The sequence below is a fragment of the Linepithema humile genome, chromosome 1, assembly GCF_040581485.1.
Source record: "Linepithema humile isolate Giens D197 chromosome 1, Lhum_UNIL_v1.0, whole genome shotgun sequence".
In the NCBI taxonomy this organism is placed as follows: Eukaryota; Metazoa; Arthropoda; class Insecta; order Hymenoptera; family Formicidae; genus Linepithema; species Linepithema humile.
In genome coordinates, this window is record NC_090128.1 from 18,879,276 (window position 1) to 18,951,364 (window position 72,089).

At 33.0% G+C, this 72,089-nt stretch overlaps 4 protein-coding genes and 2 long non-coding RNA genes across 9 annotated transcripts; 1 reads left to right on the forward strand and 5 right to left on the reverse strand.

Annotated features, from left to right (window-relative positions):
* Positions 1 to 1,243: 1,243 nt before the first annotated feature.
* LOC136997035 (uncharacterized) lies at positions 1,244 to 1,720 on the reverse strand. Its single transcript, XM_067347180.1, has one exon. It carries the CDS (start codon positions 1,718 to 1,720, stop codon positions 1,244 to 1,246), a length of 477 nt encoding a protein of 158 aa, XP_067203281.1.
* A 4,453-nt stretch (positions 1,721 to 6,173) lies between these two features.
* LOC105675094 (G-protein coupled receptor daf-37-like) lies at positions 6,174 to 14,431 on the reverse strand. Its single transcript, XM_067351049.1, has 3 exons — positions 11,286 to 14,431; positions 10,844 to 11,061; positions 6,174 to 7,349 (listed from the first exon to the last, which is right to left on the reverse strand). Exons 1-2 carry the CDS (start codon positions 12,291 to 12,293, stop codon positions 10,915 to 10,917), a joined length of 1,155 nt encoding a protein of 384 aa, XP_067207150.1. The 5' UTR covers positions 12,294 to 14,431; the 3' UTR covers positions 6,174 to 7,349; positions 10,844 to 10,914.
* A 1,661-nt stretch (positions 14,432 to 16,092) lies between these two features.
* Positions 16,093 to 21,261, reverse strand: LOC136997036 (uncharacterized). Its single transcript, XM_067347185.1, has 2 exons — positions 18,243 to 21,261; positions 16,093 to 18,158 (listed from the first exon to the last, which is right to left on the reverse strand). The coding sequence occupies exons 1-2, from the start codon at positions 21,259 to 21,261 to the stop codon at positions 16,093 to 16,095; spliced, it is 5,085 nt and encodes a 1,694-aa protein (XP_067203286.1).
* A 23,527-nt stretch (positions 21,262 to 44,788) lies between these two features.
* Positions 44,789 to 46,306, reverse strand: LOC136997117 (uncharacterized). The gene is made up of 2 exons (XR_010887946.1): positions 46,219 to 46,306; positions 44,789 to 45,912 (listed from the first exon to the last, which is right to left on the reverse strand). It is a non-coding gene; the product is annotated as an uncharacterized lncRNA (long non-coding RNA).
* Positions 46,307 to 54,231: 7,925 nt separating this feature from the next.
* Positions 54,232 to 62,794, forward strand: LOC136997291 (uncharacterized). 4 transcript variants are annotated; one of them, XM_067347879.1, is made up of 8 exons: positions 54,238 to 54,428; positions 54,531 to 54,546; positions 56,989 to 57,187; positions 57,608 to 57,832; positions 58,154 to 58,309; positions 58,433 to 58,653; positions 59,029 to 59,188; positions 59,593 to 62,794. In XM_067347879.1, the coding sequence occupies exons 3-8, from the start codon at positions 56,989 to 56,991 to the stop codon at positions 59,751 to 59,753; spliced, it is 1,122 nt and encodes a 373-aa protein (XP_067203980.1). In that variant the 5' UTR covers positions 54,238 to 54,428; positions 54,531 to 54,546; the 3' UTR covers positions 59,754 to 62,794. The 4 variants fall into 4 exon arrangements, with proteins under 4 accessions (XP_067203981.1, XP_067203980.1, XP_067203982.1 ...); XM_067347880.1 differs by lacking the exon at positions 58,154 to 58,309 and having other exon boundaries at positions 54,232 to 54,546; XM_067347881.1 differs by lacking the exon at positions 57,608 to 57,832 and having other exon boundaries at positions 54,243 to 54,546.
* Positions 61,227 to 63,177, reverse strand: LOC136997295 (uncharacterized). The gene is made up of 2 exons (XR_010888102.1): positions 61,518 to 63,177; positions 61,227 to 61,443 (listed from the first exon to the last, which is right to left on the reverse strand). It is a non-coding gene; the product is annotated as an uncharacterized lncRNA (long non-coding RNA).
* Between the last annotated feature and the right edge of the window lie 8,912 nt (positions 63,178 to 72,089).

The following is a 72,089-nucleotide window of genomic DNA, read 5'->3' on the forward strand; positions in this document are numbered from 1 at the left end:
ATAGCGTCGTTTCGGGTCCATATATGATGGGGGTAGGTTTTTGAGGTGGCGTAACCCGGTTGGTGTTAATTAGTATAGGTGGGGTGCATCTCAGTGTCTTAAGATCTGAGTGGGCGTAGTCTTTAGACCATACGATGGAATGATGGGTGGTCTATAGAAGTGCTTGCCCCGATTCTCGGCTTTCGGATTGGATGGTTAAGAATCGGTATATAAGTTCGCAAAGCCTTGGGTCACTGATCTAATATATTTGACAGTTTACGACTGTCGCGTGCCCTTGGTGTCGCGTGGAGAGTGCGACTAATGCATCTCGGTTTCCCAGACCTACTAAACACGTGCGCCGTATCAGGTGTCGCGCCTTCTCGGCATGCGACTGCGGTCATTCCCCGATCGTTACTCGGTAAAACCCTATCTACTAGTTAGAGTTTCCGTAGGTGGAATCCAAGAATATGACTAGTTGGTGCCAGTTTTTCTTTTTATCTCTTACTCTAACCGTCTGGAGTCGGTTAAGGACTCCAGCTACCGCGAAGTTTTGACTTTTACGGTTTTTCTGGCGACGATAGGCACGCTGAGCGGCCAAGGTATTTTGAAATATCCATGCTATTTTTCTCCGTGAGAAGATTCGAGCTCCTGGTGTCTCATGAGAAAAACAGCTCTGGCGTTATAATATTTCTTAAGAGTTTTGTTGGTTCCGCGTTTACTAGGTCTGGTATTTAATGAAAAGAAAAGAATCGTGTAGTCTGATCAGGACGTAACATTTCAATTTTTAATCTTTGCTAATACAATAGATCCGATATAAAGTGTGAATTGACGTAGTTCAATACCTTTAAAAAATTTAATGTTATTCAGGTTTCGTGGCCAACGAGCAAAATCTTTTGGTACTGAATTTCTTATAATCAATATTTCTCTATCGATGTCTTTTGTTTCAGTGTCAGAGAACCGAAAATTTTTTGGTCCTCTCATCCAAAATGTAATATCTCTTTTCATTGTTCCCAAATATACAAGATGTAGAGCATCAAGTGGTACTTGCGATACTAAACCGACATCAAGCTTTGCGAAAAGACTTGTTCCTTTATGAAATTCTTCGTCTACTTGGAGTTTAAAGCTTTCATCGGTTCGCAATTTACAATCTTCTTCCAAAAAAGCCATTCTTCGGTTTATGAATGTACCCTCTTGAACGCACTTTGTGCAACTGAAGTGTCCATTATGTCCTTTTATGCTTAATACAAATGATTTTGCCGACGCGTCACAAAATCTTGTTAACTTTTATTTTAACTACTTTGTTCTTGATTTTGATGCCATTTTCTTTCTCAAGATAAAGGAATTCCTCTATGAACTTCTTTAAAAATTCATCAGCACTAGCTGGTTTCGTATTCCCATGGTAAATGCCTGCCGCAAATGGCTTTCTTGCGTTTGTGTCAAATGTTGCTACATCAATTGCAACTAAAATTGGCCACAGTTGACTCCTTGAGCTGTTGAAAATCGGTATCCCATCTATGTTTATATTGACAGGTAATACTACTTCATTATCACTTTCCAGAAACGTATTTTGCTTTGTCTCGTTGATTTTATTTCTCAATCCAGCTTCGATACCGATGTGGCAGTACAAACCTGGAGAAACGCTTATAATGTCATACGGGCAGAAACTAGGAGTCTTTAAGAGAGAACGCAAGTCGAGTTCACAGTTTTGGAAATGTAATTCGTAATGTACGCAGCAAATCATTCATAGCACGTTGACTCAATAAGTGTCTATATTTGATGAACCATTCCTTTAACTCATTGATAGTATCAATCGCACTGTCTGCATTGCACTTGAAGGCATTTTCGAATGCAAGAAAGCAAAATTGTCCTTCCGGTTTACAGACATCCTGAAGATCATCATCGGTGTCGAGTCCCAGATAACACACAATATTGTATGAATATTCAATGTTGCATCAAATATATTTTGATGAGAATATTCTCGAAGAAATCATTTATATATGTCTGTAGAATATCCTTGTTTATAAAGAATATTCTATAAGCCTGCCCAGAATATGTTAAAATCAGCAATAGGAACATATTGTTTACATATTCCATAAATGTTCACTGAATATTCAAATGTACTGAAGATGTACATATAGATGACATTCAGAATGTATAGCAGAAAATAGATCAACATTTAACTTCTGTCAATTTCATTTCCGTTCCACTTCCGATCAGCACGTGCATTAATAGTTACGCAGTTAGTCTTGATTAGTCTGTACAATTCAAGCCGCAATTATAATTAATACAAAGATTCAATTAATCCAAAGGTAAGTTTAGATGTTAAGAGTTTTTTTAGTAAAAATGATTGCTTAAAATAATAGATTCTTTAACCTAATCCTAACATAATCTTAAAAGTACTGTCTTATAACAAATAATTTCTTGTTTTAGAAAGCCGAGCAAGACTTCTGGCTTTTCGAGTTTATCTTCAAAAATTTTTTCGAAAATAATATGAAACGTAGTAAAGCGACTTTTTATAGAAACATTAAAAGAGGAACCACAGCATGCTTAGAATGATATATTTTACTGTAAAAATGTGTGCAATTTTACAGATGTAATTATTTTGTTAAAAATATCAATTTTTATGTTTAAAACATATTATTGAAATAAAAAATTAAAACAATAAAAACTTTTGTTTAACATTTAATATTGGTAAAGTTGATTAAACCTTTTTTTTATATCAATGTAATTGCATAAATGTTTAGAATACTAAAAATAATTTAGTAGAATATTCAGTGAATGTTCTTTACATGGTATTAAATATCTTCTCTGAATATTTCTGAAATATAATAAAGAATATTTTTTCAACCTATCTGGAATATTAAAATTGGTCTCATTTGAACGTTCTATAAAGATTTAAAGAACATCTTTTAGTACATTAAAAGAATATTCTAATATTTTCAACAAATATTTATGGAATGTTTATAGAATGTGTTTGTGTTATTTGAGGTGTTTCAATGTATCGTATAGGTTCCTGATAATCAAAATTGGTTACCGCTTGACTATTATCGTCATGAATATTATCATTCTTACTAATTAGCATATTCGTTTCTAACATTGATGCGTTATTAGTTAATAGTGACAATTTGTTCATATTATCGCTTAATGTAACTGTTTTTGATTGTCGATTTAACCCAATTTTCATGAGTTCTTTTTGTATCAACCGACGCATATGCCGCTTGCTTACGAAAAACCTATTTTTGATGAATTTTTTATTACTAGGCATTGTTAATTTATAAATTTGCGTCAATAAATTTGCGTTTAGGCAATAACAATTTTTACGTCAGAAATATATGAAATTCACGAGAGAATATAGACACACGAGATACACACGATAACCATTCATCGAGATCTTTGAGGTTATATTATGTGCGATTCTTCCAATAAAATATATAGATTATATAAATTACATTATTGCATATATGTAGGGGAAGGTGGGGTAAAACGGACCGCGGGGTAAAATGGTCCATTTGCTAGATCTTATTAGTAAGTACCTCTATCTGCTGGATAAACATAAAATTAATTTCCTTTTTGATGCTTTTTAACTGTTTAAAAATTACGTCATTATATCATAAGACTATCATAAGTTATTTATAAAGAAACGTCAAATTCTTGCAAATAGATCTCGTGATCTAATTTCTTAGTATTACATTTTAAGTGACTAAGATTGCAAAACTTAATATTTTTAAATTTTTCTACAAGTTCCATATTTCTGGTTATTGAGAAGTAATATTTCATCAGTTACATTTAAAAAATAATTTTGATACAGGTAAATAAAAATAAGATAATATTAATGTTGTCATGTGGGGTAAAATGGACCAATTTAAATGGGGTAAAACGGACCAATTTATATATTTGTTCTACTTATATTTTCTACTTATACTTTCTACTTATAGTTTTCTGCTTATATATTTGCTCTGATTTGAGAAATATTTTACATCTCATTTTTTTTTACTGAAAAAAGCTATGAAAAATAAAAAACGCACTGTTAAAAGTAGAAGAAATTTGAAATTTATTGAAAATAATGTCTCCAAATAAAAACAGATTTTATAATAATTATTTATTTTATTTACATGCTTTATTTTAAAATGTTATATTTAATGTTATATTTAATATAAACGTTAAAAATTATAAAGATTATAATTATTTTAAAGATTTGTGTGTATAATAAAATGATTAATGTTAAATTAATTTCTATTCTTATTCAAAAATATTTAATAAATACTATATAGTTTTGATTTTGAGTTGATCAGTTAAATTATTTCTTGATCCATATTATCTCGGCTTGGTCCATTTTACCCCATGGGATGGTCCATTTTACCCCACCTATAGGGTAAAACGGACCAAAATTAAGTTTTTAAAAATCTTAATAATAATTCAAACTTTTGCAAATTTTGAAAATTTAACATTATAATCTTATAATAAACATTCTACAGTTTCTTCATGCTAAATTTCAGTTATTTTTTGTCATTAATATAAAAAATATAACCATTTTTGCTTAGGGGGTCCGTCTTACCCCACCTTCCCCTATATATACTTATTTCACGAACTTCATCTTCCTCAGCAGTCATTGCACAATCTATATTTGCAACAAAATAAATAACGGATAATAAACTTATTTATTATTTCTGTTCTTCTATGCACAACAAACAATGAAACAATCCAACAACTCACGCCGCTCAAAATCTAACGTTGCTATAATGTTACAAAATATTATGTTTCATAAAATATATTTTCGTAACATTAAACATGTATTTTTAAAATATCGCATGTATAACATTGCAATCATGTTTTTAGATGTTATTGAAGTAGTCGTTTCAATGCAATGTTTTCTACGCGTTGTGAAACGTTTGTTTTAAAACGTTTCTAGTTAGCATATTAACTGCAAAAATGTTACATTTACGGTATGTTTCGTGAATGTTGCAAATAAGATGTTATTTATAAAATGTTAATAAAACATCCCATTAATATTCATTATAGACGTTTCAAAATTGCAGAATTACTGCAAAAATGTAATGTTCCATAAATGTTTCATGTTTAGTGGGTAAAGTAAAATAAACAATTATTGTAAGAGAAAAAAACATATATATGTATATATACATGTAACACATTTATAGTAATTACATTACTTAATATAAGTCCTGCTTGTAAACATTGTTTAAAAAAAATTAAATATTACATATGATATTAAATATTATATGATAATCCTACCATCGTTTTATCATTATATTATCTTATTATAATAATTTGCATGGTGATATCAATGGCCCTATTTCTCATCATTTTTCATCTCCAAATCTTTGTTTCTTCTATTATCCGAATGTTTCATAAATATGCGCAACAATTCTCTACGAAAGTTCTTCCCAATTGCGCAATAAAGAAAAAAGTTTATTCCGTAATTTGTTAACCATAATAATTTGCTGATGAAAAAAAGTGGGTATAAAAGTTTATCATCACGGATCTGTAAAGATAATTATTATTATTATCACTTATCGTTAAAAAATTATAAACAATAATATAGTTTTTATATAAATTAAGTTGAACAATAGAAATAATAAAAAAACAATTTTAATTGTGGAAAAACTTAATTAATAGCTTTCCATAATATGTAAAATGCGATTTTGAAGTAAAGAAACCCTGAATTTAATGGTTGATTTTAAAAAAAAAGTAATTACCTCTTGTATCTTATCCAAGAGAATAAATTGTCGGAAAATTAGGTAAGGTGTATTTAAACATATGAATATGCTTGAAATGATAACAAGCATTTTTGTGACTTTAATGTGTGATGTTCACCGTCCGAACTTTGTGTTTTCCTATTCGATGCAGCAGAACTTAAAATCAAGTTTCTTCGGATACGATTATGCTTGCGGATGTTATGCATTATTAGAGCATTAAGAATTGCTATCACTGTTGCAGGTAAAACAAATGTTATAATAGTATTAATAGTATTTAAAATCCACCACCAGTAGTTGTAGTTTGTCAACTCATTTTCGTCATGAAGCCAGTAGATTGCATTCATAGTAAACCATGGGATAGAGTATGAAACAGCTAAACCCGCCAGTCCGATCGCCACAATTTTCGCTCGTTTGACTGTGCACACGGAGCGACGAAGTAGCGGCCACTTGATCGCTACATATCGTTGAACAGTAAAGGCCACTACAATCCACACACTCAAAAAAGCAAATAACATTCGCAAACCATTCATATAGATCATAGGGATAGTGTAACAACGTAACATCTCACACATAGGATATACTATTCTGGCAAATTTAGTGTCGAATAACGTTACTAAAAAACCAATGTCGCTTATTGAAAGTGCACCTAAATAGATGCTGGACGAGGAGTAACAGAGCTTCGTGCAGAAAAATATATATACGGATAGACTGTTTCCCAACAAAGAAATGCACACTAAAATCGGTAGGTAGTAAAATAATATCTCTTCAACAATGTCAGTTGCAATGAATAAACGAATTTCTTCTTTATAATTCTCATAGTTTTCAGATACATTTGCGTCACTCATTTTTGCGTACTGATGATTAATGATTTTTTAAATCGTTTGCAGCAATTTTTAATGAAAAATGAGATTTATCATTGGAAACTAATTATTATTAGATTATTATTAGAACTTAATTATTAGATAATCATTAAGTTATTTCAACTCATTTTTTGAAGTACATTGTAATAAGAAATGTACACTGTTGTTCACTGTGACTGAAGACCGATTAAGCTGTTTTAAGAACTGGTGCATCATATATACGGTATCGTGCGTGGTAAAACAAGTTAATTAAATTTTTTAATATGATAATTTTAATTAAATTCTTTTATTTAAACATTGTTAATTATATATATTTTCTTAATTGGAAACAATTTTAATTACTTTCTTTTTTAATTGTGTAATGTATGATTTCTGAATAACAAAAGAAACAATAAAAAATATTTCCTGTTTTCATATTCCGGGAGAACAACATAAAAATGCAAAAAAAAAGTATAAATTGAAAAACAAAGACGTATATATATAATGCGTTCATTTTTTAATGAGCATTATCGTAAATATTTAAAAAATAAGATATTTATTATATGATATAATTGTACCACCCTGTTTCATTATTATTTTATTATAATTGCATGATAGCATCAGTTACATTAGTCCTCATAATTTTTGTCATTATGTGTTCGTTTCTTCTAGTATCTGAATGTTTCATAAACATGCAGATCAATTCTTTACGAAAATTCTTCCCAAATGTGCAGTAGAGAAGAAAGTTTATTCTGTAATTGGCTTGCTATAGTAAGTTGCTGATAAACAGAATAAAGTCAAAATAGGTACTGTAGATCTGTAAACATGATTAATATCGTTATTAACTTATCGTTAAAGAATTATAAACAATAATACAGTTTTTATATCAATTAAAGTTTATATTGAGTTAAACATTAAGAATAATAAAAAAAAATTTAAATTTTTGGAAAAATAATATAATAGCTTTTTATAATATGTAAAATGCGTTTTTAAAGCTTTAAAAAAACTTTGATGGTTTCCAGAATGATCGGCCTTTACTATTCAACAATATATAGTGATCAAGTAGCCATTACTTCGTCAATCCGTGGACACAGTCCTTGTGATTATCTCGATAATCCGATTATTGTAATCGAGATTAGCAGCTTTTTACTGTATACAATGTTATTTAATGGTTAATTCTTTATAATAGCAATTACCTTTAGTGTCTCATTGAAAACAAGAAGTTGGCAGGAAATTTGAAAAGATGCATTTAAACGTATGAATATGCTGCAAATGATTTTTCAATAATAAAAGTTAATACGTACGCCATAGTTGCTACAAAGTGTAACGACTTCTATAGGTACATTCAAACATATAAATAAATTTGAAATGAGAACAAGCATTTTTGTGACTGCAATGTGTGATGCTTCGTTGTCAGATCTTTGTGTTTCCTCATTGGAAGCCGAAGAACTTAAAATCAAGTTTCTTCGGATACGATTTTGCTTGCGAATATTGTACATTATTAAAGTATTAAAAACTACTACCATTGTTGCAGGTAAGACAAACGATATAATAGTATCAATGGTGCTTAAAATTGTTTTCCAGAATTGTTTTAAATTTGTTATGTCATCTTTTGTACTAAATTTCATGCAGAAAAAATTACTGCTCACAATATACCATGGAATAGAGAATAAAACTGCTAATCCCGCCAGTCCAGTCAATATGATTATCGCTCGTTTAACTGTGCATAAAGAGCGACGAAGTAGCGGCCACTTGATCACTATATATCGTTGAACTGTAAAAATCACTACAATCCACACACTCAGAAAACAAAATAAATATTGCAAATTAAACCATAGAATTAGCAACCAACATTCCTGAGTTATAAGTTCCATCTGTCTAAACCACCTCACGAATACCATCACCAACACACCAATGTCGCTCATCGCAAGTGCACCCAAGTAGATACTGGATAAGTTGTAACGTACACACAGAAAAATACATACTGTATTTAAGTAAATATTACTTGTTTTAAGTATTTTATAAGTTCATATATCCGCAAATCTATCGTAAGTTTATCATAAGCATCAAATTTATTCAAAATATATTTTGATCCCAGTAAGTTTAATACTTCAATCAAGAATATTAAATTAAAAAAAGAATTCTATTTGCTTATTAAATTAACCAAATCTGACTTTTCTTCGATACAATTTTATAATATTCTTCACCAAAAACTAATTACTTCTTTTGAGTATATGATAATGAGTTTATCAAAAATTTGTGATGAGTATATATATTTTAAGACTATTATCAAGAAAATATTCTTTATTAAAGATAATTGTTACTTAAAAAAGGAAAAGTAAGCCGAGTAATTACTTTTCTTAGCAATAGAATGATATTTTTCTGTGTGTAGTTTTGTGCGTAAGAGCACATACATGGATAGACTGTTGCCCAGCAAAGAAAGACACAGAAAAATCGGTACGTAGTACTTATTAATGTGCCCAATCACATTTAATGCTGGATTATATTCGTCGCTTATCCTTGCGTATTGATTTTGAATCTGTTACTTCGGTTGTTAACGAGATAAAAAACAGAAAGTGTCTGAACGTAGAGTGGATAAAACCTTGTGTCATACACAATGTCAAACAATTCTGTGTTAATGTAAACAGTTTAATTATAAACCGGTTTATGTAAACCGGTTCGAGTGAAAAATTGTCAGCGCATTTTACGTTGAAGTAATATAAAATCGATACCGCCGTATGATTGGAAAACTGGCTACAACCCCGTGTTTTGTTTTATTTTTAATTTTATATAATATAAGTGTGATTTAGTCAAATATGTACTACTGTATTATTCACCGTTACTCCAGATTAATTAAGCCTTCTTAATGCTATAGTTACTAAGATTTGGAGACATTATATCATTTTAGATCAAACGTCTGTTATACACTGTACTATTTTTAAGCTTGTCTAGTGGTTTAAAGCAGACTTTATTTGTATTATTAAAAATTATAATTTAGATATAAATTAAAAATTCTTGCTGTCACTCATGTGGCTAACATCGGGCTCTCATAAAAACCGATGAGTGACACATATAATATGTTGCGTGGTAACAAAAGTTGATGATTAAATATTTTAAGAAGACAATTTTATTTAGATTTTTTATTTAAACAACGTTAACTGCAATGTCAACATATATTTTTAATTTAAAAAAACTTTAATTAATCTCTGTTTTAATTGTGTAATATATAATTCCTAAAGCATCAAGTTAAAAATTATAAAGTAAAATAAGAATTTATTCTATAAATTTAAATAACAAAAATATATATACATGTAACACATTTATTACTTAATGTAAATGCTATATGTAAACATTGTTTTGAAAAGTTAAATATAATACGATAATTCTACCGTCGTATTTTATCACAATTGTAATTGCATGATAGTATTAATCACACCACTCGTTATAATCTTTTATTTTTATAATCTCTTTGATGTCTTTACGTTTCTGCTAATGTCCGAATATTTCGTAAACATCTGGATTAATTGTTTGCGAAATTTCTTTCAAGTTGTATAATAAACAACAAAATTTATTGCAAAATTTGCTGTCTAAATGCAACTACTGACGAATACAGTAAGTTATGGAATTGAATCATAAATTATCTGCAAACATGATTATTACCGTTATATATCATAATTAGAGAAACATAAATATTAATACGGTTTTTATATCAATTAAATTTATGTTGTCTTAACAGTAATGCGTATTATTTTGGCATGCATTTTGTTCATATACAAACTTCTAACTTCTAACTTCTAACTTCTAACAGCAGCATAAAAATATTGTATAATATAATAAAGCAAATGTTAGTAACCAACTATTTGACAAGTACAGTTATATTTTTTTTTTTTTTAGTATCGTTTAAGAGTTTAATATTTATAAATAATTATAATTACTTTTTTTTATTATGTAGTCATGTATGTAAATGTGTTCGACTATTGTATCATTTATCTTATTGTTAGCAAATGTAACGATTAAACATTAAAAATTTTTAAAGCAAAATTCAGTTTTAGAGAAAAGTTAATTAATATTCTTTTTTAATATGTAGAATATTGCTTACAGAGAATACATTTTTAGTAAAGAAACTATGTATTTAATTAAATAGTAAATAATTAGATAATATTTCAAAATTTTTTTCTAATATATAATATAACATAATATATAATATATATAATATGTAATATATATATTTTAATTAGATTTTTTGAAGTCGCTTTGTTATTATATTACCTTATATATTACCTTTTTTGAAGTGTTTTGTTATTATATTACCTTATAATTGCATGATTGAGTAATAATCGCACTAATCATTGAAATTTTCCATCTCCATATTTTCATTTCTTCTAGTATCTGAATTTCGTAAACATGCGGATCAATTCTTTGCGAAAATTCTTCCCAGTTGCACAATACAAAACAACGTTTATTCCACAATTTGCTAGCCATAATAATTCGACGATGTACTCAATTATGACACAATATGTACCACAGATCTGTAAATGATTAGTATCGTTACAATTAACTATTATCGAAAAATTGTAAAGAATAATACAGTTTTTGTATTAATTTTCATTATATTTAGTAAAATGTTAAGAATAGTAGAAAAAACTTGAATTAAAAGAAATTTATTAACCTTTTATAATATGTAAAATGCATTTTTAAAGAAATCTTGTATTTAATAGTTGGTTTTTCTTTAACAATAAATGTTAATACGTACGCCATAGTAGTCACAAAGATCAACGACGTATGTAGGTACATTCAAACATATGAATAACGTTGAAATGATAACAAGCATTTTTGTGACTTCAATGTGGGACGCTTCATTGTCAGAACTTTGTGTGTTCTTATTGGAAGCAAAGAAACTTGAAATCATGTCTTTTCGGATACGATTTTGCTTGCGAATGTTGTATACTATTAGAACATTAAAAATCACTATCGTTGTTGCAGGTAAGAAACACGTTATAATAGCATCAATGATACTTAAAATCCACCACCAGTACATTAAGTTCTCATCTACATACAAAATTGTGTAACTTATGTTTAGCATAATAAACGATGGGATTGTTGCAGGTAAGTAAGTCGTTATAATAGTATCATTGATAATAGTATCATTGAAATAAGAAATCTTTGACCAGTGAAACATTTCTTCCTCATCTGCATCTGAATTTGTGTAAATTATGTATAGTAAAATAAACACTGGGATAGAGAGTAAAACTGCTAATCCCGCTAGTCCAATTACTATGTTTTTCGCTCGAGTAACTGTGCACAAGGAGCAACAAAGTAGCGGCCACTGGACTACTATATATCGTTGAACTGTAAAGACCACTACTATCCACACACTCAGAAAAGAAAATAAATAAATCGAACCATTCAATAGGACTAGCAACCAATAGTCCACAGTTATAATTTTCATGACCACAAACCACTGTATGAATGTTATCACCAACATTCCAGTGTCGCTCATCGCAAGTGCACCCAAGTAGATGCTGGATGACTTGTAACGTAGTTTTGTGCAAAAGAGCACACACACGGATAGACTGTTGCCCAGCAAAGAAAGACACAAGAAAATCGGTAAGTAGTACTTCTTAATGAGTTCCATCACATTCAATTCTGGATTATGTTTGTCGTCCATCTTTGCGAGAGATTTTGAATTGTTAGCAGCAGTTGTTAACAAGATAAAAAGCAGAAAGTGTCTGAACGTAGAGTGGATAAAACCTTGTGTCATACACAATGTCAAATAATTCTGTATTAATATAAATAGTTCAGTTATAAACCGGTTTATATATAAACCGGTTGGATTGAAAAATTGTCAGCGCGTTTTACGTTGTAGTAATATAAAATCGATACCGCCGTATGATTGAAAAGCTGGCTACAGCTCCATGTTTTGTTTTATTTTTAAATTTACATAATATAAGTGTGATTTAGTCAAATATGTACTGCTGTATTATTCACCGTTACTCCAGATTAATTAAGCCTTCTTAATGCTATACCCAATAAACATTAGGACATTCTATGTACGTCCTATGTACTCAGTAAACATTCGATATCCTATGTATATACATGAAATATCCATAATGTGAAAAAAATGTACTGTATGTATATACTATGTACATACATATGATATACGCTGATGTAGATACATTTGTGGATATACATAAGATATCTTATAGATATACATAGAATGTATATTCGAACGAGATCGCTGCCTGTATATACATAGAATATACCTCGTGTAAAAAGTTCTGAAAATATATGGCATGAACAATGTAAAGGCAGTCGATACATCCATCCTAACTAACATTGAGTCTAACGACGGAGGTAACAGGACGGAATCTTTCCCTTTCAGAAAAGCGGTAGGAAGCCTTCTCTATCTCACCGTTAAAACAAGACTAGATCTAAGTTTTGCGGTAACATATAATAGTAGAAATACTCAAAAACCTTCTAATGTAGATGTAATTAATGTTAAGAGAATTTTAAGAATATTTACAGGGAACTAAACATTTAGGAATAGCGTATAATAATAAAGAAAGTATAGAGATACTTAAAGGTTATTGCGATGCAGATTATGCAGGAGATGTAGAAAGCAGAAAAAGCACATCAGGATATGTCATAGAATTTTGCGGAGGATCGATAAGCTGGGCATCGAGAAAGCAACCTATCGTTGCATTGTCGAGTACAGAGGCAGAATTTATTTCAGCTACTAACTGTAAAGAGTTATTATACTTAAAAGGCGTTTTAGAGGCACTCTTAAACAAAACTGTAAATATTGAAATGTATATAGATAATCAAAGTGCAATCAGACTTATTAAAACAGAAATATTTAATAGAAGATCAAAATATACAGATGTGCGATTCCATTTCATAAGCGAAAAGGTTCAGGAAAACAATATAAATATTGTGTACTGTAACACCAACGATCAGATAGCAGACATTTTTACAAAGGAGCAATTAGGAGCAATTAAATTTAAAAAGTTCAGAGACATGTTAGTACAGTAAGATTATATCACTATATGTAAATTTACATATTCAATTTCTTTAATGTTGATTTATTTAGTTATTTTTTTTTAAGAAGAAAATAAGATTAAAAAGAGATGTTGAATTTAGTAACCTTATTTTTAAATAAAGCGCTGAAAGTTTTACCTTTTCAAGGAAATAGAGTGCATGTGTATACACTGACGTGTAGCGTTTATATTCGCGGTGACGTGAAGGACGTCTTCTAACGTCTGTGAGCGCTTTTAGTAAAGGTGATAGGAGAAATCTTAGCTTGCGAAGAATTAAAATTGTATGAAAGAATTGTATATTAACTTTTTGTAGAAATATATCTTTTTGTCTTCGTTACTCGATAAGTGTGTTTTACTGGATAAATCCACTGACTCGATAAAAATTAAAAACTTTCAACATAAAATAAACAATTATTGTATAAAATAAGAAAACAAATATATATATATATATATATATATATATATATGTGTATGTATACATGTAACACGTATATTATTTAACATTACGCTATTCGTAAATATTGTTTCAAAACATTAAATATCTACGATAATTTTATCATCTTCTTATCATTATATAATCTTATTATAATTGCATGGTATCAATCACGCTATTTCTCATAATTTTTCAATTCGATGATGTCTTTGTTCCTTCCAATGTCTGAACGTTTCGTAAACTTGCGGATTAATTCTTTGCGAAAATTCTTTCCAGTTGCACAATAGACAACAAACTTTGTTGCAAAATTTGCTATACATATAACCAATAGCTAATAAAATATTTTATGGTTGAATCATAAATCATTTGTAAGCATAATTATTACCGTTATCTGTCATTGTTAAAAAAATACAAACAATAGTACGGTTTTTATATCAATTAAATTTATATAAGAAATATAATAGAGAATGGCATCGAGAGCCGTCGTAAAATGTTAGTGCTAAGTTTTTAATTTATTTTCATAAAGAATTTTTTAATCAATTAGTCTACAAGAGACAGTTAGATTGTACACCGATCTCAGATCGAGATACCTAATGTGTACGAAATTATAAGTATATTGTTCTCATATATCGAGAAACATTAACTTACATATAGGAATTATTGGAGAGAAAGAAAGAGAGAAAAAATATCTGGGCGCGAGTGGCTAAGCCGTGAATTGAACCCGGGTCTTCTGCTTGCCGGGCGAATTTTTTCTCTCTTCCTTTCTCTCCAATAATTCCTATATGTAAGTTAATGTTTCTCGATATATGAAAACAATATACTTATTATACTAATATACTTATTATATATACTTATAATTTCGGACACATTAGGTATCTCGATCTGAGATCGGTGTACAATCTAACTGTCTCTTGTAGACTAGTTTATTAAAAAATTCTTTATGAAAATAAATTAAAAATTTAGCACACTAACATCCTGCGACGGCTCTCGATGCCATTCTATTATATTTCTTGAAATTATAGGGCTTTTACATTATATGTGTTTAAATTTATATAGTTTTAACAGTAAAGCGTGGTATTTTTACAGGCTTTTGTTCAGAAACTTCTAACTTTATAAAAATATTGTATAATGCAATATGGTAAATGTCTCAGTAATTTAACAGGCAATTGTTTTTTTTTTAATTTTTCTTTAATATTGTTCGATGGTTTAATATTTATAAATAATTATAATATCTCTTTTGTCAATATGTAGTCAAATATGTAGTTATGTCCGACTATTGGAGTATTTATCTTATTGTTAATACATATAAAGCGTGATTAAACATTAGGAGAATTTTAAAATAAAATTTGAATTTAAAAAAAGTTAATCAATATTATATGTAGAATACCGCTTTACAGAGAATACATTTTTAAAGTAAAAAAACTGTGTAGTTGATAATTAGATTTCGAAAAGTTTTTTCAAAACTTTATAAGTAATAAGACAAATTTAATTAGATTTTTTTATTTCAATATTTGTTCGTTGGTGGCTCGCCGTGCGGTAGAATGGCCGGTTGGAGCCAGCGCAACTGTAGTTTTTGGATGTACCAGATCGGATGGCGCGAAAGAGGAGCAACTTTTCGTTTGTTTCACAGCACTTTATTTGTTATCGTTCGATACAATTCTCAACCCCTGAACACGGCGGTGCGAATTGTTATAACCATAAATTTTACCCGGGGTGCCGAGCCGAGCCGGGCACAAAAAATACGCGTTTCGCAGAACGCGGAGCGCACGCGACCTTTTTCGTGAAACGATTCCGCAAGACTGCCAGTAGGCCGCGCTTAGGAATGCAAAAGCTCTCCCCCGGCCCCGAGCTACTCGATCCACCCAGAGCGGGAAAAAAGCTCAGCACCAGCGCGACCGGGACAACAACTCTGTTTGGACAGAGAGCAAAAATCGGAGCTGACGTGTCGCTCCGATCTCGCGACTCGCCAGCGTAGGCTCGCAAGACGCGCAAAAGTGTCAACATCCCGCCCGCCTCGTCCGTAAGGCGAAACAAGAACCTCCTAATTGAGAAGATCCGCCCGCCGTGGAAAGTCATTGTGAGATGGAGAGCTATTTCTCCTTCCTCGCCTCGTCTTCCGTCGGTCTGATCGGAAGAGGGCAGATCTTGGAGATCGGCCGTCGGAGCTGCGACGCGGCTGTCTCCACCGTCACCACGCGTACCAGTCCGTCGTCCCCTGGGTGCACTCGAATGATTCGCCCCAGTGGCCATTTCGTGGGGGGCCGCAGGTCGTCCTTGATGAGGACCAAGTCCCCAATCGAGAGATTGGATGAGCGCCGTCGCCACTTGCCAAGTTGTTGAAGATGCTGGAGGTACTCTCGTGACCACCTGTGCCAGAAATGATCACGCATATTAGTAATTAATCGGTGCCGAGAAGTGGCCGAGTGAGGAAGACCCTGAGGACAGGGTGGTTCCGGTGGGTTGATCGGACTTTCCCCGATAAGAAAGTGTCCTGGCGTTATCGCCGTATTGTCTAATGGATCGCTAGTCAGGGGGTAGAGAGGCCTGGAATTGAGGCACGCCTCTATCTGACAAAGAAGAGTTGTCAACTCTTCGAAAGTTAAAAGTTGGTCGCCCAGTACCCGTCTGAGATGAAATTTGGTGGACTTGACTCCGGCCTCCCACAGCCCGCCAAAATTCGGGGCTGAAGGGGGAATAAAACTCCAGACGGTACTGTCTTGGGCCAGTTGGACCTTACAGTTTGCGTAGAAGTCTGAGGCGGCGCTGAACATCTCTCGCAGCTCCCGCTCTGCCCCTTGGAAGTTAGTTCCGTTGTCGCTGGTGAGACGCGCACAATGACCTCGCCGAGCGACAAAGCGCCGAAATGCAGCCAGAAACGACCCAGCAGAGAGGTCCGACACTGCTTCCAGGTGTATCGCCCTCGTGGCCATGCAGACGAAGAGGCAGATGTAGCCCTTGTAGCTCTTCTGTCCGCGACTCTTAGAGGTGCGGAGCTGTATTGGGCCCGCATAGTCTACGTCAGTGGACCAGAAGGGGCGATGAGCTCGCACTCGGTCGGTCGGCAGCTGTCCCATTTGTTGATGAGCGGATGCGCCCCTGAAACGAGCGCATTTTACACACTGTTTGAGTACAGACCTTATCAGAGAGTTGGCCTGTAATATCCAGTAACGCTGAGCCAGGACGCTGCGAGTGAGCTGTGGTCCCCCGTGAAGTGTCCGATGATGGGCGTCTCGCACTAGTAGTAGTGCTACGTGGCTGCTCTTGGCGAGCACGATCGGGTGCCTTTCGGCAAAGGTTAGCGATGAGTGCTCCAAGCGTCCGCCGACTCGAATTAGTCCACCTTGACACAAGAAAGGTCGTAGCGCCGAAAGGGGTGATCGGCGTGAGACTTGCCCTCCTCGATTGAGAGCGTGACCCTCCTCAGCAAAGTCCTGTTGCTGAGCGAGGCGTAGTAATCGTAACCGACAGCATTCCAGCTCATCGACAGTAAGATTGATCGTTGGTGGCCGCACTGCTAGGCGCAGGAACCTAAGACAGAAGGCCAAGACACGGATTAATTTGGAAAACGAAGAGAATCGCACTAGTAAGTCGTTTTCAAGTGCGACGGTATCTGTGGTAGTTGCGTGTGAGCGACGTTCTTCAGCCACGTCTTGGTCACCAAGATAGTCTGCTGGCCAGCTGTCGTATGGGGATTCCAGCCAGGTTGGACCACGCCACCACTGTCGCTGGTTATATAACTCCATCGGCGAGATGCCACGAGTGGCCAAGTCCGCTGGATTGTCAGAAGTGGGCACGTAATGCCACTGATCGGCCGGGAGCAACTCCTGAATAGCCGCTACTCGGTTGGCTACGAAGGGGGTCCATCGAGATGGGTGGTCCCTTAACCATGCCAGAATTACTCTAGCGTCAGTCCAGGCGTGTAAACTGCAGTTTTCCAAGCGCAATCCTTTGACTGTACGATGCAGTAGCCGTGCCGCCAGTAAAGCTCCACAAAGCTCGAGCCTTGGTATCGATACCGGCTTAATCGGTGCAACCCTGGTTTTGGCGACCAAAAGCGACGTTTGTATCCCGCCGGTGATGCTGAGACCACGTAAATAAACGGCGGCTGCATAGGCCCTCTCAGACGCATCTGAAAATGCGTGTAACTCCGTTTGCCCTAGAACACCAGTTCAACGTGGTATTCGCAAGTGATTCAGATCCGGAAGGGACGTAGCGAGCTGCGTCCAGCGTGCTCGCAAACCTGGTGGCAGGGTCTGATCCCAGTTGAGCGCCGCCATCCAGAGATCTTGAATAAAGATTTTGGACGCGACTATCACAGAAGCCGCCCAGCCGGCTGGATCGAACAGCTTGGCGACTTGAGAGAGAACGGAGCGTTTAGTTGGCTCTTTCTCCATTTCCAATGTTGGAACCGCCCTTAGGCTAAGAGTGTCTTCGACTGGAGTCCAAATTACGCCTAAGGCCCCCACACTTTGGTTGACCGTGAACAGCCGCTCCGTCTGATCGCCGTCCGGGCATAGAGCAGAGTGCGTACCGGCCCACTTGCTCAACCGGAACCCGCCGGCCAGGAGCAAAGATTCCAATTGACCCTTGCGCTCGAGAGCCGCCTGGAGAGTGTTGGCGCCGGCAAATATGTCGTCGACATACGTATGGTGGCGTAATATTTCTACACCTTCCGAAAAGCGGTGCTCTTCATCCTCGGCTAGCTGCAGAAGGGTTCGAATTGCCAGATACGGGGCCGGCGCCGTACCGTAGGTGACGGTGACGAGCCGAAAATCTTGAATCTCGGCCGCAGGGTCCGCCCGCCATAATATCCTCTGAAGGTCAGCGTCCTCCCGGTGGATCCGGATCTGCCGAAACATTTTGACGATGTCCGTTGTGAAGGCAAAGCGATGCAATCGCCATCGAGTCAGAACCAGCCAGAGGTCCGCCTGTAGCTTCGGGCCGGGTAAGAGGAGATCGTTCAGCGACATCCCGGAAGGTGTTCGGAAAGACGCGTTGAAGACCACTTGTATCTTCCCATTCGGATCCGAAGACTTGACCACTGCGTGATGCGGTAGATAGTACGGACAGCCAGCCTCCTTATCAGGTCCGTTAAGCGGTTCCATGTGACCTAGGACATGATAAGCATTCATGAACTCTGAGTATGCCTGTCCGAGCGACGGGTTACGCCTCAATCGGTTTTCGTTCGCCAGGAGCAGCCGCAATGCCCCGCGACGGGAGTCCCCAAGTCCCGCCGGCGGATTGCGTCTACGCGGTAGGCGTACAATATATCGACCTTCAGAGTCGCGAGCGTAGGTTTTCTTGAAGAGATCCTCACAGAAGGCCTCGTCCGGAGTGAGGATCCTGTTTGTGGAAAACTCTTCGAGCTCCCAGAACCGCTGAAGGTCTTGATGGAGGTCAGGCTCCACTGTTGTGTGAAGGCTGGCGATGTTACACTGCGTTGAGTTGTCTGTCGCCGAGAGCGAGCCCATCAACACCCAGCCGAAGATGGTTGAATGAGCGGCGGGTTCTCCCGGTGATCCTCGTTTGACTCCACCTTCGATCAACATCCCATAAATGTCTGCTCCCAGCACAGCGTCGACTTCCGCCGGTTTGTCGTAGCTCGGATCTGCCAACTGGATGCCGCTTAGATGCGGCCAGTCACCCATGCGAACCTGTCGGCCAGGAGTAAACGGTGTTAGTTTGGACATAACTAGAGCGTTGGGCAAGGCTATGCGTAGGGACGAGGAATGCCTGCTGCCGATCATGAGAGAAACGGCATTAGAAACTCGACCAGTGGTTACACCTTGCAGGCCAGAGACTGTCACGTTCACCTTGCGTCGTCGCAACCGCAGTTGCTGTGCGACGCGTTCCGAGACGAACGATGCCTCTGAACCGGAGTCCAAGAGAGCGCGCGCAGTCATTATTCTGCCGGAATCCGAAATTAAGTTAATTAGGGCGGTCGCGAGCAGCACCGTGCCGCTGGTGGCACTCGACAACGCGGCGACCTTTGTCGGTTTCGCGGAAACGTCTGATTGCTCCGGCGTCAGTGCCTCTTTGTTGGAGTCCTGAATTGAAGGCTGCAGGAGCGCCGCGTCCGCTGATCCGAGGTGCAGCATCGTGTGGTGCTTCTCGCCGCAGTGTCGGCAGCGGTTGATCGAGGGGCAGGCGGCCGCCGGATGACCTTGTCCGAGGCAATTGAAGCAGACTTTTGTTTTCCGCACCTGTTCCCTGCGCTGCTCCGCAGAAAGAGTCTTAAATTTGCTGCATGATCGCAGCGGATGACGAACCTTGCAAAGGACGCACTGAGGTCCTTCGCTTGTGCTTGTAGAGTGAGATGAGACATCATCTCTCCGGGCGTTTCGCTTGGCCTTGTTGCCACACGCAGATTGGACAAGCCGAGGATTGGCGGCGTCCAATGCGCGGGCACGAGTCAGGAGAAAGCCCTTCAGATCTTCAAAAGACGGGAACTCGCGACTTGACTCCTGTGAGGATTCCCACAGGAGACGCGAGGACGAGTCTAATTTTTCCACCAGGATGTGAACAAACCAGTCGCCCCAATGCTCCACAGGGCGGCCCAATGCCCGGAAGGAGCGTGCTGCCTGGGTGACCGTGCTGAGAATTCGGTTGATTTCCGAGGCTGATGTCTTAGTGATCGGCGCGCAAGAAAGTAGCGCTCGCATGTGGTACGCCAAGAGCACCCTTCGGTTGTCGTATCTTGTTATCAGCTCGTCCCATGCCGACGCATAGCTCTGCGAAGTCATGTCTAGACTTGAAATGACTGCTGCCGCCTCGCCAGTGAGACTAGCCTTGAGGTACTGCAACTTCTGAATGGGCGCAAGTCCCTCCACATCGTGCACCAAGGATCTAAACAGATCTCGAAAACCTTCCCAGGCTAGCTGGTCCCCGTTAAACGTGGGCAGATTGATTTTTGGAAGCTGTACTTGCCGGAGCACAGCGCCAGCCTCGGATTCTCCTGTGGTCGGGGCGGCCGTTTTTGTGGTTTGAAGGTAGGCGCAGATTCTAGCCTTGGCAGTGACGTAATGTTCCTCTGTTGAGGCGTATACATCCTGCTTCATATAGTCCGTAAACTCCACTCTCTCCGTAATCAACAGTGCATCGTGTGAGTCGAAAAACTTTGTCCAGTACGACTCCAGCAACTCTAGTCGGGTGGTAAGGTAGGCACGAGTCATCTTGTCCTTTCCGGCTTTGACGAGGTTGTCCCAAAAACGTTCGATGTAACCGGCGGTAGCTAATTGTTTTTTAATTGCCGCATCCATGTCGCAGCACAAGGTACCGACTACCGTACTTTATAATGAAAGAGAAATGTTCGTGTACGCGCGAACAGCTGAGCGCCGAGCTCGTAGGCGCGGAGCACGCGGAACGCGGAGCGGCGAGCTCGCAGGCGCGGGGCACGCAGAGCGCGGAGCGCCGAGCTCGTAGGCGCGGAGCACGCAGGGCTCGGGCGGCGTGTTCGTAGGCGCGGAGCACGCGGAGCGCGGGGCGGCGAGCTCGTAGGCGCGGAGCACGCGGAACGCGGTGCGGCGAGCTCGTAGGCGCGGAGCACGCGGGGCTCGGAGCGGCGTGCTCGTAGGCGCGGAGCACGCGGAGCGCGGAGCGCCGAGCTCGTAGGCGCGGAGCACGCGGGGCTCGGACGGCGTGTTCGTAGGCGCGGAGCACGCGGAGCGCGGGGCGGCGAGCTCGTAGGCGCGGAGCACGCGGAACGCGGTGCGGCGAGCTCGTTGGCGCGGAGCACGCGGGGCTCGGAGCGGCGTGCTCGTAGGCGCGGCACTCGCGGGAAACGGCACTGATCTCGCCAAGACACGGTTTCCTCGTACCGCGTGCGCGGATGATGCAATGCCCGAGCAGCACGTGGCCCCTTTGCGCGGATGATCCGCGGAGATTAAGTGGTTGTGTGCGCGCACAATTCACCTTAGGTCCACCAAAAAAAATGAGTCTTACTTACCGGAGAAATCCTTATTTTACTCAGAGAAGGTCTTACGATGCCGATCCGATAGTGGCTACTCATCCGGCTCGAAGGACCAGAATGTTCGTTGGTGGCTCGCCGTGCGGTAGAATGGCCGGTTGGAGCCAGCGCAACTGTAGTTTTCGGATGTACCAGATCGGATGGCGCAAAAGAGGAGCAACTTTTCGTTTGTTTCACAGCACTTTATTTGTTATCGTTCGATACAATTCTCAACCCCTGAACACGGCGGTGCGAATTGTTATAACCATAAATTTTACCCGGGGTGCCGAGCCGAGCCGGGCACAAAAAATACGCGTTTCGCAGAACGCGGAGCGCATGCGGCCTTTTTCGTGAAACGATTCCGCAAGACTGCCAGTAGGCCGCGCTTAGGAATGCAAAAGCTCTCCCCCGGCCCCGAGCTACTCGATCCACCCAGAGCGGGAAAAAAGCTCAGCACCAGCGCGACCGGGACAACAACTCTGTTTGGACAGAGAGCAAAAATCGGAGCTGACGTGTCGCTCCGATCTCGCGATTCGCCAGCGTAGGCTCGCAAGACGCGCAAAAGCGTCAACAATATTGTTAATTGCAACTACACTTTTAATTAAAAATAACAAAAAAATTAATTTTAATAAAAAATAATTAAGAAAAAAACTAAATATTATAATATAATAGTATAATTGATGTCATACTTCATCATTACATTACCTTATAATAATTGCATGATTTAGTAACGCACTAATCCTCGAAAATTTTCATTTTCATATTTTTGTTCTTTTTAGTATCTAAATGTAAACATATGTATCAATTCTTTACAAAAATTCTTCCTAGTTGCGCTGTAGAGCAAGAAGTTTATTCCGTAATTTAAAAGATTTAAAAATATACCGATGAAAAGAATGTCGACAAACTCTGGAATCCATATCTGCAAATATAATTTTTAGCATTATAAGTTATTATTAAAAATTTATAAACAATAATACAGTTTTTATATCAATTGCATTAAAAAATTTACAAATAATAGAAAAAAAATTAAATATTAAAAAATAATTAATATCTTTTTGTAATATATAAAATGTTTTTAAAGTAAAAAAACTCTGTTTTTGATTTATTAGCTAATTTTTCTTTAATAATAAATGTTAATACGTACGCCATAGCTGATACAAAGTATAACGACTTGTATAGGTGCATTCAAACATATGAATAAGCTTGAAATAATAACAAGCATTTTTGTGACTTCATTGTGTGACGCTTCATTGTCAAAACTTTGTGTTTTCTTATCGGAAGCCAAGGCACTTAAAATCAAGTTTCTTCGAATACGATTTTGCTTGCAAATGTTGTACATCATTAGATTATTAAAAATTACTATCATTGTTGCAGGTAAGATAAACGACATAATAAAATCAATGGTGCCTACAATTTTTATCCCAAAATACAAATTTATTTTATTTTCTTCTTCATACTTCATGGAGAGTGTAATGCTGCTCACAATAAAGGTCCGTTTATACATATCCGTACCGTATCCGTACCGTGTCCGTACCGTACACGTCCGTGCACGGATGCTAGATTCGATTCCATATGATTAAATGTAAGTATTTACACTATTCCGTATCCGTGCCGTCCGTGTCCGTACCGGCACCGCAGATGTCGTTGACGACGATATTTTCACGGATCGGACGGCACTGAACGTGCCGGTACTGACAAATGTAGTAATGAGTAGAAATGAGTATTTCTCAAGAACTTGATCAACCAGGTAATTTTACTCATGATAAATATTATTTTACAAATAAATTTTTATATTCATTAAACATTATTTTATTTGAAAAAAAATACACAATTCTCTTCAAAAATTTATACATATGTAGGAACGTGTTTTCGCTAGCCGGTTCTCTCCATCTTGTATATTGTTTTTGTATTTTACTAACAATTAAATTGAGTAACACATTAAAAGCATGTTCTGACATTCTAAAATATTGATAAAATTTAGTTGCATTATCAACCAATTCTTTATATGTAAAATGTAAAAAATTCACCTTTTGTTTTTCGTTTGTCCATGCTTTATAAACCCATAAAATCCGTTTTTTTTTTTTTTAAGATTTCTCTTTGTCTAAAATTAATACTATTACCGCTAATTCGTTTATCGATAGCTCTGCCATGTTCACAGTTCAGATGTATGTCTCAAGACTGATGTTTCAAAATATTCACGGATGCGAGCCGGATATGTGTAAATACTCATATCGAATCTTGCCGGTACGGTACGGACACGGTACGGATACGGTACGGATATGTATAAACGAACCTTAAACCACCTCGGGAAAAAATGAAAGAGATCTGAACAGACATGATCAGATCTAATCTACTCAGATATGGTTTGATCAAAATATTGGCCCTATCTGATCAGATTCATTCAGACATGAATAGATCTAATTAGATCCTAGCAAATGTGGCCACCGTTATAAAAAATATACTATAATTATGGGTTTCTTTTAATTTATAAAAATATTAATTTATATTTACTTTAACAATATTTTAGTATTTTTTCTTTAAATACTAAAATAATGTTAAAGTAAAAATATAAATTTATATTTTTATATATAAAGAAAACCGTTAAGATTCCGCATTATAATTATCATGTTTTCTTGTTATATATTTGTAAGAGTGGAATTCGCACTCTTAGCTAACGTTCTTAGAACGAGGAAATTAAGCCATTCGATGTCTCTAAAAAAATGAGAGTTTTTATTTTTTTTGAGTAACAATAACATCACATACAGATAATACTAATTACATAGATTCGCTTTTAACCTAAAATGCGGTAGAGTATATCTCCGCGCTTTTCGTTTGATTAGTAATGTAATTTACTAACCTAAAAAAATGAGAAATCGAAAGTACTGTGGCTTTTCCTATTCCGAGTTTCTTTCTGGAGTTTTTAATAGTTCGAATCCTTACACGTGGCGTTACACTCTTCCTCACTCAATTTTGTCGGATCATCTCTCTCCTCTCTCTCTTTTCTCTTATCTCTCAATTTCACTCTTGTCACCTGCTGCCACCTTTTCGGATCGACGGCCGGACGGCCTTTCTCGGATAACCGCGCATTTTGAAAGAGAGATGCACAATCTCTACTTTTACATCCCCCCGCCACAGAAGATTTACAGCAGAGCCTGTAAAGTCTGTGTATCATCCACATCTTCGAATTTGATATATGGCATAAGCTTTGATATATGGTAGTAATTTGATTCCTTCTTTTTATGTCCTGAGTCTACCTCAAAAATAGTATTAGAAATTTTTCGTATTATCGGGAACGGCCCGATTCTAACTTCATCTAGTTTTTTTCTGTTTAGTCTTGATCCATTCTCTACGTAGACCATTTGTCCAACATCAAACTCATAGTTTGATCTATTTTTATCATATTTGCTTTTGTTGTAGATATGATTTTTTTGAGAATTTCTAAGTGCTAATATTCTATCTTTATCTAAATCTCTCTTTGGTCTTAATTCTTTTGGAATCACTGGGTCGATTTCTCCGAACAGCAAATATTCTGGGCTGAATCCGGTAACCGAATGTTCCGTACGATTATATTGTTCTGTGCACTCTTCGGCTATTTTCGACCATGCTCTAGATTTTGTTTCGTTTATTTTACATCTAATCCTATTCACGAGAGTTTGGTTTAATCTTTCGTTTAGTCCATTTGAGAATGGACAGTTTACTGCAGTAAAGATTAAATTGATTTTCTGTTGTTTGAGATAATTTTTGAATGCGTCTGAATTTATCCCGCTATATTGGTCTGTAAGGAGTGTTTGTATCTGGTGTCTATCTTGAATCCTCTTCAGTAGTTTTATGAAATCTTCTGCCGTTTGGTTTTTTGATGTCAGTATAAAGGCGTATCGTGTAAAATGGTCGACTAGTAGATGTAAGTATCTTTTCGACGATTTGTTTCCTGCGAATCCACCGATCGTATCCAGGGAAACAATGTCAAAAGGTTTTTCTGCTGGTCCTAGTTTTGCTAGTAGTCCATAGTGTTTGCTTCGTGTTTTATTTTTTTGAGCAAATGTCGCAGCTGTCGCAGAACCGTTTTGTAATTTTTTCCATATTTTTAAAGTAGTAGAAGTTTCTTATCTTATTTATAACTTTACTTTTGCAAATATGCCCGTAGTTTCTATGTACTTTTGCAACCAGACTCTTTCCGAATTCTTCCGATATCATTACTTGTTTGTTACCGTTTCTGAGCCTGTATACTATTCCGTTTTCTTCATATCTGTCTTTCATTGTGTCTATTTGTTCTTTGTTCATTTTCTGATCCTCTCTTACGTCTTCCATATCCACGAAATTTATTGTTTTTATACCCTCTTCTATGTCTTCTGATTCTGAGATTACTGGGTTTCGGGAGAGGTAATCCGCTTCCACGTTTGTTTTTCCCGGTTTATATTTAATGTCGAAATCAAATTGTGAAAGAAAGTGCATCATATCTCCTAGTTCTTCATCTGTTCTGGATTTAATGTTTTGTCCTTCGAGAGGTTTGTGGTCACAGACCACTGTGAATTTTTTTCCTATGAGCCGGTACTGCCAGTGGATGATTGCTTCTTTGATAGCAAGGCACTCCAGGAATATTGCTTTCTTATTTTTTTGGTAGTTTTTCAATTTTTTTGAGAAGTAGTCGACTGGTTTCAGTTCTCCATCAGGTTGTTGTTGCTTTAACACCGCCCCGAGTCCTTCTATGCTGGCGTCTGTGTATATGACTGTCGGAGCATCGGCGTTATAGATTGCGAGTACCGGTTGCGAACATAATAATTTTTTTATTTTCCCAAATGCATCTTGGCAGTCGTATGTCCAAGAGAAATCTACGTTTTTTCTAAGTAAATTGTGCAATGGTTCCAAAAGTCTAGCCGTATCCGGGATGTATTTATGATTGAAGTTTACTTTTCCCAAAAATTGGCGGATTTTTTTTTTTGAGTCTGGTGTCGGAAAATTTTGAATGGATATCAAGTTTTCAATGGTCGGTCGAACTGTATTTTCTGAAATGATATGCCCCAAGTATTTTACCTCGTTTTTCGCAAAGCTGCATTTTACAAATTTTAATCGGAAGCCTTCTTCGTATATTGCTTGTAGTAATTTTTGCAAGTGATTTATATGTTCTTCGAATGATCTTGAGAAAATGATTATGTCATCGATGTAGTTTATGCAGAATGCGTTTAGATTGTTCCTTCGAATGATATTACTTAATATGCGTTGGAAAATACTCGGAGAATTTTTTAAGCCAAATGGTAAACACTTCCATTGCCAATGACCGTCTTGCGTTACAAAAGCCGTTTTATACTTGTCTTTAATACGTAGTGGGATTGACCAAAAGGCCGAATTTATATCTAGTGTTGAGAACCACTCAGAGCCACTTGTCTTTGCAATGATTTCGTCTATTAGTGGGAAAGGTTGTGGTTCAGAAATGAGTAACTTATTTAAGTCTCGAAAATCAATGCACATTCTTGTTTTTGTACCTTCATCTCGTTTGTAGGCGAGTGTAACTGGGGAAGCGAACGGTGAGCACGATTCTTCAATTAAATCTGCTTTTATTAGTTCCTTTATTTGAAATTCTATCTCTTTTTGGTCATCTATTGAGCACCGGTAAGGTTTTTTTGATATAAATCTTCGTTCTACGAGCTTTATTTGCGCCTCGTGATCCTTCACTTTTCCGACGTCAAATTTATTTTTCGCAAAAATTGATTCATACTTGTCTATTAAACGTTTTACTTCTTCTCTCTTTTCTTCAGGCAAATGCTCCAATTTTGCATCAAATTGTTCAATTGGGATACCTTCGTTGAAATTAACTAAATATTCTTTAGCTCCTATTGAAGAATCTACTTTTGAGATTTCCTCTTCTTTTTGATAAATTTTGAGATCGTAATCTTGTTTTAGACCAAAATTTTTTATCGAATCGAGGCCTAGTAGTATGTCATATCCAAAATCTTCATCATCTACTACGAACATATTTATCGTTTTCTTTATTTTGTGTATTTTCAGTTTCGCGTCTAATTTTCCTGAGACATTTTTTCTGCCACTGACCGTCTTGAAAGTGTTTCTATCTTCTTTTATTGGCAAATGCATTTTTTTCACGACTTTTGAATTTAGTAGTGTGACATTTGCACCTGAATCGTAAATTGCTTTCATTTTAGTGTCATTTAGAAATACTTCTACCGTTATCAGCGGCAGCCAAACTAGTTTTTTTGATCCACTATAGTTTCATTCAAATGTTCTTGGACTGCGATATTATTTACCGTTCTTATATTTTTCGAGTCTCCTTGGCATCTCTTTGTGTTTCAGTCTACATATCGTTTCGGGGTGGAATCTACCTGAGAAACCTTTTGATTCGCAATACCCGCACGTTTTCTTTTCGCTCGTTTGTGAAGCTCGTATGTGTCCTGGATATGTCGTGTCATTAATTGTTGTTTGCTTTACACTACGTTGGTTATTCGTCCCCGAATTGTTGGCGTGACTAAACGTTTTTTTTCTTTGTACCAAACTTTCTAACTTACGTAGCTCTCCTAACATCTCTTCGATTGACGTGACCTTTGTTTTATCTATTCTATCTTGTATGTAGATTGGCAGATCTGTTATAATTAAATCAATAAGGATATCTATCGGAAAATTTTTTCGCAAGTTTATCAACAAGTTTTCTTTTCGCAGTGCATAATCTACTAAGCTACCTCCGACATATCTAAAGGAATACGCTTCCCTACATTTTCGCCATCCTGTTTCGCGAAAGCTTTCTAACATTGTTCTTTTCCATACGTCAAAACCTACGTCTAACCCTAATGCTATAACTTTTGAGGAATACCAATCTTTCGCTGTACCTTCTAAAAACAAACGCAAAATTAATATTTTATCTTCATCTAATATGATTTGACATCTTTTGCATTCTTTTTCAAACATATAAAACCAATTCTCAATTGGAAAGTTCTTTCCATCAAAGTTTCCTATCACGAAATCTTCGCGTATTTTCTTCAAGTTCTTCCTTGCGTTTGATGTTTCTGTTCTTGTCTGTGTCGTTGCATGCTCATTTGTTACCTTATCCGCCGCTTTTCCATTTTCTTGTGTGGCTTCCACAGATTGTAGATAGACCCCTTTATACCTTACGTCACCGTCTTCGTCCATGTATAGGGATGCGATATCTGGTGGCAGTGAGACCTTGAACGTGCGATATGAACCCCGTGTTTTCATCGAGGCGAGAACCGTTTTTACTTTTGGTATCGCGCAAATTTCTGGGTGAGCACTCGGGGATTGCAGTTCCGTCGGCAGTTCATAATGCACATCTGTATCGTCCGGTTGGATCCATTTTATTTTGTATACGTTTGATTTTCTGTCTGCTGCCTCTTCTATGGTTGCATAAAATCGAAATGCCACGTGCGTAGTCATTTGGAATTTGAAGTCCCACTTTCGATTTGTAAGAGTGGAATTCGCACTCTTAGCTAACGTTCTTAGAACGAGGAAATTAAGCCATTCGATGTCTCTAAAAAAATGAGAGTTTTTATTTTTTTTGAGTAACAATAACATCACATACAGATAATACTAATTACATAGATTCGCTTTTAACCTAAAATGCGGTAGAGTATATCTCCGCGCTTTTCGTTTGATTAGTAATGTAATTTACTAACCTAAAAAAATGAGAAATCGAAAGTACTGTGGCTTTTCCTATTCCGAGTTTCTTTCTGGAGTTTTTAATAGTTCGAATCCTTACACGTGGCGTTACACTCTTCCTCACTCAATTTTGTCGGATCATCTCTCTCCTCTCTCTCTTTTCTCTTATCTCTCAATTTCACTCTTGTCACCTGCTGCCACCTTTTCGGATCGACGGCCGGACGGCCTTTCTCGGATAACCGCGCATTTTGAAAGAGAGATGCACAATCTCTACTTTTACATATTAACATTTTATTTCAAGAAATTAAAAATTAACATTATTTCCGAATGATAAAATATATAATTATATTCCGAAAAAACATATTTGTAAAATATATATATATTTTTGGTAAGGGCAGATAAAAATGATTTAGATTGGATTACATATGCAGCTGTAATAAAATAATTGGAAATAATATATATATATATATATATATATATATATATATATATATATATATATATTATACTTTATACTATGGTGTATTATACATACTTGGTATTAGGATATATATTACACGATTGTAATATTGCACCTCCGTTTTATATTTTTTAAATGAGATATATAACGTACAGCTTAGTCATTTAGTATCACAAACTTAAAAAAAAAGAAAATTTTAATCAAAATAGCTAAATCATACAATACTAAATACAGACTATATCATAATGAAATTTGAATAAAATCAGGAATAAAAAGAAATAATATTTAATATGAAATGTTCTTGGCCTGATTAAAAGAAATTAAAACAAAAGTGAAGAAATATTCCATACACTATAGCTTTCGTAAGTATAAAAAATTGAAAATGTAGGATAGTTGATAGTGTTACGTCCTGATCAGACTACACGATTCTTTTCTTTTCATCAAATACCAGACCTAGTAAACGCGGAACCAACAAAAACTCTTAAGAAATATTATAACGCCAGAGCTGTTTTTCTCATGAGACACCAGGAGCTCGAATCTTCTCACAGAGAAAAATAGCATGGATATTTCAAAATACCTTGGCCGCTCAGCGTGCCTATCGTCGCCAGAAAAACCGTAAAAGTCAAAACTTCGCGGTAGCTGGAGTCCTTAACCGACTCCAGACGGTTAGAGTAAGAGATAAAAAGAAAAACTGGCACCAACTAGTCATATTCTTGGATTCCACCTACGGAAACTCTAGCTAGTAGATAGGGTTTTACCGAGTAACGATCGGGGAATGACCGCAGTCGCATGCCGAGAAGGCGTGACACCTGATACGGCGCACGTGTTTAGTAGGTCTGGGAAACCGAGATGCATTAGTCGCACTCTCCACGCGACACCAAGGGCACGCGACAGTCGTAAACTGTCAAATATATTAGATCAGTGACCCAAGGCTTTGCGAACTTATATACCGATTCTTAACCATCCAATCCGAAAGCCGAGAATCGGGGCAAGCACTTCTATAGACCACCCATCATTCCATCGTATGGTCTAAAGACTACGCCCACCCAGATCTTAAGACACTGAGATGCACCCCACCTATACTAATTAACACCAACCGGGTTACGCCACCTCAAAAACCTACCCCCATCATATATGGACCCGAAACGACGCTATTCCTTATTCGTTAGGGCCTCTTTCTTCCTATCTCATTTCAAGTAACCTAATCATCTAAACCTAATCCTATTAGCTAAAAATGACGCCATCCTCCCCCACATTAAAAATTTTCTCGCAAAACTAATTCCTATTCGATCCCCGCTCCAAAAACCTAAGATTTTCCAAAGGGATCTACCCCAAAGAAAAAGTATAAAAACCCGTGTTCTGGTGGCTCCGGACACAATCACACACAGTTTTTCAAGCAGTTTTGCGCAGTTATTCCGTTTAGCTCAAACAGTTTTTCGAGTAGTTCGGGGGCGCGAATCAAAGAGTAAAACCAGTTGATACTTTGTCGCGACCAAGTGGTGCATCTCAAGTAGAGGGCCCATCACCCTGACGACACCATCCCGCAGCAGGGTGCCCACACGTTTACAAAAAAGGAGTCCGACGCTCATATAACACCTTCCCTCAACGGGGCGCCTGCTCAGAACCACCGAACATAGTCAACCCGATCCGAAACTATCCTGTAACGAGTAAGTCAGTTGATTCCTCTTTATTTTATTATTTCTTCTGTCCTCCCTCCGGAAAAATGAAACACTCACACACACACACACACACACACACACACACACACACACACATTATTGTAAAGAATACACAAATAAAATTATTAACATATGCGATTAAGAATTAAGTTTTTGTATCCTAATTATAAATTCAATCAAATTAAAATGTTGTCTTTAGTAAATTAAACTTTTGTTCTTTTTCATTTAACCACACCCTCCTCGTTCGTCACCCCCTCACACCTTCCCTCTCAAATTGCGCACAAAGGTTCCGCCCCGGGTAATAGGGATTCAATTCCTTGACCCAAAAAGGGAACCACGAGCGGTTGACTTGTTGACGGAGTAAAAACGACTCTTCCAGTCGCTGACCCGTCGCAAGTCCTAAACGTGCCGCTCGGCTCGTGCGGTCAGGTCCGTTTACGTCGATCGCCGAGCCCAACGAAAAAATTCTACATCTATCAGGACGTAACAGACTTGATAGAAAGAATAAAAATTGGGGGCTCGTCCGGGATGAAAAGTGCAATTTTTGGGAGGTAGGAATGACAACGAGGTCTCACTCCGATAAAGATAAAATAGAGGAACAATTTAATGCTGCAATAAAAAGCAAAAAGAAAACTAAATCAGACACATTAAATACACTTCACACATCCACTCCAGCAGCCTCCTCCGCTCGCGTCCCTAAACAAATTAAATTCAACGCTAACGAACCTGAAATTGAAGCGTTTTTAGTGGAACCTAGTGCTCCCGAGTACGGTTCCGACGATTCTGGTGACGAGACTATTAGACCGTGTGGTGAGAACGAACACTTAAATTTTAAACTAAGTCCAAGTGACAGTAAAAGGGTAAAAAATATGGCGCAAGGTAATCCGTTTGCTACCCTAAAATACGCGGTCGAAGCCGTTCCATTTTTCGACGGAAAAAATATCCCATTAAATTATTTTATCGAAGGATGCGAAGAGGCAAAGTCTATGTTGCCCCATGAAGCAGAGCCTCAATTTACTAAAATTTTACGAACGCGAATAGTAGGCGAAGCGCGACGAACAATTAGAGATCAAGATTTCGAAACAGTAGCTCAGTTAACTAAATATCTAAAACAAATTTACGGCGGATCTAAAAATGTGTATCAGTTACAGGGAGAATTAGGAAACGTATATCAAAAGAATGACGAGGATGTCGTCACTTATGCTAATCGTGTAAAACTCTTAGGAAAACAGATACGAGAAGCTTATCGTAGTTCAGAACACGCGTTAACAGATCACGACGTGCGAGCATCTTTAGAAAAAGACATGTGTAAATCGTTTTAATATATATAGCCAATAGAGCAAGAGCTGGATCGATTTGCTCAAAAATTCCTTTTATTTATAAAATTCTACAGACGTTTCGGCCAAGGTACGTGGCCATCTTCAGTGTAATACAAATTATAGAATTTAGTACATGATTAGAGAAGCTTTGGTACTATTTTTGACTAAGGAAACGCATCCTCTGATAAACGTGTAGTACAATGTGGTTAGTAAAGTTATATACGTGTGAAGCCACGGACCGTCTTAACGGTTCGTCACTAATATGTAAAAGCAATTAAAACTGTGACATGTGTCCACGGATGTGAGTGGGACTCGACTGGTGTCGAGCGGCGCGGCATGAATCATTCTCGTTTGCAATACATTCTGCCACATCAATTACATATTGTATAAAAATTATTATTAACACTATCATATTAGTAAACATTAAAATAAAACTCAATTGTTTTAAACAATTGCTTATGTATAAGAAATAAATTCTTTTGACGGCGCGAAATGCGAACCCCGTGATTGGTTAACTTGAAATGCATTTTATTCAAAAACTATTGACCTCACAATTTTCTTGTACGGACATTTTTTACTCACGTTATCGAGATTTAACCACTCCTTCAAGGACCTGCGTTTGATCTGAAACACCCTGTATACAGGGTGAAAATCTGTATTATCTGTATACAGGGTGTTTTATTTTAATCTAGCCAGGCAAATATTTCAAACGCTATTGAGTTTAGAAAAAAATGTTTCAGACAAAAGTTGTAGAGTTTAGAGGGGGGCACAAGATGTTGGGCTTGAGTTTTTGATGAAGGTAAAATTGCAGGTCATATAAAGGTACACTTTGTTTTTTTAAATGAAATGTAGTATTTTTTATTGCATATTCTGAAAGAACATAAAATTCTGCATTAAAATTGTCTGATACGTTTTTCATGAAAATCCATAGTTTTTGAGGAAATTTAGCAATTAAAGAAAAAATGTTTGTTTTTCGTAAAGAGAATCATGCATCAATTTGTACTTGTTTATGAACATTTCTCGTTCTTAGAGTTACCCGGAATCAACGGCGTGGACGTGACAAAAATCTGATTCCATCGGGGTGCTTGATTTACGTGAGTCCCCTTGCCTCTTACTTTCGGGGTTGCTAAATTTGCTAAATTTCCTAAAAAATTATGAATTTTCATGAAAAACGTGTCAGACAATTTTAATGCAGAATTTTATGTTCTTTCAGAATATGCAATAAAAAATACTACATTTTATTAAAAAACAAAGTTGACCTTTATATGACCTTCAATTTTACCTTCATCAAAAACTCAAGCCCACCATCTTGTGTCCCTCTCCGAACCCTACAACTTTTGTCTGAAACATTTTTCTCTAAACTCAGCGTTTGAAATATTCGCCTGGCTAGATTAAAATGAAACACGCTGTATATAATATAAGTATAAGTACAGTATTTCATAATATTATTACATATATAATATATATCTATGACTTGGTACAAGAAGTGCCAATATCAAATTTCTGCTAAAATGAGCCAAGACTGGAAATGTGTTTAAAAACTCTTGTATATTGTGTGCGAGAAATGGTAATGTCAAAATCTAATGTAAATAAAAATGAAGGTAACAGCTTCCATTTATACATCAAGTTATTTAATTATAAACTAAAAAATTTTTTAACTAGACATATCTCAAGTTGATGAATATTGACATTGTCACTTCTTGCACCAAGCCACAGATATATAAGATATATATTAAAAATTAAATACTTATCGGGTTTTTAGCATTTTCGTTGTACAAATTTTTTTACATCGTGACGACAGATCATGCTCGATTTTGTTTCTGCTCGTTCGCTGCGTTTTTGCTGCCATACTGCTAGCACATTCATAATATTTAGCTCACTGGGTTTAAGCATACTGCAATAAAATTATAGGTTTCAAAATTATTATTATTATTATAGAGTATAAATTATAATTTCAATTTACCCTTATTTATAATTTTATATATTTTATATTAAATTTTATATATTTTATATTAAATTTTATATATTTTATATTAAAATAGTAATTAATTTAAAAAACAATGATTACCTTGGATTAAGAATGTCATTTTCGACCCGGTTGATTGAAATGGTTAATCTAATTTAGCAACGTCAAACAGAGCATAAGAGACATATATTGGTTAAAAAGTTATTATTATAAAATATAAACTATAGTTTCAAATTACCTTTTATCACCTTATTTTTATTACTTGACAATCCATCGTCTCATCAACTTGGATTCCTTGAAACCCTTCGTTTTACAATGTCTTATTCAAGCACTCTGCAATTAATGCCCTGTCTAGACCGGAGGATGATTTTACGTGACTCATTTTGTTATCAATTAAAAAAAAATTTTTTGGGTCAAACTATCCACTCCACAAGTAGGATCATCCTCTGGTCTAAATTAGACATAATGATGACTGAATAAAATTGTGGGTTATGCATCTCTTCTAGAATTGCCATAGCAGACGACTTTATGAGGCTTTTTAGTAAACCTTTCTTACAAAAGATCCGTCAGACGTCTGTACATCGTCTTTAGGTAATGTTTTAAAGACGTAATAAAAAAGACGTCTACAGAACGTCGTTAAGACAAACATATTGTGTGGGAAAGGAGAAACATACATATATTAATTGCAATTATTCCAATCAAAAAAGATTTTATTTCTTTAATTAATATTTTTCTTTTATTTTTGCAATTTGTTTCGCGTAATTGAAGATAAATACACTGCAATTAATGCAAATCTAAAACTAAAAAAAAAGGGTTTGCTTTGAAAAGGGATATTTGCCTCGTAATTGTAGGTGTTGCTTGTCATAAAGAACCACTAATTCCTTTGTTCTCGGAACACTGCGCAATTAGGTTTTGCAGACGCCGATAGCCGTGCGTGTGCAGTGGCGAAGAAGTGCTGGAAGTATCAATTATTCAAGCTGTACTATCGTCGCCGCCGAGGCGCAAGAAGAAGTGCCGAAACGAAGAAAAAAATGCCACCCTTTGATGAACAGATAGACAATAAATAGGAAAAATTCAATGTAAAAGAAAGGAGACTTTAAATGAGGGTTCTGCTCGTTAATTGGCTGAGTCTTGCCTGCACAATAACCCTCCGTTCTTTTTACGTTTGCATCATGAAGGGCCATGCAGAAGTGGCACCTCGGAAAGTTAAGTTACTCAAACTTTCTCTTGTTTGTGGACGTATTACTCGCGATAATTATTGTACAATCTATCTCGTTATCTGATGATTTATTAAGAAATAAAATGTAGAATCCTGAAATATTGTTTTGCGCATTGTATAACTTTTTTTTAAATTTTTGTATCCACCAAAAAAGAGAAAATCAAATCTCTATCCCAGTAAACATTCGATATCCTATGTATATACATAAAATATCTATAATGTGAAAAAAAATATACTGTATATATTATGTACATACATATTATATACGCTGATGTAAATACATTTGTGGATATACATAAGATATCTTACAGATATCTTAAGATATACATAGAATGTATATTCGAACGAGATCGCTGCCTGTATATACATAGAATATACCTCGTGTACATTCCATGTATATACATGTAACGTACATACATACGATATACGCTGATGTAGGTACATTTATGGATATACATAAAATATCGTATGGATCATGATGTAAGAAGATAGGTGTACCATTGCGCATAATGGCAGCCGTATGACGTCAGCATGATAGGACAGCCAATCAAACGTGGTCCAAAATGCATCCGCGAAATTCTAATATAGAATTATCATATTATTAAAATGTAATTAAAATTTATAAAAATATCTTATAAAAATAATAAATTTGCAATATAAAATACAGTAGCAATAAATGACAATTACCCACAATAATAAATAATATCAATTAATAAATATTATATAGAAAATTAAGTGTTTCCAACACAAATGTGTGAATACATATATTTAATATCTCTTATGATATCTCGTATGATCAGTACGACTTATACAATTCTTTACACAACACGTTGGCATAGTTTTTAAATATCTTTTAATATTATTATATTTAATAACCTTCGGTGTCAACCGTGTCAACATATTTTGGCAGCCATATTACTTTTTAGCATTTTGGACCAATTCCTGATTGGTCGAAGAGCGATCATTACTTTGGACGACTGCGCATTCACGGCAATGGTACACCTATCTTCTTACATCATGGTATGGATATACATAGAATTAGTCATTAGTTTGTTCGCTTGCCGCTATGTGACGCATTATGCGTTATCTATCTCGTATTTAAGTTTTAATCATGAGAATTATATAAAACTTGCAAAAGGCGGGTAATAATATTGAAGATGTAATAACTTTTTCAATTAGTTTAATATCTGAATTCCAACACAGGGAATTAGATAAACTGATTGTTCAAAAATGGGGTAGATAAATATCCAAATAAATGAAAATTGTTTATTACCCAGTAAACATTCAATATCCTATATACATGGAATATCCATAATGTGAAAAAAAACGTACTGTATATACTATGTACATACATAGAATGTACCTCATGTACATGCCACGAATGTGTATTGCACATCCTCGGAATATACCCCATGTATATACCACGAATATACATTGCATATCTTTGGAATATACTTATGTATGTACTGTGGACATTCTATGTACATACATATGGTAATTATTTTACATACATAGGATATGCGCTTTATATACTTTTCACATTCTTTGTATATACGTAGAATATACAATATACATATATGTATATATGTACATAGGACGTACATATGATGTCCTAATGTTTATTGGGTATTGTTGCAATGCAAATGTGTACAAATGCAATTATTTTATATAATCTAAATTATTAAAAATTATAAAATTTTTGTTTGATAATGTATTATAATTAAAAATTTTCATAGAAAAACAAAATTAAGATATATTCATCTATTTATATATATTATATTATATGATTGAATATAATCAATAAAATAGTACTAACAAATACATAATGAATAGAAATAATAAATATTGATAAAATCAATATTTAAATTATTAATAAAGTTTTTATTTTAAGAATAAAATGTTTATCAAAGACATAGCCATGACATATATAATTTTTTAATCAAGTTAAAAAAATGTAAAAAAAGCCGTGGCTGGTTCAACGTGCTAATTTATTATGAACAAAATATAATATCAATAGACGTTTCTGTCTCGCATTAGGCTTTTCTCGGTTGTCAATACAACATAAACAAATTATAAAACTTGAACATTAATTGCAAAATGCACGTATCATTAAAGATTACATTCTTAAAGATATAAGATAAAAAATTGAGCAACCGCAAATTTGTTCGAAAATGTACGCATTGTTGAAAGTAACATAATTAACCATTATTAAATGGTGTAAAACGCCAGTAATGGTTCAATAATAATGCACGCATTTTGCAATTAATGTTCAAGTTTTATAATTTGTTTATGTTGTATTGACATGTACAATTGATAATTATCATTGGAGCCTAATACTATATATATAATTTTTTAATTTTACGTTTAACAAATATAGATCATTCTATTGTCTATTAATTCTATCCAATTGCTTAAAAATGTATCAAAAATTATGTATATATATATATATATATATATATATATATATATATATATTTATTTATATATAATCTTATCCAATTCTTTAACAATTTATATAGTTAATTGTATTATTTCAAATTTTTTATTATTAATAAGAATAACTTTTTAAGAGGATGCTGGAGTGCCTGACGAACTCCGACGCGAAAGCGCCATCATTTCGATGGAACTAAAAATGAGAGTGATATTATCGGCATAAGTCATAATCTAAGTATGAATGTATTATGTATGCGTATGTGTGGTGCGTGTATATATTCGCATATTATTGTATAGCGCCTCTCTGATATTATCCTGGAACTAATCTTCTGTTATTTTTTCATCTGTTATACCGATATTGGACGCACACGTATGTAAAAATAGTCGGACAAGAATATTTTTTACATTAGACTTTTCAGCCCAATTTTAATGGTTCCATAACATTTTATTATGCAGTGCGCAATTCGCGCTGCTCTTATTCGGTGTATTAAAATCGTTAAACTTTTATAAAAAGCTAAAATTGATAGCTCTAAAAGACATGTTATCCTAAGAGTATATCAATAAAAATTATGTTATAAATAACTTTATTTTTCCGAATTTTTTCGACCAACGCGAATTCCCTTTTTGTGTGCTCTTTAATCCTGCAAAAGAATTTTTAATTCTATGCAGGCAGAAAAAAGCTGTATTTGTTAGAAAAAAGTCAGGAAAAATACAGCATTCATGTGGTAAAACAGAACTCCAGCATCCTCTTAAGAGGATGCTGGAGTGCCTGACGAACTCCGACGCGAAAGCGCCATCATTTCGATGGAACTAAAAATTAGAGTGATATTATCGGCATAAGTCATAATCTAAGTATGAATGTATTGTGTATGCGTATGTGTGGTGCGTGTATATATTCGCATATTATTGTATAGCGCCTCTCTGATATTATCCTGGAACTAATCTTCTGTTATTTTTCATCTGTTATACCGATATTGGACGCACACGTATGTAAAAATAGTCGGACAAGAATATTTTTTACATTAGACTTTTCAGCCCAATTTTAATGGTTCCATAACATTTTATTATGCAGTGCGCAATTCGCGCTGCTCTTATTCGGTGTATTAAAATCGTTAAACTTTTATAAAAAGCTAAAATTGATAGCTCTAAAAGACATGTTATCCTAAGAGTATGTCAATAAAAATTAATGTTATAAATAACTTTATTTTTCCGAATTTTTTCGACCAACGCGAATTCCCTTTTTGTGTGCTCTTTAATTCTACAAAAGGATTTTTAATTCTATGCAGGCAGAAAAAAGCTGTATTTGTTAGAAAAAAGTCAGGAAAAATACAGCATTCATGTGGTAAAACAGAACTCCAGCATCCTCTTAAGGCGATGCTGGAGTAGTACTGTTTTACCGACGAAAAATTAATTTCGTAGTTTAAGAAAATTTTTTTATTGCATGTATAGAATTACAAATCCTTTTAGGTGATTAAAGTATACATGCTAAAGAATCGGCTGGTATAACATTTAAAACAAAAAACAGAAAAAAATTTGGAAATTTTACCGACAAGCTGTCGGTGCATACAAATATTTGTTTAATATAAAAATTATACAGCTTGCAGGTGCAAAATTAACATTCCGGCCGAAAGAGAATATATCAAAGATTAATAGGGAACTGTTAGAATTGAGTTCAGAGATGTAGTCTAAAAATGTTTCCTGAATTAGAATTTATGCAAAGCATGCGTGCAATATAGACGATAATGAGGTAAAAAAGGGCAATAGATCAGTTCCGGGATTTTGGGATAGAGGCGCTATACAGTTCTCAGTGCTATCTGTCATATACAGAATTTTTTAGGTTAGTTATGTGTGTGTGTTAGTTGTGTGTGTGCGTGTGTGTTTGTGTTATGTGCTACGAAACCCGGCTGAAAAAAATGAGTTGAAGGCACTCTAAAGGATAAAAAAGTGTATGTATTATACATAAATTTTGCAACATTTTTGCAAACATTTACATTATTTAGTTACATACATTAATATTCTAATTTCTGTGAAATACTTTTATTCAAGTGCTTTATGTGTATATATTATGTATATTATGTGCTCCATATTATGTATATTCACATCAAAGTATCTATGTAAAAAGTTAATATTATTTTATATATTGTCTATATTTTTATAATAAATGTATATATCATATAACTTATTTATAAAGCATAAAATATAAAGGTATTTTTAGCTTCTTGTATTTATTATTTGTAAAAAATCTTGTTTAAAAAAAGCATTAATTTTGTGACTTGCAATAATCTGTTTCAATATATACTTCTTTTAAATACTTACAATTAGCCTTATTTTACCTTGGTATCTAAAATACACATCAAAATATAAAATTAATTTCTAATTCAGTAGAAAGAAAACATTGTAATCTTACATCAGAGAGGAATGGTAAAATATCATGTATATGTAATAACAAATAAATCACTTTTCCACTGACATTATACACAACTTTGCAGAAATAAATTTATTCTGTGAATTTTGAATGTGTAGTGCAGTTTAAAACACACAGTCGAAATATGTCTATATTTTTGAAATAATAGTTCTGATTTTTCATGAATCACGGTGGTTTTATAAGATGTTCAATTTTAACAGTTTTTATTGGACTGTACTTTAGACAATATTATATTTTGCCATTTCTTTCTGTTGTAAGACAAGAATGTTTCTTTTCTACTGTAATAGAAATACATTTTTGATTTTGATACGTATTTTAAATACCAAGTTAATCACATAAAATAAGGCTAATTGTAAGTATTTAAAAGAAGCATATAATAAAACAGATTATTGCAAGTCACAAAATTAATGTTGTTTCTTTTATCAAGATTTTTTTACAAATGATAAACACAAAAAATTAAAAATATCTTTATATTTCATGCTTTAGAAATAAAAAATATGGCATATATCATATACATTTATTGTAAAAAGAGTATACAAAATGATGTCAATTTTTTAGAAAGATATTTTGATATGAATATAAATAATATGGAGCATATAATATACATTATATATATATATATATATATATATATATACATAGAGCATATGACGTAATAAAAGTATCTTACAATAAAGAATAAGACAAGCCAGAGGCGGTTTTCTCGTGGACTGGCAATAATAAACAGACTGGCATTAGAGAATTCTTATTCTTCTCTTCAAGCCAGAGGCGGTTTTCTCGTGGACTGGCAATAGAGAATAAGACAAGCCAGAGGCGGTTTTCTCGTGGACTGGCAATTTAGAATTACAAAAGCCAGAGATGATCTAACGTCAGCTAACAATTTTTAATAAATATATTCAGAGGCGATCTAACGTCAGCTGACCGTTTAGAAAAAAGAGAGCTAAAGACGATTTATTCGTGAACTGGCAGATTTTAATAAATATTGTCAGAGGCGATCTAACGTCAGCTGACCGTTTAGAAAAAAGAGAGCTAAAGACGATTTATTCGTGAACTGGCAGATTTTAATAAATATTGTCAGAGGCGATCTAACGTCAGCTGACCGTTTAGAAAAAAGAGAGCTAAAGACGATTTATTCGTGAACTGGCAGATTTTAATAAATATTGTCAGAGGCGATCTAACGTCAGCTAACAATTTTTAATAAATATATTCAGAGGCGATCTAACGTCAGCTAACCGTTTAGAAAAAAGAGAGCTAAAGACGATTTATTCGTGAACTGGCAGATTTTAATAAATATTGTCAGAGGCGATCTAACGTCAGCTAACAATTTTTAATAAATATATTCAAAAGCGGTCTAACGTCAGCTGACGGTTTAGAAAAAAGAGAGCTACAGACGATTTATTCGTAAACTGACAGATTTTAAGAAATACGTATTTCTTTTAGTTAGTAATTTACTACACGTGTGGTTTGTTTATGTTTTATCGGATAATTTATAAGCATACATTTAACCTTTTTTCTCGCAATTGAAATTCTATCGTATGGCTGTATGATGTACATACGAGACGAAATAGACCTATACAAGGTGTCTAATAGATATAAATTAGATATGATAAAATATTTGATTTGAAAAATGTATGTATAATACTATATACCTAATTGGAAAAATATGTTATATGCTTTCCCTATTTTTATTCTTATGTAATTAATACAAAATAAATAAATAAGTTAATTAATTATTCAATACATGCATATACATATTGAATATAGTTATCTTTATTTTGTATTTTATGTAACTGAAATGATATATACTCTCATTATTTCAGTCATTATCACATAAAATACAAAATAAAGATAACTATTTATTCAATATATATGTGTATGTATATATATATATATATATATATATAAATTAATTGATTAATTAGTTATTTTGTATTTATTACATAAGGATAAAAATATGAAAAATATGACATTTTTCTTCAGTGATATATATAGTATTATATGTATATTTTTCATTTATTATTTTGTCATATTTAGTTTGTATTTATTTGACACCTTGTATACGCCTATGTTTTCTCGGACATTATATTGCAGCCTTGCGACGAAATTTCAGTCGAGGAAACAAACGCAATCGTTTGTTTACTAACTTCCGATGACACACGTACACAGACCACACGTCAGTGTAGTGAGTTACCACTACAAACAAATGCGTACACACGGACCTACGCGGCGTAGGCTACGCCGATAATGTCGTTTCATTTTTAGTACCATCGAAATGATGGCGCTTTCGCGTCGGAGTTTGGCTGCCACTCCAGCATCCCCTTAAGGCGATGCTGGAGTAGTACTGTTTTACCGACGAAAAATTAATTTCGTAGTTTAAGAAAATTTTTTTATTGCATGTATAGAATTACAAATCCTTTTAGGTGATTAAAGTATACATGCTAAAGAATCGGCTGGTATAACATTTAAAACAAAAAACAGAAAAAAATTTGGAAATTTTACCGACAAGCTGTCGGTGCATACAAATATTTGTTTAATATAAAAATTATACAGCTTGCAGGTGCAAAATTAACATTCCGGCCGAAAGAGAATATATCAAAGATTAATAGGGAACTGTTAGAATTGAGTTCAGAGATGTAGTCTAAAAATGTTTCCTGAATTAGAATTTATGCAAAGCATGCGTGCAATATAGACGATAATGAGGTAAAAAAGGGCAATAGATTAGTTCCGGGATTTTGGGATAGAGGCGCTATACAGTTCTCAGTGTCATAAAGTAGTATATGTATATATTAGGTTAGTTATGTGTCTACACACACATTTACCCGTCATTTAGTACATTTTAGTTTATTATATACATATATATTATACATATATTATACGGATAAATGTGTGTGTGGACACATAACTAACCTAATATGTACATATGCTATTTCTCTCTCTTTCTCTCTCTCTCTCTCTCTCTCTCTCTCTCTTTCTCTCTCTCTCTTTCTATATATATATATATATATATATATATATATATATATATATATATATATATATATATAGAGGTTTGTGTTACGAAGAAAAATGATTTTATACGTTCAATTTGTACAGTTTTCATTGCACTGTACCTTATACACAATATTATACACAATATATATATATAGAGAGAGAGAGAGAGAGAGAAAGAGAGATTGTAAAATAATATTGTGTATAAGATACAGTGCACTTTTAAATTGAACAATATAAATTATATATAGAGAATTTATATAGATACATATTTGATATATATATAATTAATGTTATTCAATGTTATTTTACAAATGTCATTGTAGTCAATGAATCATTTATTTCTTGTATATAGAATAAATATGTTGAGATTTTAATGTAGAGATATGATTCAATTAAATATTGTGTAAGATACAGTGAAAGAAAAACTGTACTAATTGAACACATTATAAAAGCATTCCTATTCGTAAAAATAGAACTATTTTTAAAATTTTTACATATTATGATTGTATTAACACATTAAACATTTCAAAATCATAGAATAATTTACACAATATTAATTTAACCATATCTGTACATTAAAATCTCTACATATTTATTTCATATACAAGAAATGCATGACTCATTGACATTTATACAATGACATTTGTAAAATAACATTGACTAACACATTACAAAACTTTGAAACAAGTTTATAGGAATTTATGGGGGTTTATAGGATAATAAGATACAACATTTTTGCAGAAATAGAATTGTTTTATTCTAATTCTAAATTTCCATTAAATTTCCATTATACATAACGTATAAAAAAATTTTTATAATACATTTTTTTCATATAAATAATACAATAATAGTCCGAGTAAGAGTTATACATATAATAAATGAAATAAAATACATGGCACATGTATCGCACATTTGAACAAAAAATACAAAACTATATAATGCTTATCGTCTCAGTTTCTTTTTCAAAACATTGCATGTTTTCATAAAAATACTAATTACACGTCAAATCTCTTTTCAATCGCATCACATTTTGCGTTGTGTCTAATACATCTTATGTTTGCTGCGAATAAACTAAAATCACAGAAATAGTGTAAAAAATCATTACAATAAACCAATATTGTAATTAATGATAATTGACCAAAGTTTATAACACAAAATGTGATGCGATTGAAAAGAGATTTTGTTATACATATAATAAACGAAATAAAATACATCGCACATGTATCGCACATTTCAACAAAAAATACAAAACAATAAAATGCTTATCGTTTCAGTTTCTTTTTCAAAACATTGCATGTTTTCATAAAAATATTACACGTCAAATCTCTTTTCAATCGCATCACATTTTGCGTTGTGTCTAATATATCTTATGTTTGCTGCGAATAAACTAAAATCACAGAAATAGCGCAAAATATAATTACAATAAACCAATATTGTAATTAATGATAATTGACCGAAGTTTACAACGCAAAATGTGATGTGAAATAACGAAATACGAAATAGAATACGAATAGAATAGAACAAAATTACCAATAATATCCATATGGATTGTACGCCGAAGGCTGGTGGTATGGTGCACCGTACGATGGTGGGCCCGGCGGTGGATACGATGGTGGGCCCGGCGGTAGATACGATGGTGGTCCCGGCGGTGGATATCGTGGTGGCCACGGAGGAATACATGGTGACGCAATACTGTACGCTGGAGCGTGTGTGGAGTATGTCGTAACATACGGCGGAGCGCACGAAATATGCCATTGAGGTGGTGATGGTGCTGCTGGTGGTGGTGGTGGTGGTGTCCTGCCTTGTGTCCTCTTCTGCACCGTGCGCAATTTCTTCCTTATAATGTTGTGAATCCGCTGCAAACAGAAGAAAATATTATATTTAAAAACACATATAATATTAAATTTAACATTTTATATAATTAATTGTGCATGCAAGCACATACACGCACATACACTCGCGAATACGCATGCACGGACATACACGCACATACACTCGCGAATACGCATGCACGGACATACACGCACATACACTCGCGAATACGCATGCACGGACATACACGCACATACACTCGCGAATACGCATGCACGCACATACACTCGCGAATACACATGCACGCACATTCATTCACACAGATGCTACAATTTAATTTTATTACTTACTTTATTTAATGCGTTTAATTTTCCATGCGGTTGATTCCCCTGCACGGGCTGTAGCACGTTGACGGATGCTTGGACGGGCGCATAAAAATATTATAAAATATATAATATATATTATATATTATATAATAATAATATATATTATAATATATATTATATTATATATATTATATTATAATATATATTATATTATAATATAATATATATTATATCATAAAATATTATATATATATATACAAATATTCGCACATATTTTTCTTGGACTCAAATTCCATCACAAGGCTCCAATGTACGAAACGAAATAGACATATACAATGTGTAATAAATATAAAGTAAAAATGAAAATATAACATTTGACACATATAATAATATAGACTATATATTATATATAATTAATGTCGCTTTCCTTATTTTTATCCTTATATAATTAATTCAAAGTTAATTATTATTTATTGAGTATACAGATATTGAACATAATTATCTTTATTTTGTATTTTATAGAATAATGATAAAAGTGTTTTACATATCTTATATTTTATATATATACTGAATACATTTTTTGAATATTGTAATATGCATTTATCGTTTCAGTCATTATGCTATGAAATCCAAAATAAAGATAATTACATATTTGTGCAATATGTGTGTATACGTTTAAATTAATTAATTATTTAATTAATTTATATACTTATTTATTTTGTACTTATTACATAAGGAAAAAAGGAAAGAATAACTTTCTTTTTTTAGTGATATGTACAGTATTATGTGTGTGTACTGTACATATAACTAAAAAAAAGAAAGTTATTTCCTTTTTTTCCTTATGTAATAAGTACAAAATAAATAAGTATATAAATTAATTAAATAATTAATTAATTTAAACGTATACACACATATTGCACAAATATGTAGTTATCTTTATTTTGGATTTCATAGCATAATGACTGAAACGATAAATGCATATTACAATATTCAAAAAATGTATTCAGTATATATATAAAATATAAGATATGTAAAACACTTTTATCATTATTCTATAAAATACAAAATAAAGATAATTATGTTCAATATCTGTATACTCAATAAATAATAATTAACTTTGTATTAATTATATAAGGATAAAAATAAGAAAAGTATAAGACATTTTTCTTCAGTGATATATATAGTATTATATGTATATTTTTCATTTATTATTTTGTCATATTTAGTTTGTATTTATTTGACACCTTGTATACGCCTATGTTTTCTCGGACATTATATTGCAGCCTTGCGACGAAATTTCAGTCGAGGAAACAAGCGCAAGCATCGTTTGTTTACAAACTTCCGATGACACACGTACACAGACCACACGTCAGTGTAGTGAGTTACCACTACAAACAAATGCGTACACACGGACCTACGCGGCGTAGGCTACGCCGATAATGTCGCTTCATTTTTAGTACCATCGAAATGATGGCGCTTTCGCGTCGGAGTTCGGCTGCCACTCCAGCATCCCCTTAAGACTTTAAAAAATATTATTTTACACTTTTAAAAGCATTTTTTTCTCTATTGTTATATTGTTTTATAATAATGTAATTATTTCATTTTTTCTTGTCTTTATTTTTTTCTTGTTCTTGATTTTTTTTGTTTTATTATATTAATTTTTTGTAGGTTTTTTTTATTAATAAGAATAATTTTTTAAGACTTTAAAAAATATTATTGTACACTTTTAAAAGCATTTTTTTTCTCTATTGTTATATTGTTTTATAATGTAATAATTATTTTATTTTTTCTTGTCTTTATTTTTTTCTAGTTCTTGATTTTTTGTTTTATTATATTAATTTTTTGTAGGTTTTTATTATTTATTTTATATTTTTATTTTTTTTAAGCAGTAATTTTTTATTGAGTTAATTTTTGTTTTTGTATTTAATTTTTTTTTACAAATATAATTATTTTTGTGCTAGATAAATTTTGCAGCAGTCGGGAGTCTTTTTTTTTATAAAAATATTTTTTAAATATTTATTTTAAACTTTTAAAAGTATATTAAAAAAAATGTGTTTATTCTACAGCTGAAAATACGTCGGTCGATCGTAATCGTTCTAATTCTGCTAAAGCATTTTCATCACATGGATGCTGGAATAATCTTTTCTGTTTTATTTCACAAATCGCTAATCCCTCTAAAGATTTGACACGACTAAGTGCTACATATGCCTGGCCTTTAACAAATATTTTTTTGCCTAAATATATTACAGCTCTTTCAACTGTTGTACCTTGCAATTTATGAACTGTGACTGCCCAACTTAAAATAACTGGAAGCATTGTTCTTTCTACGTTTCCATATCCTTTATTACCTTGATAAACAACACTAATTGGGGAAATACCAACCCAATCGTTAGATTCCTTTAAACTGTTTCCTATTGTAGGATCATCAAACTGAATAAATATTTTTTTAGGTAATTCGCCCTCTTCCAATTGATCTCTTCGTAAAGCCGGCCATTGAAATCCACGTACGATACCCATGCTGCCATTAACTAAACCTTCACTAACATTTAAATTAGATCGCAACATTACACGAGAATCTATTGCGAGTTTCATTGTATGTAATAAACCACCCGTATTATTAGGATCAATAGGAATTGCTGCTGCAGGAGGCCTTTGACCATAAGTTGCAGGCTCTCTTGATTCATCTCGAGCGTTTATAACATATGTTTTTTGTGTCTTTGCTAGTTCTTCGATTATTTTATTATTATAACTGTTAACTAACTTTCTAGTAGGAAATATACGAATAGCTTCACCATCGGCAAATTCATTGATTAAAGGAACGTATGTTTTGTTTAGTAACATTTCATATTGTATTATATTCAGTTGCCCAACTCGCAAATTATTTAACAAATCAATAAATTCTACATCATTTTGTTGACGCATATTAGTCTTTAATTCACATAAACCAAAATATCGCCATAAATGTGGCTCTCCTTGAAAGCATGCAGATTGTTTAAGACACCAATTTCCTTTTACAGGTGGTAATTGCATAATATCTCCAAACAATAATATATTAACACCACCAAATAATTCATTATTATTTTTAAATTCCTGAAGACAAAGATGAACTGCTCTTAATATTTCATATGAAACCATTGATATATATTTCGTCAATAATCAACTATTTAATATAGCGCCATTTACGTCTGGCATCTTCAAGACGCTGCCCTGTTAACTGTCTGTATACTGTAGGTTTTCCTTTTTCTACTGCCAAAAAGAATGCACAGTGTAAAGTACGTCCATTAATTAATCTAGCTGCGACACCAGTAAGAGCAGTCACTTCGACGAACGTCGGTTTAAATAAACGATCTATAGTAGGGGCATAACATCGTTTAATCTGTTGTACTATCATTTTTAAAAGAAACGTTTTCCCACATCCTGCTCCTCCTGTAATAAACAATCGTAAAACTTCAATAACTTGGCCTTGAAGTTCTTGTTTAATATGATTAGTAATTGTATTGAATAAATGAGATTGTTCTATATTCATACTTCTAACATTTTTTTCAATTTCTTCAACAGATATAACATGATCTATTTCATTGAAATCATCATGCAAATCAAAATCAATATTATCATCATATCCTTCTACTATACAACGTGCGCGATCTTCGTTTCTTACTGTGGAATGTGCATTAACTTCATCATTATCAAATGCAACAATTTGGGCTATAACTTCTTGTAATTCCCGTTCTACAAATTGAAACTGCTCAATATTCTGTTCTCTACGTAAAGGTCGTAATAAATGACGCTTTGCATTAAATGCTTGTTCTGCTGATTCATATTCTTCAAGTAATTCTTCCTCTTTTCTGAAAGGAACATGGGCTACTAAATAACTATAGAAATATGCTTCTCGATTAGCAGTTTGAACAAAATATCGCGTTCTTAAAACTGCATGTCGTGTACGTTTTTTCATTTTTGTACCATCTTGCAAACGAATGTATTTAGTTGGAATGACGACATTATTTTCACCATAAACTTCAATATCTCCATCTTCTTCATAATTATCAAATCGTGATACACATTCATATGCGATAGCAAATTCAGCTAAACTGAGATCACTTAAATTCTCCGGACGTAAACAGTAACGATCAAATATATTTGCGTATATATCATTCATATAACCATCACAACGTAACATACGATAACGTTCTCTTGGAAAGCAAGTGTTTAGAAAAACAACTTTTTGCGAACTATCACGTAATTTTAAATGACATAAACGGAATGCGCATTCACAAGCAGATACTTGTCTATGTCGAAGTATAGTCATTGATACAGCAAATAATTATTTTCTTATGTCCCCACCGTATCTCTGCACTCTACTAATTGCATCTTTAATAGCTTGACCTACATCTTGAGGTTCGTGTTTAGCTGCATATTTAGCTATATAATACGCTATACCTGTAACATTCCCACAAGGTTGTAAGTCCATGTTACCACTCCATAATTTAATAATTACAGAATTGTAATTGTTAACATAAATATCTGAAGAATTACGTTTTAAAATACAAAAACGTCCATTATGACGGATAGCTTCATCTGGTCCTAGCAACTTAGTTTTATCACTAATTAATCTAGGAAATCCAAATCGACATTGACTATGTTGTCTATCTTTGTAACATGTAGTAGTATGTTTATGTACTTGAACGCGTGCTATAAGTGAATCTAATGCCTCATCTCCTGTATGAGATGTACAAGATACAACTTTATCAATAAGAGCAATACCATCTGGAGTTTCAAATGGCGGGATTCCTTCATTCCAGCATAACATATGTAAATGTGGACTACCTCTATTTTGAAATTCTATTCTCCACCAAAAATCTATTAATTTTCCACCTAATAAAGTGTTGTCATTCTGTAATATACGCATAATAGCATGGACACGAACCATAAAATGTCGAGATAATGCTACCGGATGTTCAACAACTAAACGTTGTTTTTGATCGAATGAAAGATCATCTACATTCTCTTCTTTTCTTCCTGCTGCAATTAAACATGCTTGCAATATATCTTTCCAATTTAAATCATTGCAACTTAATGTTAAAATCCATTGTGGGGGGCCTAAATTACGCACCATAGCAATTAAACCACTACATGCGGTTTGCCAGTAAGCATTAGAACCACGTAAAGCTCTCATATTGATATGCAAATTTTGTACAAGACCTTCTGGTATATTATTGCCTTGTCTTAGTCTAAGACATACACCAACATTTTGTCGAGCTCGATAATATTCCATAACGGATAAAGAATAAAATAAATAATCATTCCGCTGAAATCTAGAATCCTGACACATAATGCGTGCTTGAAAATAATCTAATGGCGTTATAGAATATGGCCGTGATGGCTTGTGAAGTCCATTTCGTCCTTTTGGAAAGAGGAAAAACCAAGCTAACTCTTCAGCTCGAAGTTCAGTATACATTTGTATGGGTTCTGTAGTCTTCCGTCGTAATGTATAATATGGAGCATTTTGCACTTCAGCGTTTTCAATAACAGATTCAACATCAGGTATAACTTCATTAATGGGTCGTAAAACTGAGGATGTTATAATACAATTATCATTATTCCTATTTTCAATATTTTGATCAAATTGTGCAATGTTCTTGTTATCAATATTTTGATCAAATTGTGCAATGTTCTCGTTACATTCATGAATGGGAATATTTAAACGAGTAGTTTGTGTTTGATTGTGTTCATTAGAATGTATACAAGGACAAACAAAAGTTATAGTATATTGATTACCGAAAGTATTATTTGAAGATTTTGGTATAGTATTTTTCAACATATTATACATTGATAATATTGTTGGAAAACGAATCAGACATGCTGTACCATTTTGTGCTGGTCTACCTTTTGGTCCTCTTGAATGCAAATTAAATATCCAAAAAGTATTATTGAATTGAAATATAGCAACGGAAATTCCATTGGCAGTTAATATTCCATAAATTTGATCTTGAAAGAAAATACTTAAAGCATTTCTCAAATTTGGAAATCCTTCAGCGCTATTATCATTATATAAATGTCCTGATATGTTTTCATTATTAGTGATTAAGAGAGTAATAATATTCCCAAAAATTTCAATATCTCTATCTAGTTCATCAACTGATAAAAACTCTCTGTCAATTTCAGCAAAATGAGGCTCATTGCGCTTTAATAGACTTTTTAAATATAACGCATCTCCTATCAATAAAATATTATCAATAAGATTTCTTGTCCAAGTCGAAGGACAATGTAATAAACACATAGCTATTGCAACTACTGCATTCGCCGTACATTGTTTTCCTCTTGTTAAATCAGAAAATATCTCGTAACCTTGATGCATAGAACCTCTGATAATTGCTCTGTCCCCAGATATTTCTATTAAATCTATCTTGCTTACTTCTTGAGTTTCTATAGCAAAATTATTTATATTCCCATAGTTAATTATATCATTATCTTGTGCTACAATTACTTGACATATTTGTGAAATGTCAAAATTTGTAGCGTCAAGATTAATATTAACGTTTTGATATAAAGGATTATTTTGAATTAACCACGATAAAGCAGCTGATAAATTCTGCACGTTTACTTGAAATTGTCGGCATTGTTCAATATTTTCAAGTTGTTCACATACAATAATCATGCCTGTTTCTGCAACTGGTAATGGTAATTGTTCTGAGATTTCTTCAACATCACGTGCGAATAAAACAGCTTGCCCTCGAAAACCTGATTGACCAAATCGTCCACCTAATTTAATAATTTTTATAAATGGAACGATTCTTGATAAAAGTCTTTGCTCCATATCACTTAAATTTCTTATAACGTCCGGAATGTCATCTAAAAACATCCCATATAACATCGGACATTCTATGAATATATATTTTTGTTCCATAATATGAAAATAATATCTTGTATGTCAAATGTTTATACATTACATGTACATAATTTGGATGTATATCACAATATATGACATGTATATTTATTAATGTACTTTATATGTATATATAGTACAATGTATGTCAAATGTTCATACATAATATGTATATACTTTGACGTACATAATATGTATATATATTGCTGTACATTATATATACATACAATATGCTATTGCTAAGTACATACATTGCACATACATAATTTGTATATACTTTATTAAACGTAATATGTATATACATTAGACATACATAATTTGTATATACTTTGATGTATATAATATGTATATATATTGCTGTACATTATATATACATACAATATGCTATTGCTAAGTACATACATTGCACATACATAATTTGTATATACTTTATTAAACGTAATATGTATATACATTAGACATACATAATTTGTATATACTTTGATGTATATAATGTGTATATATATTGCTGTATATTATATATACATACAATATGCTATTGCTAAGTACATACATTGCACATACATAATTTGTATATACTTTATTAAACGTAATATGTATATACATCCCAGCAAACACAGAATATTGCAGTAACATTGCAGCAATGTTGCAACATTGTAGCAACATTACAGCAATATTGCAAAATTGCCACAATGTTGCTGCAATGTTCTGTGTTTGCTGGGATTAGACATACATAATTTGTATATACTTTGATGTATATAATGTGTATATATATTGCTGTACATTATATATACATACATTATGCTATTACATTGCACATACATAATTTATATATGCTATACTGTGTATTATGTATATTTATTAATAGATATTATAGTTTATTTTATTATTTATTATATTATTGTATATGTGTGAAGCTCTGGCAATTTTAATTAACTTTTCAACTAACAAAATGAATATTTTTTTATTGCATTAGGCCCAATGCAATAAAGAAAAATATTTAAAGATAGGAATATTAAATAATATAAGAAAAGGAAAAGAAGAATTTATTCTTTTTCTCTTATTTAATATTTATTCCTATTCCTAATATTTTCTCTGTTATGCGTTGGACCTTAGGCCGGTATTCATAGTCCGTTCTTATATTCAAGATTGTCTTAAGTACAGACTTATATTCGCTCTCTTCGTCAGACACAATCTATGTGTGACGAAGAGAGCGAATATAAGTCCGTATTTAAGACGATCTTGAATATAAGAACGGACTATGAATACCGGCCTTAGTATCAGATCACGTGTTCAATCACGCATGCACGTTTCGTCGGGCATATTAATCCCTGCAGTGACACTCCACGTGGTCTGTATTCTTTCGCGTCAAAGTTTCTGTGTAGTAATGATACATACTAATACATTTCAACATTTTACATCATATTATTAGTTTATTCTCTTCGATTATTAGACGAATCTTTCTCAGAGTAAGTACTACAATACATATATTTATAACTTAAATATTTATTTATCCTGTTTAGTCTAACCTCTAATTTTAGCCATGGATAAGTTAGAGAACAAAAATAAAATAAAGTTTCACAGAAAACTTAAAAATAAATTAAATCGATCTCTAGCACTAATTAACAATAATTCTGTATCACTTTATAATTCTCATATCAATGATAACGTTAGAAAAATTACAATTGATAATATTGCTACTGATAGTACAACATTGCATACAAACTCTTGTTATAATAATGATATTAACGTCAATGTTCCATATTACAATGAGTTATCTAATGATGCCGAATCATCAAATAATATTGAATATAATAATAATAGTGCCAAAAATGATGTATCGTTAACTTCAAAATTAGCTACATGGGCGGTAAAAGATAATATAACTTTATCGGCGTTAGGAAATCTACTTTCGATAATACGAGAAATACCGGGATGTGATAATATTCCGAAAGATCCGAGAACGCTTCTAAAAACACCTAATAAAATAATTGTAACACCTTTAGGTTCCGGAACATATTTTTATTTCGGTATAGAAAAAACGTTAAATTTATTTTGTATAAAGCATGGAATCAATATCGAACAAAATAAAGAGTTTTTATTAGCAGTCAATATTGATGGTTTACCTTTAAGCAGAAGTTCTAATAGCTCGTTGTGGCCTATTTTATGCTCGGTAAAATCAATAAAAATTCTTATAAAACAAGTATTTTTAGTTGCTTTATATCATGGTTCAGAAAAACCGAAATCTGCTAATGATTTTCTTAAAGATTTTGTAAATGAATGTATTCATCTATCAAATAATGGAATATTAATAAATTCTTTTAGATATAAATTCCGAATTTTTATGTTAGTTTGTAATTCACCTGCAAAATCATATGCTTTAGCTATTAAAAGTCATACAGGCTATTTTTCTTGCACAAAATGTGATGAAGAGGGTGAAATGTTTAATCATGTACTATGCTTTACGGAAACAGAACGTTTTTGCAAAAGAACCGATATTTTATTTAGAACTGCTGCTCAAGAGGAACATCATATTGGCAAAAGTATATTATTAGATATACCAAACTTTAATATGATAGACAGTGTACCAATAGATTATATGCATAATCTCTTATTAGGTGGCATGAAAAGACTTTGCCATAAACGGTATGGATGGATTTATGGTAAACCACCTCATAAATTACAAGCTTCTAATGTAAATACAATTTCGGAAAATCTTCTAAAATTAAAGCAATATGTTCCTTATGAATTTTCAAGAAAAACACGTTCTATACTTGATTGTAAGAGATATAAAGCTACGGAATTTAGATTTTTTTTGCTCTATGCTGGTCCTATTATTTTAAAAGACGTTTTGTCATCTAAAATTTACAATAATTTTATTACATTAAATCTTGCAAGTTCCATAATGATAAGTCAATATTATTCGAGATTTGAAAACTATGTATTATATGCTCATAATTTGATGAAACATTTTATTTGCCAATCTATTAAAATTTACGGTCCAGACTTTGTATCACACAACATACATAACTTCTTGCATTTAAGTGATTGTGTAAAATTATATGGTTTACTTGATAATTTTAGCGCTTTTCCTTTTGAAAATTACATGCAACAATTAAAGAAAAAGATTCGCAAATCTGCTTTACCTTTACAACAAATCATACATCGTGTGTTTGAGGAAAGTAATATTCAACATAGTTTTTCTATTACGAACAATGATTCTGTAAAGCTATTGATAGAACATTCCAATGGTCCTTTGACAAATAATTGCACATTTCCACAATACAAAAGAATACAAATAAATAATTATTACTTAGATATTTCAAAAAAAGCTGATAAATTTGTAGAATTAAAGAATAATGTAATAGTTAAAATTGAAAATTTTGCTTCTTGTGAAAACTCTATATGTTTATTAGGCTATAGATATAATAAGCAAGGTAATTTTTATTCAAAGCCATGTTCATCATCCTTATTTAATATCCAATATATAAAGAAGGAAAATAACTCACTTGAGGTATGGAACATTGATTTTATCAAAAGAAAATTGGTAGTGTTACCTTACAAACACAAACTTGTTTCATTTCCATTGTTACATATATAAATTATTGCTAATTTTAAATTGATTTAAAAAATGTATAACATTAATTGTGCTAAAATTTGTAATAATTTTTTTTTAATATAATATATAAATATGTGTATTATTAATTATTATTAATTATTATTAGATTAATTTTTTTCATGTTTTACGTTTTAAAATCTTTACATGCATAAAAATTTTATTCTTTATTATAAATAAGTAAAAATGTGAAATTAGTTGTATTCTATAAACTTGTTTATTTACATATTGTAATATGTAATATGTATTTCTTTTGTTGTAAAATATTCTACAATAACCTAATCGTGATGACAAGATGAGCTGGATTGTCGTAAAATTTGATGGTGAAGAAACAGTAGAAGCTGTACCGAAAACATGGTATATCGAAAAAAATTCACAATGTTATTGGCCACCTGAAGGCACTGTGAAACATGTTATAATAGACTTTATAAAAAAGAAACATCAACCTGCAGCAAATTGGATGCTCTATGAAGCAAGTGTTTTGGGCATTTATGGTAAAAACACACATTTTTATATATATATTATATATATATATATATATATATATATATATATATATATAAATAAAAATATATATATATATATATATATATATATACAACACACACACACACACATACACACAAATATGTGGCAAATATATATTTTACACTTCATAAATCTTTTATGTATATATTTATATAACTGTATTGTATAAGTATTAGTGATATCTATTGCTTATTATGATAATTTATTTAACTATGAGAAATACAAATTCCGCATTTATTTCTCATTTTTATCTAATTTAATTGAAATAAATAAATAATCTAATTTTAATTGAATTATAAGTTATTTTATTTATTTAAAATTCTATAATTTTTTATAATTTTTTAATAATTTTTTAATAATTTTAATAATTTTTAATAATTTTTTAGATAACTATAAAAAAGCACAACAGAAAGCTAATAAAGCAAGAAATACAAACATTCTTTCTTCCAACAATGAAGAATTGAAACAAAAAAAAAAACATGATAGGAAAAAGAATAGAAGGCCTCAAAATAAATCTAATAGTGAATATGAACTGTCCTCTGAAACAGAAATATCATTAGACGATTCAGTATACCCTGACGTTCCAATTGAACAAATAAATTCAAGCAATAGTAAGAAGCAATAGTAAAGAATATGATGCTAACATAAAATTACATTTACGTAATAAAAAAAAATTAAAAAATATTTTAATAAATATTATAAATTTTATTTATTATCTGTATTCTAAATATTTTTAATGAAAAGTATTTTTAATAAAGATAATTTATATTAAAAAATGCAAAAATATATAAAACATATAAGAAAAGTTTAAAATTCTATTTGCACTTTTTTTTATTTCTTTAAATTAATACTAATTTAATATTTGTAACAGCTATTAATCTATTAAAAAAGTATATAATTATATAAAAAAGATATATTTAATTCTTTTTTAGGCATGAGAGTAGAAAATAACACTCGTAAGAATAATCAGTCAAAAGTTATTACTCATGATACTACTTCTACTTGTGGTATTACTCTTCCTACTTCTAATACTGCATTATCATATAAATCTGGCTCGACTTTAGAACAAAATACTTTCGAGAGAGATAGTTCGTATTTGATATATTTCACAATTTATTACACTATAATTACATAAATAAATATAATTTTGTAATTAAATTCTGGAAAAAATATTACTATACAATACTTAGAATCAATTATTTACATTTTAGAATTTGAAAAACGAGTTTTCAGAGAGTTGCATCTTCTCAGTTTAAAAATTGATGATATTTCTGAAGGTATAAATGCTTTATTAAAAAATAAAGCAGATGAAGTAAAACAATCTGTATGTAATGAAATACCCGAAATTATACAATTATTTCCATTAAATGAAAATTCTTTGGCTGAATTGGAAGACTGGTTAATGAATTCAGAAGATAATAAGACAATTTTGGTAAGAGAAATCAAAATATTTTTCTACTAATGTACAATAGTGTCAAAAAAATAATAATATTATATCATATTTAATATTTTATAATTTTTTAATATATTTAAATTTTTATGTCTAACTTGACTTTATGTCTAACCTTTTTTTCATATTTAACAAAATCTGTAAAGATTATATATACAATATATTTAAAAATATAAATAATTTGTAATATATTTTATTTGTATATTTTATATTTTCTATATGTCACCTTTTTTTACATTTAAAAAGATTGTAAAAATTATACTATTTTATTTGATAATATTATTTAATTATATTATACTATTATATTATATACTATTATATTTAAAATATAAATAAATAATGATCTTATTATTTTAGTCTCAAAATTTAAGCCGTATTGGAGGGTCTTGTATTAAAGAAATCGTACGGAGAATAATGTATCGTGTGTTTACCAATGAAGTTGGTATGTCTTATTCTTGGGAAGGAGCTAAGAAAAAGAAAGTTTTCAAAAATTTAGCTGTTGCATCTGTTATTCTCTGTAAGTTATTAAATTATTTTTATAAGTTTTATAATTCTTTTATAATTATTTTTATTTTTGTCTTTTTCAATTTTAACATAAATAAATATAATAAAGTATATTTTTTGAATGGAACTATGTAAAATAATATTGCTTAATGTATGTATAATTAAAAAAACAAAGGAAACAAAAAAAATGTTTAAAGAATTGTTTAAAGAAATATCATTTATATTTATAAAAATTGTAAATAATTATCTTTATTTTTTATTTATATTATATATATATTATATTTATAGTATATTTTACTATTTATTTATTGATATATACACATATATACATCGACACTATTAATAAATTTATAATATTTTTGAAATATATATATATACAAATATATTTTTTATAATATTTTGTGAAAATATTTACAGCTGCTGTACGCCTTAATAAAAACGCTCAAGAATGTACAGATTCAGAAATAATATGTTTTATAAAAGCGTGGCTTGTAAGGAGTAAAGATCGCTTTAACAATAATAACAAAGGCAAAAATATAGCTCCTCAAAGAGTTGAAATTGAAGAATCAACTCATTAACAATATAAAAAATCCAGATGCATAATGTTCAAGGTTCAAAATATGTTAAGCTTTAGCTTTAATCTATGTTCGAGATTATACATGTGTGTATAATATATTTAATATAATGAAAATTTATGTTTTTATATTATAATAGAGAAACATTAGTTCTTCTATTTATTTTTGTGTTAAGTTACAATACTATATAGATAGATTCTTATATCTAATTGTATTATGATAAAAAACAAAGAAGAAATGTGCAATTTTTTTTTATTTTATGAAACAAAAAGAAGAAAAAGAATGCTTTAAGCAATTAATACTGTAAGCCTTTTTTTATTTTATGAGACAGATAGAAAGAAAAAAAAAGTGTAATAATATGTATGATTTATTATTAATTATAGTATTCTTTTCAATTCCAAACTTGTCTTTTTTTCTAGTTTGTTATATTAATTCTTTCCTTTTGTCATTCTATATGACTATTGCACACACACACACACGCGCGCGCGCACGCACGCACGCACGCACGCACGCAGGCACGCACACACACACATAACGCATATAATAATGCATGTATGTATATGACACGCATGATTCCTTCAGCTAATAAATACTATATATTTATATTTACAAATATAAAATCATTATAAAATAAGATATTCCATATGTTCATATGCACATTCAACATACAATAATACATATTATACAAGCTCACATATATGTATGTACAGATGTATGCATACAGAAATATCTTAATAAATGAATTTAAACGCATATCAGGGTATATATCTGTAATACATATACATGTGAGCTTGTATGATATATATATTATATGTTGAATGTGCATATGAACATACAGAATATCTTATTTTATAATAATTTTATATTTGTAAATATAAATATATAGTATTTATTAACTGAAGGAATAATGCGTGTCCTTATAATTAGTATATGTATACATGCTATATATAAAAATAATGTATATAAAGTATATACATAAACTGTACTAATAACACGTACATACATATGTATGTACTGGATATTCTATGTATGTTGTTCCGATTACATTTGCACATACATTTCATATTCTATGTATCAACACGTATAAAAAAGTATATACGTAGAATATACATAAATGTATATACTAGGTATATTATAATGTTTTATGATTTATATCTAATGTATGTACACTTTGTATACACATGGTATATACAGGAAATGTATATACATAATACATGTACATAGATTGTACTTATCATATACATATGTATGTATCATGGATCTCCTATGTACATTAATCCGGTTTCATTTGCACATACATTTCATATTCTTTATATATAAATTACATAAGGAAGTATATACATAGAATATACAATATACATAAATGTATATACATTGTATGTACTAAGTATATCTTAATGTTTTATGGGATAGCATTTCAATATGCTTGTGTCGGAACTTTTTCTTTTTTTATCAAATTGGCACAACGAAAACATGTAATTATATCGTTTAATTTATTTAATTCTTTAGGCAAAATATTCATAATTGTAGCAGACATTGTCGTAGTACATATTTGTTTCTTATAATATAATTTCCTACAAATATCACAGGCGATATCTGCAAAAGACCATATAGTTGAATGAAATTGTAATAATAATTTTTCTCTGTGTGTATCAATAATGGTTTGTTGTATTAACGGAGTTTCCTGATTAACCTGATTTTGTAAAATTTGAGGATTAGATGAGGGTACATTAACAATAATTATACGTTGCGAAATTAGTTCATTACTTATTATTGTACATATTCTTTTTTGCCTTTTTTTATGCGATTGCTTTTTCGCTTTCGTTTGTAAAATTTGCTTATTATTAGCTGTTAAAGAACATGTTGCTGCTTTTCGCGTTCTATATAGCAATTGATTTTTCGCTGCTTTACTTTTGCGTCCAATATTTTTTTTCTTTGTTCTTCGTGATACCTGAAGAAGAATTAATATATGTAATATTTATATTACAATTTTATATTAATAATAACTAGATATAAATAAACAATTTTTTATATATACATATAATGGGTATAAACTATAAACTATAAATAATAAAACACACAAAAAAATATTAGTAAATAAATTATATAAATATATTCTTGAATTTATTGATGCCTCTTCAATTGATGTCTGATGTCTTATTAAACTGATTATCACCTTTTTCTTGATTTTTTATTCTTAATTTAAATCCATCGATGTTGGTTTAACTAGTGATGGTTTAAGATTTCTTCTTTTTCAAGGTAAATTCTTTCTTTTTTCTGGATAATAATAAGGCGCATTATTGCTGCCAGTATGCACATTATATAAGTGCGGCGCAATCATGCTGCCAGTATTGTATATGTATAGCACAATCGTTCCTTTCTTCAATACATACAAATTATAATAATAATTATGAATGAATAATAAATAATTGAATATGATACTATATAATTATATATAATAATAATAAATAAAAAATTATTATATACTTACATTTCTTACTATTATGCAACTCCACATACAGCAAATATTTTTTTTCACTATAATCTTATTGTAATATTAACATATAATCAAAAGATGAGACATAAATAAATGATGTTAACTTTAACAAATATATATAATAATGTAAACTTATTCAATAAATATAAAATATATTATATATAATTCAGTTAAAAATAAAATATATTATATATAATTTAGTTAAAAAAAAATTTTTAAAAAATAAATAATATTTACCTGTTTTTTTTTTATAGAAACACCCATTTTTTTTATATGCAAATTCACTATTATATGCAAATGCACTATCACACTATGTACACTCGCGACAAGAAAGTTAATAACTAACCTAATCTGCAATGTCCGCGCCGCGCGCCACCATAAACTAATAAAAAATTCTAGTTGCTTCTTGTTGTGAGATCTTCCTAAGAGAAAGCGCTACAGTCACACGATCATTGAAAATTAGCTACAATGTCAAGACAGATACGATTTATTGCGTGATGATCGATAATTATAATAATAACAGTAAGTATATAAAAGTATTTGTATAAATATTTCTTATTAAATATGAATCATATAAATGTTTTTACAGTAAAAAAAAAGAAAAAAAATAACAATGGAAACACAGAATAAAGAAAATTTCGTGGAAACTCTTTCCTCGAAGATAATGAACAGGTTAGTTTCTCATTATCTTTCTAATTATTATTTATATTGATATCACTTTATATGATACATATTTGTATCTGTCAATGTATTTTTATTAATGTTTTATTTGTTTAATATGAAGAAGAACAACAGTTCATATTAATGCTTGAAAAATTTCTCTGTTAAGTTAAAGGTTAATAATATTAAGGTTAAAGTTTGCAACAATAGTACAATAATTAATACATTAATACATTAATTAATGTTCAAAACTTTAGAGAAATTGCTTAAGCATCAATATGAACTGTTCTTTATATTAATAATAATAACAAGATACATTGAGATACAAATATCTATCCATCCTGATAAATAAAGCAATTGACAGTAAAAGATAAAAAAAAAAAAAATTAAATAATAAATATATTTATTGTGTTTATTGTAGATCAAAAAATAAAGAACCTGAGAAAGAGTCACAACAAAATAAAGAACCTGAAAAAGAATCACAACAAAATAAAGCAAGGGAAGAAACAGAGTAAGTAATAATATTAACTGTTAACTAATTACTAATACTATTAATTATTAAAATAACCATAACTATTAATAACCAAAAAGATTCGTGCAATTCTATACTGCATCTTCTCTATTAATCAATAATAAATATTTAATAAATATTTATTAATATACACTCACCCGAAAAAAAAGCGGTACACTGAAAATGTGGGAAAAATTCATCAAATTTCAACTGACGATAACTTCGTAAATAATAAAGATAGAAAGTTCTATAAAATATGGAAATAAAGCTAAAAATCTCTACTTTAAGAATCAATTTATTTCAATGTTGCAAAATAAATTACAGAGTCTTCTCTTTAAAATGCTTTTTTATGCATCTTGATACGATGATTTTTCGCCGAGAGATTCGCATTTGAAGTAAGAATCTGCCTTTTTCTTCAAATGCGAATCTTTCGGCGAAAAATCATCGTATCAAGATGCATAAAAAAGCATTTTAAAGAGGAGACTCTGTACTTTCGTACGCTTTTGATCCCAATAAGCTACAATTTTTTGTTTATACCGTGCACCGTCGTAAACTCGAACCATTATTTTTCAATTTTGCATGCTCGCGCTTTGTCATCCGCCATTTTCAATAAATTTATTTTGCAACATTGAAATAAATTGATTCTTAAAGTAGAGATTTTTAGCTTCATTTCCATATTTTATAGAACTTTCTATCTTTATTATTTACGAAGTTATCGTCAGTTGAAATTTGATGAATTTTTCCCACATTTTCAGTGTACCGCTTTTTTTTCGGGTGAGTGTATATTAATATATAATATATTATATTATATAGATATTTTAATACATTATATATATATATATATATATATATATATATACTATTATTAATTATTTATATTACTGTATATAATGGAAAATAAACATTTATTAATTAAATTTATGTAATTTATTTCATACATAATTTATTTCATACATTATTTCAATACATATGCAAAAAAATAAATTATTTTAATACATAATTTCATACATTATTTCAATACATATGCAAAAAAAAATAAATTATTTTTATTTTAATACATAAATGCAAAATAAAATATAATTCAATACAAAATCTCATCTTTAATTATTAAACAAACAACATAATAAAAATAAAGTATATTAAATTAGAGCTTCAGTTTTTTTTTCAATACATATGCAAAAAAATAAATTATTTTAATACATAAATGCAAAATAAAATATAATTCAATACAAAATCTCATCTTTAATTAAACAAACAACATAATAAAAATAAAGTATATTAAATTAGAGCTCCAGTTTTTTATTAATATACTTTATTAATACTTTCTAATAAATATTAGTTTTCTGATACTTTATGTAACATATAAATAAATTAAAATAAAATTCAGACGAAATTTAAGAAAAACAATAAAAGTTTTTACAATATAATCAATATCCTAATATGATCGGCAAGTGTATAAAACAAATTTAGGGCCGGTTGTTTTAACTTCTTGATAAGCTAACTGATAGTTAAATCATATATCTGTCTTTGTTTAATTTGAAGGAAAAACAAAGACAGACATATGATTTAACTATCAGTTAGCTTATCAAGAAGTTGGTTGAAACAACCGACCCTTAAATAACTAAATTGGCAATACCGGTCGAAAGCAGATCTTAATACTCAATAATAATTTTCTAAGTAAATTTACAAACATTTACAAGTTCCCCATAACTGCGCGCCGCATGTTTTATTGAACTTTAAAACACAGCTGTTAAATAATAGAACTAAAAATGTAATATCACGAAATTAAATTGTTAATCAATTTAATTATTTTGATGTCTACAAACATCTCTACGACCCCCCCATGCCGATTAAATTGATTAGCAATGTAATTTCGTGATATTACATTTGTAGTCCTATACTTCTACTTAAGAGCTGTGTTTTTTATTCCGACAAAACATGCGGCGCGCAATTGTGAAGAACTTGTAAATGTTTGTAAATTTACCTAAAAAATTATTATTGAGCACTGACAATAAGATTTGTTCTGGATTTTTTATTTTATTCGCAATAAGTTGAAAAGGGAACTCCTTAATATGTATACCTATACTTTATTATCTAGATGGTTTTATTAGAAAACGGTATTTATTGCAAAAGACGGATGCTAGAAGCTGCTCTTTCAACGGCGAAAAAAGCATCGCATCTCGCTCGGCAGTTAATACCTGCTGTTTTTAAACCCGAGGCAATCGTAAAATCAACGTTAAAAGGTCAAAGTCCCAGAGTGACAAAACGGCAAAATCCGCCGATACAAGTGGATTGCTTACACGGTATTGCAAAAGACGCTATAATTGGTGTGTAAATTTCATATCAATACATATATTCAATAACAATATGAAAGTATGATATTAAAAAAATGTTAGGAACTTGAAAAAAATTATAAATTTTATATGAAAGGTTATTTTATAATGTTATAGGTTTTTCAATGAAGTATGCTAGAAAGAAAAATTGGCCTGAACAGAGTATAAAAGAAATCGAACAAGCGATGACGCAGAAAGTCGGAGAACTGAAAAGACAAGCAACAAAAAATGACATTATTTAAAGAAAAATAACTTTTATACTATCTGTTACGTCCTGATAGATGTAGAATTTTTTCGTTGGGCTCGGCGATCGACGTAAACGGACCTGACCGCACGAGCCGAGCGGCACGTTTAGGACTTGCGACGGGTCAGCGACTGGAAGAGTCGTTTTTACTCCGTCAACAAGTCAACCGCTCGTGGTTCCCTTTTTGGGTCAAGGAATTGAATCCCTATTACCCGGGGCGGAACCTTTGTGCGCAATTTGAGAGGGAAGGTGTGAGGGGGTGACGAACGAGGAGGGTGTGGTTAAATGAAAAAGAACAAAAGTTTAATTTACTAAAGACAATATTTTAATTTGATTGAATTTATAATTAGGATACAAAAACTTAATTCTTAATCGCATATGTTAATAATTTTATTTGTGTATTCTTTACAATAATGTGTGTGTGTGTGTGTGTGTGTGTGTGTGTGTGTGTGAGTGTTTCATTTTTCCGGAGGGAGGACAGAAGAAATAATAAAATAAAGAGGAATCAACTGACTTACTCGTTACAGGATAGTTTCGGATCGGTTGACTATGTTCGGTGGTTCTGAGCAGGCGCCCCGTTGAGGGAAGGTGTTATATGAGCGTCGGACCCCTTTTTTGTAAACGTGTGGGCACCCTGCTGCGGGATGGTGTCGTCAGGGTGATGGGCCCTCTACTTGAGATGCACCACTTGGTCGCGACAAAGTATCAACTGGTTTTACTCTTTGATTCGCGCCCCCGAACTACTCGAAAAACTGTTTGAGCTAAACGGAATAACTGCGCAAAACTGCTTGAAAAACTGTGTGTGATTGTGTCCGGAGCCACCAGAACACGGGTTTTTATACTTTTTCTTTGGGGTAGATCCCTTTGAAAAATCTTAGGTTTTTGGAGCGGGGATCGAATAGAAATTAGTTTTGCGAGAAAATTTTTAATGTGGGGGAAGACGGCGTCATTTTTAGCTAATAGGATTGGGTTTAGATGATTAGGTTACTTGAAATGATATAGGAAGAAAGAGGCCCTAACGAATAAGGAATAGCGTCGTTTCGGGTCCATATATGATGGGGGTAGGTTTTTGAGGTGGCGTAATCCGGTTGGTGTTAATTAGTATAGGTGGGGTGCATCTCAGTGTCTTAAGATCTGAGTGGGCGTAGTCTTTAGACCATACGATGGAATGATGGGTGGTCTATAGAAGTGCTTGCCCCGATTCTCGGCTTTCGGATTGGATGGTTAAGAATCGGTATATAAGTTCGCAAAGCCTTGGGTCACTGATCTAATATATTTGACAGTTTACGACTGTCGCGTGCCCTTGGTGTCGCGTGGAGAGTGCGACTAATGCATCTCGGTTTCCCAGACCTACTAAACACGTGCGCCGTATCAGGTGTCGCGCCTTCTCGGCATGCGACTGCGGTCATTCCCCGATCGTTACTCGGTAAAACCCTATCTACTAGTTAGAGTTTCCGTAGGTGGAATCCAAGAATATGACTAGTTGGTGCCAGTTTTTCTTTTTATCTCTTACTCTAACCGTCTGGAGTCGGTTAAGGACTCCAGCTACCGCGAAGTTTTGACTTTTACGGTTTTTCTGGCGACGATAGGCACGCTGAGCGGCCAAGGTATTTTGAAATATCCATGCTATTTTTCTCTGTGAGAAGATTCGAGCTCCTGGTGTCTCATGAGAAAAACAGCTCTGGCGTTATAATATTTCTTAAGAGTTTTTGTTGGTTCCGCGTTTACTAGGTCTGGTATTTGATGAAAAGAAAAGAATCGTGTAGTCTGATCAGGACGTAACACCCCCCACCTTAGACAAATGTTGGGGGTATGCAACATTTGCAATTAAATTAAAGATAGATTCTTTTCTTTTCTCGGTTAACATTCCTGTTACATAGTTACACGTCCTTTTGAATTAGGCGCGTAAGCATGATAGCGCGATTAGGACAGGAGAGCAGGTAGGATGGCGCTGGGGTGATAACGTGCGAGATATACACGCGTATCGGCAGATCCGCGCTCTCTTCCTCTCCGGACGGCGTAAGGAATACATGTATACGAAGGGTAGTGAATAAAATCGATTGCGAAGACTTAATCAGTGCGTGGCAGATAAATTACTCATCGAACCTTATTTCCTCTGCGGGGATACGACAGTTTGGCGACGAGGATGGGATACCGCACAAAAGTTTAAGAGAAAAGTACAAATTTTTGCAAAGAAGAACTCCGGATTCTGCCATGGCTGAGGCAATCGTACATGGAAGTTTCGCAATAGAAGCTTTCGATCCTGCCGTTACAAATTGGAAGCGTTGGCTAAAACGTTTCGAGGGTGCCGTTACAGTGTTCAAAATTCCTGAACCGCAGAAAGTGGCGTACCTACTACATTTCATCGGAAGTAAATCTTTCGATATACTGTGCGACAAGTTAGCACCTCTCGACCCGTACACGCAGACGTACAATACAGTTGCATTACATTTGGAGGATTTCTACGCCCCTGCACCGCTTGAAATAGCGGAAAATTATCGTTTCCACCAGAGGAAGCAGTCCGACGGGGAGAGCATACACCAGTACGTGGCGGCTTTACATAAGATGAGCATAAACTGTAATTTTGGAAACTATTTAAAAACGGCGCTACGGAATCAATTCGTTTTCGGGCTTACAAGCCGACGTACCCAAGCGAGGCTATTGGAAACAAAGGATTTGACCTTCGATAAGGCGGTCGAAATTGCTCTTTCAATGGAATTGACAGAGAAAAACGTAAACCAAATTCAGGCAGCGGGGGTATCATCCGTGGACTACGTGGGCCAGAAAGAAGCGGCAAGAGGGAAGAAGGACAAACGGTCACAGCATAAGAAGCCGGCAGTAAATAGACCAGCGGCATACCAGAAAACAAAGCGTGCCATACAGGACGTTCCAAACCATAACAATACAGACGGTACAAATAACGTTACATGTTATAGATGCGGAGGTAAGCATTTAGCTTCAAAATGTACATTGAATAGAGAAATCGTATGTTCAAACTGCGGCATTAAAGGTCATTTAGCAAAGGTATGCATGAGAAGGAATAAAGCAACGGCGCATCAGTTAAGCGACATTTTATGGATGAATACGGAACATATCAAGCATAGAGATAGGTATTTTGTTTCCGTCGAGATTAACGGGAAAGATGTGCGTTTCGAAATAGACAGCGGAGCGGCTGTTACAATTGTTAGTAAATATTTTCTTAAGCGTTGGTTTCCAGATGCACAAATAGAGAATACAGATTTAAAATTATTTACATTTTGCAAAACAACAATTACGGTTATCGGTTACGTAAAAGTACAAGTACGTTACAAAGGGATTACTAAGTCATTAAATATGTACATTACAGTCATGGATAGAGAACCACTCATGGGGCGGGAGTGGATTCGTCAGTTAGGCGTACAATTGACCAGTACAGTTTTTACGTTAAACTCAAATACAGAAATTGAATTACATAAAATTTTACGCGATTACGAAAATGATTTGGATCCTTCAAGTACAAAAATCAAGCAAATACAAGCGCGGCTTATTCTAAAAGAGAACGCGAAACCAGTTTTTCTAAAAGCAAGGAAAGTACCATTCAAAATAATACCGTTAGTAGATCGGGAGATAGACAGACTCGTAAAAGAAGGAATCTTACAAGAAACGAGCGCGGCAGAATGGGCGACGCCGGTCGTGCCCGTTTTAAAGAAAGATAATTCGGTAAGGCTCTGCGGAGATTTTAGCGTAACAGTAAACAAACAATTACTAGTAGACGAATATCCATTACCTACAGTGGACGAACTTTTTAGTACCTTATCAGGAGGTCAAAAGTTTTCAAAGATAGATCTTAAGCAGGCCTATTTACAAATGGAAATTCATCCCGCGGATAGAGAGTTATTAACCCTCAATACACACCGGGGATTATACAAATGTACACGTCTATTATACGGGATCGCGTCGGCGCCAGCAATCTGGCAGAGAGAAATAGAAACTGTACTGAAAGGTATCCCAGGCGTTTCTGTTTTCTTAGACGATATCAAAATTACAGGTCCGAACGACCAAGTGCATCTGGAACGACTTAGGGAAGTACTAACACGTTTAGCGAAATCTAATATACAAATTAATAAGGAGAAAAGCGAATTTTTGAAAGAAGGTATACATTATTGCGGCTATTACATTGATAAAAACGGTATTCATAAAGAGAAAAGAAAAATGGAGGCCATTGAAAAAATGCCACGCCCGAAAAACATTTCTGAATTACGTGCGTTTTTAGGATTAATTAATTATTACGGACGGTTCATTCAAAATTTAAGTAAAATACTTACGCCATTACATACGTTGTTACAAAAAGAAAGCGGAAAAGCTGTGATTTTCAAATGGACACAGGAGTGCGAAGCGGCTTTCTTAGCGGCGAAAAGAGAGTTTACGAGTAATAAAGTTTTGGCTCATTACAATCCAAAACATCCAACGATCGTGGCTTGTGATGCAAGCATGTACGGCGTAGGAGCGGTCCTTTCGCAAAAGTATCCAGATGGATCAGAGCGAGTAATCCAGTATGCTTCGCAATCCTTGTCCCGAACACAGCAGAAGTATGCACAGATTGATAAGGAGGCGTATGCGATTATTTTTGCGATAAAAAAGTTTTATCAGTTTCTATACGGAAATCGTTTTACACTCTATACAGACCACCGTCCACTTACACAAATATTAGCAGCAAACAAGACGTTGCCGGTACATAGCGCGATGCGCATGCAACATTACAAAATTTTCTTACAAGCTTTCAATTACGATATCAAGTATAAAAATACGAAATTACATAGCAATGCAGATGGATTGTCGCGATTACCAATTCAGTCAGAGGACGATTTCGAATACGATGTAGTAGATGAATACGAAATTAAATTAATAGAATCCCTTCCAGTCACATTTACAGAGTTAGCCGCGGAAACCGAAAAAGATACAGAATTACAAAATTTAGCGCGTGCGTTACAATCAGGCAAAGAGATAAAGCCGAGGGAAAGATTCAATGTTCCGCTTGCTGAATTTAGTTGTCAACGTGGCGCGATTTTACGGGACGGTAGAGTCCTAGTGCCGCGGAAATTACGAAAGAAAGTTTTGCAAGAGTTGCATGAGGAGCATTTCGGCATTATTAAAATGAAGGAAATGGCTAGGAGATATTGTTGGTGGCCGGGTATCGACAACGATTTAGAAAATTTAGCTAGGAACTGCGAAAATTGTAATTTAATTCGAAACAATCCGCCAAAAACACAAACACTTACGTGGAAGCCAGCAGACAGAGCGTTCCAAAGAGTACATATTGATTACGCAGGCCCCTTTATGGGACATTACTTTTTTGTGTTGGTGGACGCTTTTTCAAAGTGGCCAGAGGTACTCATTACGAAGAATATTACAAGTAGTACAACGATTAAATGCTGTAGACAAATTTTTTCAACGTTTGGCATACCTGAGGTGGTAGTGTCAGACAACGGTCGACATTTTGTATCGAGTGAATTCAAAAACTTTCTCAAATGTAATGGTGTGATACATAAAACTACGGCGCCATTTCACCCAGCGACAAATGGGCAAGCGGAGAGATTTGTCCAAACCTTCAAACAGATGTTAAGAAAAAAATTCAATAGTTTTTTAGTAAGTACGGAAGATTTACAGATAGCTTTGTACCAAATTCTATTACATTACAGAAATCTGCCTCATGTGTCGTTGGGTGAATCACCAGCAGAGAAAATGTTAAAGCGTAAATTGCGTACACGATTAGATTTATTGTTGCCAACGCAAATTGATATAAGCAAGGATAGCGAGACTAAGCCGTACGATAAGATTCGCGAAGTGCATATCGGCGAACGAGTAGAATGTCGGAATTATTACGGGAAACAAAAATGGGTTTTTGGTTGTGTACAACGAAGACTTGGTCGTGTACATTATATTATTCGCTTAGATAATGGTAAATGTTGGAAGAGACACATTGATCAAATCCAAAGAATAGGCGAGTGCCCAATTAGAGACACGTATAACGCGAACGATGAGATGTTTGACTACGAACCCCCAAATGTAAGTCAAACACCTTGTATCATTTCGAGGAATGTAAATGTAGACAAGA

Excerpts from the sequence above, each read along its gene's own strand:
- LOC105675094 (XM_067351049.1), bottom strand. The coding sequence starts at position 12,293 with ATGACACAAGGTTTTATCCACTCTACGTTCAGACACTTTCTGCTTTTT. Across the intron at positions 11,062-11,285 it reads ATCTTTGTGACTACTATGGC|ATCTGTGGTACATATTGTGT; the intron begins GTACGTATTAAC and ends AATCATTTACAG.
- LOC136997035 (XM_067347180.1), bottom strand. The coding sequence starts at position 1,720 with ATGATTTGCTGCGTACATTACGAATTACATTTCCAAAACTGTGAACTC.
- LOC136997036 (XM_067347185.1), bottom strand. The coding sequence starts at position 21,261 with ATGGATGCGGCAATTAAAAAACAATTAGCTACCGCCGGTTACATCGAA. Across the intron at positions 18,159-18,242 it reads GGATCAGACCCTGCCACCAG|GGCAAACGGAGTTACACGCA; the intron begins GTTTGCGAGCAC and ends CTGGTGTTCTAG.
- LOC136997291 (XM_067347879.1), top strand. The coding sequence starts at position 56,989 with ATGAGCTGGATTGTCGTAAAATTTGATGGTGAAGAAACAGTAGAAGCT. Across the intron at positions 58,654-59,028 it reads AAGATAATAAGACAATTTTG|TCTCAAAATTTAAGCCGTAT; the intron begins GTAAGAGAAATC and ends TTATTATTTTAG. Across the intron at positions 59,189-59,592 it reads TGTTGCATCTGTTATTCTCT|CTGCTGTACGCCTTAATAAA; the intron begins GTAAGTTATTAA and ends AAATATTTACAG.